Source organism: Dipodomys spectabilis, unplaced genomic scaffold, assembly GCF_019054845.1.
Source record: "Dipodomys spectabilis isolate Male_0828 unplaced genomic scaffold, ASM1905484v1 ptg000506l, whole genome shotgun sequence".
NCBI lineage: Eukaryota > Metazoa > Chordata > Mammalia > Rodentia > Heteromyidae > Dipodomys > Dipodomys spectabilis.
Window position 1 is genome coordinate 1,885,755 of NW_024871183.1, and position 72,089 is coordinate 1,957,843.

At 45.2% G+C, this 72,089-nt stretch overlaps 1 long non-coding RNA gene and 1 pseudogene across 1 annotated transcript; both read right to left on the minus strand.

Moving 5' to 3' along the window:
* Positions 1-26,092: 26,092 nt before the first annotated feature.
* On the minus strand, positions 26,093-35,301 carry LOC122099242. Its single transcript, XR_006145882.1, has 3 exons — positions 35,218-35,301; positions 34,552-34,561; positions 26,093-26,102 (listed from the first exon to the last, which is right to left on the minus strand). It is a non-coding gene; the product is annotated as an uncharacterized LOC122099242 (long non-coding RNA).
* A 6-nt stretch (positions 35,302-35,307) lies between these two features.
* LOC122099247 lies at positions 35,308-36,583 on the minus strand (annotated as a pseudogene).
* Positions 36,584-72,089: the final 35,506 nt, after the last annotated feature.

Here is a 72,089-nt window from a genome sequence, read left to right on the forward strand (position 1 = left end):
ACTACCTGGACCGGCATTGGAACTGTCTTTCGAGCCATGTCCAAGCCAGCGCCACCTGGACCGATCGGGACCAGCCTTAAAGAGCCCAGTCCAAGCCAGCTCCTCCTAGACTGGGCCGGGACAGCCTCACATAGTCTTGTACAAGCCAGCTGCTCCTCGACCTGACCAGGCCAGATGCACAGAGCCCTGTCCAAGAGAGCTCCTCTTGGACCAGCCTGGGGCCAGCTGCACAAGCCCTGTGTGAGACAGGGCCACCTGGACCGGCCCGGGCCAGCATCACAGAACCCTGTCTATTCCAGCTCCTCCTGGACTAGCCCGGGTCAACCTTACAGAGTCTTGTCCAAGCCAGCTGCTCCTTGACCGGCCTGGCCAGGCTCACAGAGCCCTATCCAAGCCAGTGTCAACTGGACCAGACTACACCAGCCTCACAGTGCCCTGACCAAACCAGGGCTGCCTGGACCCGGGCCGGCCAGTCTCACAGAACCCTAAGTCTAGTCCTCCTGGACTGGCACGGGCCAAGCTCACAGAGTCCTGTCCAAGGCAGGGCCCCCTGGACAAGCCTGGGGACAGCATTTCGAGCCTGTTCAAGCCAGCACGTCCTGGACCAATGGGGGCCAGCCTCAAAGAGCCCTGTCCAAGACAGCTCCTCTAGACGAGACTGGGCCAGCCTCAGAGTCTTGTCCAAGCCAGCTGCACCTTGACCGGTCTGGGGCAGGTTCACAGACCCCTGTCCAAGCCAGCGTCAACTGAGCCATACTGAACCAGACTCACAGAGGCCTGTCTAAGCCAGCACTACTTGGACCAGCATGGGGAGAGTCTTTTGAGCCATGTCTAAGCCAGCGCCGCCTGGACCGATAGGGGCCAGCCTCAAAGAGCCCAGTCCAAGCCAGCTCCTCCTAGACTGGGCCGGGCCAGCCTCATAGAGACTTGTCCAAGCCAGCTGCTCCTCGACTTGTCCAGGCCAGCCTCACAGAGCCCTGTCCAGGCCAGCTCCTTCTAGACTGGCCCGGGCCAACCTCACAGAGACTTCTCCAAGCCAGCTACTCCTTGACTGGCCCTAGTCAGCCGTACAAAGCCCGGTCTATGCCACCTTCCACTGGACCAGACTGCACCAAACTCACAGAGCCCTGTGCAAGCCAGCACTGTCTGGACAGGTGCAGGCCGGCTCACAGAGCTATGTCCCAATCAGCGCTGCCTAGACCAGCCAGGGAACAGCCTTTTGAGTCCTGTGCAAGCCAGCGCTGCCTGGACCGATGGGAGCTAGCCTCAAAGAGCCCTGTCCAAACCAGCTCCTCCTAGACTGGGCCGGGCCAGCCTCACAGAGTCTTGTCCAATCCAGCTGCACTGCGACCTGACAGGGCCAGCCTCATGGAGCCTTGTCCAAGCCAGCACCACCTGGACTGTACCAGCCTGTACCAGACTCAAAGGCCCTGTCCAATCCAGCGCCACTTGGATCGGCACCGGCCAGGTTTACAGAACCCTGTCCAACACAGAACCGCCGGGACCGGTGCAGGCCCTGCTCACAGAGCCCTGTTCATGCCAGTACTGCCTGGACCAGAGCGGGACAGGCTCTCAAAGTCCTGTCCAAGCCAGCCACACCTGCACCGGCCTGGGCCAGCCTCACAGAGCCCTGTCCAAGCCAGCTCCTCCTAGACTGGCCCGGGCCAATCTCACAGAGACTTCTTTAAGCCAGCTGCTCCTTGACCGGCCCTGGCCACCCTCACATAGCACTGTCCATGCGACCTTCAACTGGACCAGACTACACCAGACTCACATAGCCCTTTTCAAGCCAGCACTGCCTGGACCGGTGCAGGCCAGGCTCACAGAGCCCTGTGCAAGTCAGGATCGCCTAGACCAGCCAGGGGACAGGCTTTTGAGCCCTGTCCAAGCCAGTGCTGCCTGGACCTATGGGGGCCAGCCTCAACGAGCCCTGTCCAAGACAACTCCTCCTAGACTGGGCCGGGACAGCCTCACATAGTCTTGTCCAAGCAAACTGCTCGTTGACCGGCCCGGGCCAGGCTCATAGAGCCCTGTCCAAGCCAGTGTCAACTGGACCAGACTGCACCAGCCTCACAGTGCCCTGACCAAGCCAGGGCTGCCTGGACCCGCGCCGGCCAGTCTCACAGAAACCTGTCTAAGTCTGGTACTCCTGGACTGGCGCAGGCCAAGCTCACAGAGTCCTGTCCAAGGCAGGGCCCCCTAGACAACACTGGGGGCCGCCTTTCAAGCCTGTTCAAGCCAGCACGTCCTGGACCAATCGGGGCCAGCCTCAAAGAGCCCTGTCCAAGCCAGCTCCTCTAGACAGGACCGGGCCAGCCTCAGAGTCTTTTCCAAGCCAGCTGCACCTTGACCGGTCCGGGGCAGGTTGACAGAGCCCTGTCCAAACCTGCATCAACTGAACCAGACTGAAACAGACTCACAGAGGCCTGTCTAAACCAGCACTACCTGGACCGGCGTGGGGACAGACTTTTGAGCCATGTCTAATCCAGCGCCGCCTGGACCGATGGGGGCCAGCCTCAAAGAGCCCAGTCCAAGCCAGCTCCTCCTAGATTGGGCCGGGCCAGCCTCACAGAGTCTTGTCCAAGCCAACTGCTACTTGACTTGACCAGGCCATCCTCACAGAACCCTGTCGAATCCAGCTCCTTCTGGACCATCCTGGGGCCAGCTGCACAAGCCCTGTGCTGGACAGGGCCACCTGGACTGGCCTGCGACAGCCTCACACTGCCCTGTCCAAGCCAGCACAATCTGGACCAACATGGGCCAGGCTCACAGAGCACTGTCCATGCCAGTACTGCCTGGGCCTCCGTGGGACAGGCTCTCAAAGTCCTGTCCAAGCCACCCATGCCTGCACTGGACTGGGCCAGCCTCACAGAGCCCTGTCCAAGCCAGCTAGCTTCTACCAGACTGGCCCGGGCCAACCTCACAGAGCCTTGTCCAAGACAGCTCTTCCTGGACTGGACCAGGGCAGGCTCACAGAACATTGTCCAAGCCAGCTTCTCCTAGACTGGCCTGGGCCGTCGTCAGAGAGTCTTGTCCAATACAGCTGTTCCGTTCCTTGACCGGGCTGGGCCAGGCTCACACAGCCCTGTCCAAGCCAGCGCCACCTGGACCACCCTGGGGACAGCTTTTCCAGCCCTGGCCAAGCTAGCAGTGCCTAGACTGATAAGGGCCAGCCTGAAAAGACCCTGTTCAAGCCAGCGTTAACTGAACCAGACTGCACCAGACTCAGAGCCCTGTCTAAGCCAGCACTACCTGGACTGGCATGGGCCAGGCTCACAGAGGCCTGTCTTAACCAGCACTACCTGGACCAGCATTGGGACAGTCTTTCGAGCCATGTCCAGGCCAGCGCCACCTGGACCAATGGGGGCCAGCCTCAAAGAGCCCAGTCCAAGCGAGCTCCTACTAGACTGGGCCGGGGGACAGCCTCACATAGTCTTGTCCAAGCCAGGTGCTCCTCGACCTGACCAGGCCAGCCTCACAGATCCGTGTCCAAGCCAGCTCCTCTTGGACCAGCCTGGGGCCAGCTGCACAAGCCCTGTGCAAGACAGGGCCACCTGGACCGGCCTGGGCCAGCATCACACAACCCTGTATAATCCAGCTCCTCCAGGATTAGCCCGGGTCAACCTCACAGATCCTTGTCCAAGCCAGCTGCTCCTTGACCGGCCTGGGCCAGGCTCACAGAGCCCTGTCCAAGCCAGTGTCAACTGGAACAGACTGCACCAGCCTCACAGTGCCCTGACCAAGCCAAGGCTGCCTGGACCCGCGCCTGCCAGTCTCACAGAACTCTGTCCAAGCCAGCATCAACTGAACCAGACTGAACCAGACTCACAGAGGCCTGTCTAAGCCAGCACCTCCTGGACCGGCGTGGGGACAGTCTTTTGAGCCATGTCGAGGACAGCGCCGCCTGGACCGATGGGGCCCATACTCAAAGAGCCTAGTCCAAGCCAGCTCTTTCTAGACTGGGCCGGGACAGCCTCACAGAGTCTTGTCCAAGCCAGATGCTCCTCGACATGGCCAGGCCATCCTCACAGAAACCTGTCGAATCCAGCTCCTCCTGGACTAGCCCGGGTCAACCTCACAGAGCCTTTTCCAAGCCAGCTCTTCCCTGACTGGACCAGGCAAGGCTCACAGAACCCTGTCCAAGTCAACTTTTCCTAGTCTGGCCTGGGCCAACCTCACAGAGGCTTGTCCAAGCCAACTGTTCCTTGACTGGCCTGGGCCAGGCTCACAGAGCCCTATCCAAGCCCGTGGCGCCTGGACCACCCTGGGGACAGCTTTTCAAGCGCCGTCCAAGCCAGCAGTGCCTGGACTGAGGACGGCAAGCCTCAAAGAGCCCTGTCCAAGCCATTTCCTCCAAGACTGTGTGGGCCAGCCTCACAGAGTCTTGTCCAAGCCAGCTGTTCCTCGACCTGACCAGGCCATCCTCAGAAGCCCTGTCTAAGCCAGCGCCAACTTTACTGGACCGGGCCAGGCTCACAGAGCCTTATCCAAGCCTGTGGCACCTGGACCACCCTGGGAACAGCTTTTCAAGCGCCATCGAAGCCAGCGCTGCCTGGACCGATGGCAGCTAGCCTCAAAGAGCCCTGCCCAAGCCAGCTCCTCCTAGAATGGGCCAGGCCAGCCTCACAGCTTCTTGTCCAATCCAGCTGCACTGTGACCTGACTGGGCCAGCCTCATGGAGCCTTGTCCAAGCCAGCACCACCTGGACTGGACCAGCCTGCACCAGACTCACAGGGGCCTGTCCAATCCAGCGCCACTTGGATGGGCACCGGCCAGGGTTACAGAACCCTGTCCAAGACAGAACCGCCGGGACCGGTGCAGGCCAGGCACACAGAGCTCTGTCCAAGCCAGGGTCGCCTGGACCAGCCCAGGGACAGCCTCTTGTGCCCTGTCCAAGCCAGCTCCTCCTAGACTGGGCCTGGCCTGCCTCACAGAGACTAGTCCAAGCCTGCTGCCCTGGACCCGAATGGACCAGCCTCTCAGAATCCCTGTACAAGCCAGCTCCGCCTGAAGTGACCAAGGCCAGGCTCAGAGGGTCCTGTCCAAGCCAGCGCAGCCTGGATAGGCCTGGGCAAGTCTTACAGAGCCCTGTCCAAACCAGCGAAGCCTGAACCGTCATGGGCCAGTCTCACAGAGCTGTATCCATGGCAGTACTACCTGGACCAGCAATGGACAGGATCTCAAAGTCCTATCCAAGGCAGCCACGCCTGCATTGGCCTGGGTCAGCTTCACAGAGCCCTGTCCAAGCCAGCTAGCTTCTACCAGACTGGCCCAGGCCAACCTCACAGAGCCTTGTTCAAGCCAGTTCTTCCTGGACTGGACCAGGCCAGGCTCAAAGAACCCTGTCCAAATCAACTTCTCCTAGACTGACCTGGCCAATCTCAAAGAGTCTTGTCCAAGCCAGCTGTTCCTTGACTGGCCTGCGCCAGGCTCACAGAGCCCTATCCAAGCCAGTGCCACTTGGACCACCCTGGGGACAGCTTTTTGAGCCCTGTCCACGCCAGCAGTGCCTGGACTGAGGAGGGCAAGCCTCAAAGAGCCCTGTCCAAGCCATTTGCTCCAAGACTGTGTGGGCCAGCATCATAGAGACTTCTTCAAGCCAGCTGCTCCTTGACCAACCCTGGCCACCCTCACATAGCACTGTCCATGCGACCTTCAACTGGACCAGACTACACCAGCCTCACTGAGCGCTTTGCAATCCAGCACTGCCTGGACCGGTGCGGGCCAGGCTCACAGAGCCCTGTGCAAGTCAGGATCGCCTAGACCAGTCGGGTGACAGCCTTTTGAGACCTGTCTAAGCCAGTGCTGCCTGGACCGATGGGGGCCAGCCTCAAAGAGCCCTGTCCAAGACAGCTCCTCCTAGACTGGGCCAGGCCAGCCTCACAGAGTCTTGTCCAATCTAGCTTCACCGCGACCTGACTGGGCCAGCCTCACGGAGCCTTGTCCAGTCCAGAGCCACCTGGACTGGACCAGCCTGCACCAGACTCACAGGGCCCTGTCCAATCCAACACTGTTGGACTGTCGCTGGCCAGGTTTACAGAACACTGTCCAAGACAGCACCAGCGGAACCGGTGCGGGCCAGGCACACAGAGGTCTGTCCAAGCCAGGGTCACCTGGACCAGCCAGGGGACTGCCTCTTGAGCCCTGTCCAAGCCAGCTCCTCCAAGACTGGGGCGGGCCAGCCTCACAGAGTCTTGTCCAAGCCAGCTGCCCCGGACCCGACTGGACCAGGCTCACAGAATCCCTATCCAAGCCAGCTCCGCTTGAAGTGGCCAAGACCAGGCTCATAGAGTCCTGTCCAAGCCAGCGCCCCCTGGATAGGCCCGGGCCAGGCTCACAGAGCCCTGTCCATTGCACTACTGCATGGACCAGCGCGGGACAGGCTCCCACAGCCCTATCCAAGCAAGCCATGCCTGCATCGGCCTGGGCCAGCCTCACAGAGCCCTGTCCAAGCCAGCTAGTTTCTACCAGACTGGCCTGGGCCAACCTCACAGAGCCTTGTCCAAGCCAGCTCTTCCTGGACTAGACCAGGCCAGACTCACAGAACCCTGTCCAAGCCAACTTCTCCTAGACTGGCCTGGGCCAGCCTCATGGAGCCTTGTCCAAGCCAGCACCACCTGGACTGGAACAGCCTGCACCAGACACACAGGGCCCTGTCCAATTCAGCGCCACTTGGATGGGCAACAGCCAGGGTTAGAGATCCCTGTCCAAGACAGAACTGCCAGGACCGGTGCAGGCCAGGCACACAGAGCTCTGTCCAAGCCAGGGTCGCCTGGACAAGCCCATGGACAGTGTATTGAGCCCTGCCCAAGCCAGCTCCTCCTAGACTGGGCCAGCCTCACAGAGTCTAGTCCAAGCCAGCTACCCTGGAACCGACTGGACCAGCCTCTCAGAATCCCTGTCCAAGCCAACTCCGCCTGAAGTGAACAAGGCCAGGCTCAGAGGGTCCTGTCCAAGCCAGCGCCGCCTGGATAGGCCTGGGCCAGTCTCACAGAGCCCTGTCTAAACCAGCGAAGCCTGAACCGTCGCGGGCCAGGCTCGCAAAGCCGTATCCATGGCAGTACTACCTGGACCAGCGGTGGACAGGCACTCAAAATCCTATCCAAGCCAGGAACGCCTGCATCGGCCTGGGCCAGCCTCACAGAGCCCTGTCCAAGGAAGCTAGCTTCTACCAGACTGGCCCGGGCAAACCTCACAGAGCCTTGTCCAAGCCAGCTCTTCCTGGACTGGACCAGGCCAGGCTCACAGAACCCTGTCCAAGCCAGCTTCTCCTAGACTGGCCTGGGCCAACCTCACAGAGTCTTGTCCAAGCCAGCTGTTCCTTGACCAGCCGGGGCCAGGCTTACAGAGCCCTGTCCAAGCGAGCGCCACCTGGCCCACCCTGGGGACAGCTTTTCCAGCCCTGTCCAAGCTATCAGTGCCTGGACTGAGGAGGGCCAGCCTAAAAGAACCCTGTTCAAGCCAGCATTAACTGAACCAGACTGCACCAGACTCAAAGCCCTGTCTAAACCAGCACTACCTGGACCGGCATGGGCCAGGCTCACAGAGTCTTGTCCAAGCCAGCTGTTCCTTGACTGGCCTGGGCCAGGCTCACAGAGCCCTATCCATGCCAGTGCCGCCTGGACCACCCTGGGGACAGCTTTTCGAGCCCTGTCCAAGCCAGCAGTGCCTGGACTTAGGAGGGCAAGCTTCAAAGAGCCTTGTCCAAGCCATTTCCTCCAAGAATGTGCGGGCCAGCCTCACAGAGTCTTGTCCAAGCCAGCTGTTCCTCGACCTGACCAGGCCATCCTCAGAAGCCCTGTCTAAGCCAGCGCCAACTGGACTGGACCCGGGCAGCGTCACAGAGCCCTGTCCAAGATATCTCTGCCTGAAGCGGCCCAGGCCAGGCTCAGAGAGTCCTGTCCAAGCCAGGGCCAATTGGACAGGCCTGGGCCAGCCACACAGAGCCCTGTCCATGCCAGCTCCTGCTTGACTGGCCCTGGCCAACCTGACAGATTCTTGTCTAAGCCAGCTGCTCCTTGACCGACCCGGGCCAGGTTCACAGAGCCCTGACCAAGCCAGCGTCTACTGAACCGGACTGCACCCGACTCACAGAGCCCTGTCTATGCCAGCACTACCTGGACCTGCATGGGCCAGGCTCAAAGAGGCCTGTCTAAGACAGCACTACCTGGACCGGCGTGGGGCAGTCTTTCGAGCCATGTCAAAGCCAGCGCCGCCTGGATCAATGGGGGCCAGCCTCAAGGAGCCCAGTCCAAGCCAGCTCCTCCTAGACTGGACCGGGCCAGCCTCACAGAGTCTTGTCCAAACCAGTTGCTCGTCGCCCTCTCTGGGCCAGCCTCAGTGAGCCTTGTCCAATGCAGCACCAACTGGACCAGCCTGCACCAGACTCACATGGCCCTTTCCAATCCAGCGCCACTTGGACCAGCGCGGGCCAGGTTTACAGAACCCTGTCAAAGCCAGCACCACCGGGACCTGTGCGGGCCAGGCACACAGAACTCTGTCCAAGCCAGGGTCGCCTGGACCAGCCCGGGGACAGCCTCTTGAGCCCTCTGCAAGCCAGCTGCTCCTAGAGTGGGCCGGGCCCGCCACACAGAGTCTTGTCCGAGCCAGCTGCTCCTCGACCTGACCAGTCCAGCCTCACAGAGTCCTGTAGAAGCCAGCTCCTCCTGGACCAGCCTGGGGCAGCTGCACAAGCCCTGTGTAAGACAGGACCACCCGGACCGGTCCGGGCCAACCTCACAGAGCCCTGTCCAAGCCAGATCCTCCTAGACTGGCCCGGGTCAACCTCACAGAGTCTTATGCAAGCCAGGTGCTCCTCGACCTGACCAGGCCAGCCTCACAGAGCCCTGTCAAAGCCAGCTCCTCTTGGACCAGCCTGGTGCCAGCTGCACAAGCCCTGTGCGAGACAGGGCCACCTGGTGCGGCCTGGGCCAGCATCACAGAACCCTGTATAATCGAGCTCCTCCAGGATTAGCCCGGGTCAACCTCACAGATCCTTGTCCAAGCCAGCTGCTCCTTGACCGGCCTGGGCCATGCTCACAGAGCCCTGTCCAAGCCAGTGTCAACTGGAACAGACTTCACCAGCCTCACAGTGCCCTGACCAAGCCAAGGCTGCCTGGACCCACGCCTGCCAGTCTCACAGAGCACTGTCCAAGCCAGCATCAACTGAACCAGACTGAACCAGACTCACACAGGCCTGTCTAAGCCAGCACTACCTTGACCGGCGTGGGGACAGTCTTTTGAGCCATGTCTAATCCAGCGCCGCCTGGACCAATGGGGGCCAGCCTCAAAGAGCTCAGTCCAATCCAGCTCCTCCTAGACTGGGCTGGGCCAGCCTCACAGAGTAATGTCCAAGCCAGCTGCTCCTTGACCTCTCTGGTCCAGCCTCACAGAGCCTTGTCCAAGGCAGCGCCACTTGGACCAACCTGCACCAGACTCACAGGGCCCTGTCCAATCCAACGCCACTTGGACTGGAACGGGGCAGGTTTACAGAACCCTGTCCATGCCAGCACCACCGGGACCGGTGCCGGCCAGGCACACAGAGCTCTGTCCAAGCCAGGGTCGCCTGGAGCAGCACGGAGACAGCGTCTGGAGCCCTGTCCAAGCCAGCTGCTCCTAGATTGGGCCGGGCCAGCCTCACAGAGTCTTGTCCAAGCCAGCTGCTCCTCGACCTGACCAGGCCAGCCTCACAGAGCCCTGTCCAAGCCAGCTCCTCTTGGACCAGCCTGGGGCAGCTGCACAAGCCCTGTGCGAGACAGGGCCACCTGGACCGGCCTGGGCCAGCATCACACAACCCTGTATAATCCAGCTCCTCCTGGACTAGCCTGGGTCAACCTCACAGATTCTTGTCCAAGCCAGCTGCTGCTTGCCCGGCCTGGGCCAGGATCACAGAGCCCTGTCCATGCCAGCGCTACCTGTACCACCCTGGGGACAGCTTTTCCAGCCCTGGCCAAGCCAGCAGTGCCTGGACTGAGGAGGGCCAGCCTCAAAGAAACCTGTTCAAGCCAGCATTAACTGAACCAGACTGCACCAGACTCAGTGCCCTGGCTAAGGCAGCACTACCTGGACCGGCATGGGCCAGGCTCACAGAAGCCTGTCTAAACCAGCACTACCTGGACCGGGATTGGGACAGTCTTTTGAGCCATGTCCAAGCCAGCGCCACCTGGACGGATGGGGGCCATCCTCAAAGAGCCCAGTCCAAGCAAGCTCCTCCTAGACTGGGCCGGGACAGCCTCACATAGTCTTGTACAAGCCAGCTGCTCTTCGACCTGACCAGGCCAGCCTCACAGAGCCCTGTGGAAGCCAGCTCCACTTGGACCAGCCTGGGGCAGCTGCACAAGCCCTGTGCTAGACAGGGCCACCTGGACCGGCCTGGGCCATCATCACACAACCCTGTACAATCCAGCTCCTCCTGGACTAGCTTGGGTCAACCTCACAGATTCTTGTCCAAGCCAGCTGCTCCTTGGCCGGCCTGGGCCAGGCTCACAGAGCCCTGTCCAAGCTAGTGTCAACTGGACCAGACTGCACCAGCCTCACAGTGCCCTGACCATGCCAGGGCTGCCTGGACCCGCGCCGGCCAGTCTCACAGAACCCTGTCCAAGCCAGCGACAACTGAACCAGACTGAACCAGACTCACAGACGCCTGTCTATGACAGCAGTACCTGGACCGGCATGCGGACAGTCTTTTTAGCCATGTCTAAGCCAGCGCCACCTGGACCGATGGGGACCAGCCTCAAAGAGCCCAGTCCAAGCCAGCCCCACCTAGACTGCGCTGGGCCAGCCTCACAGAGTCTAGTCCAAGCCAGCTGCACCTTGACCTCTCTGGGCCAGCCTCACAGAGCCTTGTCCAAGGCAGCGCCACCTGGACCAGCCTGCACCAGACTCACAGGGCTGTGTACAGTCCAGCGCCACTTGGAACGGCGCGGGCCAGGTTTACAGAACCCTGTTCATGCCAGTGCTGCCTGCACCAGAGTGGGACAGGCTCTCAAAGCCCTGTCCAAGCCAGCCACGCCTGCACCGGCCTGGGCCAGCCTCACAGAGTCTTGTCCAAGCCAGCTGCTCTCGACCCGACTGGACCAGCCTCACAGAATCCCTGTCCAAGCCAGCTCCGCCTGAATTGGCCGAGGCCAGGCTCAGAGAGTCCTGTCCAAGCCAGCGCCCCCTGGATAGGCTCGGGGCAGTCTCACAGAGCCCTGTCCAAACCAGCGCCGCCTGATCCGTCGCGGGCCAGGCTCACGGAGCCCTGTCCATTGCAGTACTGCATGGACCAGCGCGGGACAGGCTCTCAAAGTCCTATCCAAGCCAGCCACACCTGCATCGGCCTGGGCTGGCTCACAGAGCCCTGTCCAAGCCAGCTAGCTTCTACCAGTCTGGCCTGGGCCAACCTCACAGAGGCTTGTCCAAGCCAGCTCTTCCTGGACTGGGCCAGGCCAGGCTCACAGAAACCTGTCTAAGCCAGCTTCTCCTAGAGCCCTGTCCAAGCCAGCACCACCTGGACCACCCTGGGGACAGCTTTTCCAGCCCTGGCCAAGCTAGCAGTGCCTAGACTGATAAGGGCCAGCCTGAAAAGACCCTGTTCAAGCCAGCGTTAACTGAACCAGACTGCACCAGACTCAGAGCCCTGTCTAAGCCAGTACTACCTGGACCGGCATTGGGATAGTCTTTTGAGCCATGTCCAAGCCAGCACCACCTCGACCGATGGGGGCCAGCCTCAAAGTGCCCAGTCCAAGCCAGCTCCCCCTAGACTGTCCTGGGACAGTCTCACATAGTCTTGAACAAGCCAGCTGCTCTTCGATCTGACCAGGCCAGCCTGAAAAAGCCCTATTGAAGCCAGCTCCTTTTGGACCAGCCTGGGGCCAGCTCCACAAACCCTGTGTGAGACAGGGCAACCTGGACTGGTCCGGGCCAGCATCACAGAACCCTGTCTAATCCAGCTCCTCCTGGACTAGCCTGGGTCAACCTCACAGAGTCTTGTCCAAGCCAGCTGCTCCTTGACCGGCCTGGGCCAGGCTCACAGAGCCCTATCCAAGCCAGTGTCAACTGGACCAGACTGCACCAACCTCACAGTGCCCTGACCAAGCCAGGGCTGCCTGGACCCGCGCCGGCCAGTCTCACAGAACCCTGTCTAAGCCTGGTCCTCCGGGATTGGAGCGGCCAAGCTCACAGATTCCTGTCCAAGGCAGGGACCCCTGGACAAGCCTGGGGACAGCCTTTCGAGCCTGTTCAAGCCAGCACATCCTGGACCAATTGGGGCCAGCCTCAAAGAGCCCTGTCCAAGCCAGCTCCCCTAGACAGGACTGGGCCAGCCTCAGAGTCTTGTCCAAGCCAGCTGCACCTTGACTGGACCGTGGCAGGTTCATAGAGCCCTGTTCAAGCCAGCGTCAACTGAACCAGACTGAACCAGACTCACAGAGGCCTGTCTAAGCCAGCACTACCTGGACCGGCATTGGGACCGTCTTTTGAGCCAAGTCCAAGTCAGTGCTGCCTGGACAGTTGGGGGCCAGCCTCAAAGAGCCCAGTCCAAGCCAGCTCCTCCTAGACTGGGCTGGGACAGCCTCACATAGTCTTGTGCAAGCCAGCTGCTCCCCGACCTGACCAGGCCAGCCACACAGAGCCCTGTACAAGAGAGCTCCTCTTGGACCTGCCTGGGGCCAGCTGCACAAGCCCTGTGCGAGACAGGGCCACCTGGACTGGTCTGGGCCAGCATCACAGAACCCTGTCTAATCTAGATCCTCCTGGACTAGCCCGGGTCAACCTCACAGAATCTTGTCCGAGCCAGCTGCCCTTGACCGGCCTGGGCCAGGCTCACAGTGCCCTATCCAAGCCATTGTCAACTGGACCAGACTGCACCAGCCTTACAGTGCCCTGACCAAGGCAGGGCTGCCTAGACCCGGGCCGGCCAGTCTCACAGAACCCTAAGTCTAGTCCTCCTGGACTGGCGCGGGCCAAGCTCACAGAGCCCTGTCCAAGGCAGGGCCCCCTGGGCAAGCCTGGGGACAGCCTTTTGAGCCCTGTGCAAGCCAGCGCAGCCTGGACCAATGGGGGCTAGACTCAAAGAGCCATGTCTAAGCCAGCTCCTACTAGACTGGGCCGGTCCAGCTTCACACAGTCTTGTCCAATCCAGCTGCACCACGACCTGACTGGGACAGGCTAACGGAACCTTGTCCAAGCCAGCACCACCTGGACTGGACCAGCCTGCACCAGACTCACAGTGCCCTGTCCAATCTAGCGCCACTTGTATCAGCACTGGACAGGTTTACAGAACCCTGTCCAAGACAATACTGCCGGGACCGGTGCAGGCCAGGCTCACAAAGCTCCGTCCAAGCCAGGGTCACCTGGACCATCCCGGGGACAGCCTCTTGAGCCCTGTCCAAGCCAGCTCCTCCTAGACTGGGCCTGGCCAGCCTCACAGAGTCTTGTCCAAGCCAGCTGCCCTGGACCCGACTGGACCAGCCTCTCAGAATCCCTGTCCAAGCCAACTCCGCCTGAAGTGACCAAGGCCAGGCTCAGAGGGTCCTGTCCAAGCCAGCGCCGCCTGGATAGGCCTGGGCCAGTCTCACAGAGCCCTGTCCAAACCAGCGAAGCCTGAACCATCACGGGCCAGGCTCACAGAGCCGTATCCATGGCAGTACTACCTGGACCAGCGGGGAACAGGATCTCAAAGCCCTATCCAAGCCAGCCACGCCTGCATTGGCCTGGGCCAGCTTCACAGAGCCCTGTCCAAGCCAGCTAGCTTCTACCAGACTGGCCCAGGCCAACCTCACAGACCCTTGTCCAAGCCAGCTCTTCCTGGACTGGACCAGGCCAGGCTCACAGAACCCTGTCCAAGTCAACTTCTCCTAGACTGGCCTGGGCCAACCTCACAGAGTCTTGTCCAAGCCAGCTGTTCCTTGACTGGCCTGGGCCAGGCTCACAGAGCCCTATCCAAGCCAGTGCCGCTTGGACCACACTGCGGACAGCTTTTCGAGCCCTGTCCAAGCCAGCAGTGCCTGGACTGAGGAGGGCAAGCCTCAAAGAGCCCTGGACATGCCATTTCCTCCAAGACCGTGCGGGCCATCCTCACAGAGTCTTGTCCAAGCCAGCTGTTCCTCGACCTGACCAGGCCATCCTCACAGAAGCCCTGTCTAAGCCAGCGCGAAATGGACTGGACTGGGCCAGCGTCACAGAGCCCTGTCCAAGATATCTCTGCCTGAAGCGGCCCAGGCCAGGCTCAGAGAGTCCTGTCCAAGCCAGGGCCACTTGGACAGGCCTGGGCCAGCCTCACAGAGCCCTGTCCATGCCAGCTCCTGCTTGACTGGCCCGGGCCAACCTCACAGAGTCTTGTCTAAGCCAGCTGCTCCTTGACTGGCCCGAGCCTGGTTCACAGAGCCCTGACCAAGCCAGCGTCTACTGAACCGGACTGCACCAGACTGACAGAGCCCTGTCTATGCCAGCACTACCTGGACCTACATGGGCCAGGCTTAAAGAGGCCTGTCTAAGCCAGCACTACCTGGACCGGTGTGGGGCAGTCTTTGGAGCCATGTCCAAGCCAGCGCCGCCTGGACCAATGGGGGCCAGCCTCAAGGAGCCCAGTCCAAGCCACCTCCTCCTAGACTGGGCCGGGCCAGCCTCACAGAGTCTTGTCCAAGCCAGCTGGACTGGCCCGGGCCAACGTCACAGAGCCCTGTCCAAGATATCTCTGCCTGAAGTGTCCCAGGCCAGGCTCAGAGAGTCCTGTCCAAGCCAGGGCCACTTGGACAGGCTTGGGCCAGCCTCACAGAGCCCTGTCCATGCCAGCTCCTGCTTGACTGGCCCGGGCCAACCTCACAGAGTCTTGTCTAAGCCAGCTGATCCTTGACCGGCCCAGGCCAGGTTCACAGAGTCCTGACCAAGCCAGCGTCTACTGAACCAGACCTCACCCCACTCACAGAGCGCTGTCTATGCCAGCACTACCTGGACCGGCATGGGCCAGGCTCAAAGAGGCCTGTCTAATTCAGCACTACCTGGGTAGGCGTGGGGCAGTCTTTCGAGCCATGTCCAAGCCAGTGAAGCCTGAACCATCACGGACCAGGCTCACAGAGCCGTATCCATTGCAGTACTACCTGGACCAGCATGGGACAGGATCTCAAAGTCCTATCGAAGACAGCCATGCCTGCATTGGCCTGGGCCAGCTTCACAGAGCTCTCTCCAAGCCAGCTAGCTTCTACCAGACTGGCCCAGGACAACCTCACAGAGACTTGTCCAAGCCAGCTCTTCCTGGACTGGACCAGGCCAGGCTCACAGAACCCTGTCCAAGTCAACTTCTCCTAGACTGTCTTAGGCCAAACTCACAGAGTCTTGTCCAAGCCAGCTGTTCCTTGAGTGGCCTGGCTAGGCTCACAGAGCCCTATCCAAGCCAGTGCCGCCTGGACCCCCCTGGGGACAGCTTTTCGATCCCTGTCCAAGCCAGCAGTGCCTGGACTGAGGAGGGCAAGCCTCAAAGAGCCCTGTCCAAGCCATTTCCTCCAAGACTGTGTGGGCCACTTTCACACAGTCTTGTCCAAGCCAGCTGTTCCTCGACCTGACCAGGCCATCCTCAGAAGCCCTGTCTAAGCCAGCGCCAACTGGACTGGACCGGGCCAGCGTCACAGAGCCCTGTCCAAGATATCTCTGCCTGAAGCAGCCCAGGCCAGGCTCAGAGAGTCCTGTCCAAGCCAGGGCCACTTGGACAGGCCTGGGCCAGACTCACAGAGCCCTGTCCATGCCAGCTCCTGCTTGACTGGCCCGGGCCAACTTCACAGAGTCTTGTCTTATCCAGCTGCTCCTTGACCGGCCCGGGCCAGGTTCACAGAGCCCTGACCAAGCCAGCGTCTACTGAACCGGACTGCACCCGACTCACAGAGCCCTGTCTATGCCAGCACTACCTGGACCTGCATGGGCCAGGCTCAAAGAGGCCTGTCTAAGTCATCACTACCTGGATAGGTGTGGAGCAGTCTTTCGAGGCATGTCCAAGCCAGCGAAGCCTATACCGTCACGGACCAGGGTCACAGAGCCGTATCCATGGCAGTACTACCTGGACCAGTAAGGGACAGGATCTCAAAGTCCTATCCAAGCCAGCCACGCCTGCATTGGCCTGGGCCAGCTTCACAGAGCCCTGTCCAAACCAGCGAAGCCTGAACCGTCATGGGCCTGTCTCACAGAGCCGTATCCATGGCAGTACTACCTGGACCAGTGGGGGACAGGATCTCAAAGTCCTATCCAAGCCACCCACGCCTGCATTGGCCATCCTCACAGAGTCTTGTCTAAGCCAGCTGCTCCTTGATCGGCCCGGGCAAGGTTAACACAGCCCTGACCAAGCCAGCATCTACTGAACCGGACTGCACCAGAAACACAGAGCCCTGTCTATGCCAGCACTACCTGGACCTGCATGGGCCAGGCTCAAAGAGGCCTGTCTAAGCCAGCACTACCGGGACCGTCATGGGGCAGTCTTTCGAGCCATGTCCAAGCGAGCGCCGCCTGGACCAATGGGGGCCAGCCTCAAGGAGCCCAGTCCAAGCCAGCTCCTCCTAGACTGGGCTGGGCCAGCCTTACAGAGTCTTGTCCAAGCCAGCTGCTCCTCCACCTGAGCCAGGACAGCCTCTCAGAGCCCTGTCGAAGCCAGCTCCTCCTGGACCAGCCTGGGCCAGCTGCACAAGCCCTGTGTGAGACAGGGCCACCGGGACCGGCCCGGGCCAACCTCACAGAGCCCTGTCCAAGCCAGATCCTCCTAGAATGGCCCGGGTTAACCTCACAGAGTCTTGTCCAAGACAGCTGCTCCTTGACCGGCCCAAGCCAGGCTCACAGAGCTTTGTCCAAGCCAAGGTCAACTGAACCAGACTGCACCAGCCTCACAGGGACCTGTCCAAGCCAGCACTGCCTGGACTGACGCCGGCCAAGCCTCACAGAACCCTGTCCAAGCCGGCTCCTCCTGGACTGGAGCGTGCCATGCTCACAGAGTCTTGTCCAAGGCAGGGCCACCTGGATAAGCCTGGGGACAGCCTGTCGAGCCTTTTCCAATCCAACATTGACTGGACCGATGTGGGCCAGCCTCAAAGAGCCCTGTCCAAGACAGCTCCTCCTAGACTGGGCCGGGCCAGCTTCACAGACTCTTGTCCAAGGCAGCTGCACCTTGACCTCTCTGGGCCAGCCTCACAGAGCCTTGTCCAAGGCAGCGCCACCTGGACCAGCCTGACCAGACTCACAGGGCCCTGTCTAATCCAGCGTTTCTTGGACCCGTGCGGGCCATGCACACAGAGCTCTGTCGAAGCCAGGGTCGCCTGGACCAGCCCTGGGACAGCCTCTTGAGACCTGTGTAAGCCAGCTCCTCCTAGACTGGGCCTGGCCAGCCTCACAGAGTCTTGTCCAAGCCAGCTGCCCTGGAACCGACTAGACCATCCTCACAGAATCCTTGTCCAAACCAGCTCCACCTGAAGTGGCCAAGGCCAGGCTCAGAGAGTCCTGTCCAAGCCAGCACCGCCTGGATAGGCCCGGGCCAGTCTCACAGAGCCCTGTCCAAAACAGTGCCGCCTGAATTGTCGCGGGCCAGGCTCACAGAACATGCCAGTACTGCCTGGACCAGAGCGATACAGGCTCTCAAAGTCCTGTCCAAGCCAGCCACGCCTGCACCGGCCTGGGCAAGCCTCACAGAGCCCTGTCCAAGCCAGCTCCTCCTAGACTGGCCCGGGCCAATCTCACAGAGACTTCTTTAAGCCAGCTGCTCCTTGACCGGCCCTGGCCACCCTCACATAGCACTGTCCATGCGACCTTCAAGTGGACCAGACCACCCCAGCCTCTCAGAGCCCGTTGCAAGCCAGCACTGCCTGGACCGGTGCAGTCCAGGCTCACAGAGCCCTGTGCAAGTCAGGATCTCCTAGACTAGCTGGGGGACAGCCTTTTGAGCCCTGTCCAAGCCAGTGCTGCCAGAGCCTTGTCTAAGCCATTGTCAACGGAACCAGACTGCACCAGCCTCACAGGGTCCTGTCCAAGCCAGCATTGTCTGGACCGGCGCCGGCCAGTCTCACAGAACCCTGTCCAAGCCGGCTCCTCCTGGACTGGAGTGGGCCATGCTCACAGAGTCTTCTCTATGGCATGTCCCCCTGGACAAGCCTGGCGACAGCCTTTCGAGCCTGTTCAAGCCAGCACATCCTGGACCAATGGGGGCCAGCCTCAAAAAGCCCTGTCCAAGCCAGCTCCTCTAGACAGGCCCGGGCCAGCCTCAGAGTCTTGTCCAAGCCAGCTGCACCTTGACCGGTCCGGGGCAGGTTCACAGAGCACTGTCCAAGCCAGCGTCAACTGAACCAGACTCACAGAGGCCTGTCTAAGCGAGCACTACCTGGACCGGTGTGGGGACAGTCTTTTGAGCAATGTCCAAGCCAGCTACTCCTAGACTGGGCCGGGCCAGCCTCACAGAGTCTTGTCCAAGCCAGCTGCCCTGGACCCGACTGGACCAGCCTCACAGAATCCTTGTCCAAGCCAGCTCTGACTGAAGTGACCAAGTCCAGGCTCAGAGAGTCCTGTCCAAGCCAGCGCCCCCTGGATAGGCCCGGGCCAGTCTCACAGGGCCCTGTCCAAACCAGTGTCGCCTGATCCGTCGTGGGCCAGGCTCACAGAGCCCTGTCCATTGCAGTACTGCATGGACCATCGCGGGACAGGCTCTCAAAGTCCTATCCAAGCCATCCACTCCTGCATCGGCCTGGGCCAGCTTCACAGAGCCCTGTCCAACCCAGCTAGCGTCTACCAGACTGGCCCGGGCCAACCTCACAGAGCATTGTCCAAGAGAGCTCTTCCTGGACTGGGCCAGGCCAGGCTCACAGAGCCCTGTCCAAGCCAGCTTCTCCTAGACTGGCCTAGGCCAACCTCACAGAGTCTTGTCCAAGCCAGCTGTTCCTTGACTGGCCTGGGCCAGGCTCACAGAGCCCTGTCCAAGCCAGCACCACTGGACCACGCTGGGGACCGCTTTTCCAGCCCTGTCCAACTTGCAGTGCCTGGACTGAGGAGGGCCAGCCTCAAAGAACCCTGTTCAAGCCAGTGTTAACTGAGCCAGACTGCACCAGACTCAGAGCCCTGTCTAAGCCAGCACTACCTGGACCGGCATGGGCCAGGCTCACAGAGGCCTGTCTAAACCAGCACTACCTGGACCAGCATTGGGACAGTCTTTCCAGCCATGTCCAAGCCAGCGCCACCTGGACCGATAGGGGCCAGCCTCAAAGAGCCCAGTCCAAGCCAGCTCCTCCTAGACTGGGCCGGGACAGCCTCACATAGTCTTGTACAAGCCAGCTGCTCCTCGACCTGACCAGGCCAGACGCACAGAGCCCTGTCCAAGAGAGCTCCTCTTGGACTAGCCTGGGGCCAGCTGCACAAGCCCTGTGTGAGACAGGGCCACCTGGACCGGCCCGGTCCAGCATCACAGAACCTTGTCTATTCCAGCTCCTCCTGGACTAGCCCGGGTCAACCTTACAGAGTCTTGTCCAAGCCAGCTGCTCCTTGACCGGCCTGGCCAGGCTCACAGAGCCCTATCCAAGCCAGTGTCAACTGGACCAGACTGCACCAGCCTCTCAGTGCCCTGACCAAGCCAGGGCTACCTGGACCCGCGCCAGCCAGTCTCACAGAACCCTGTCTAAGTCTAGTCCTCCTGGACTGGCACGGGCCAAGCTCACAGAGTCCTGTCCAAGGCGGGGCCCCCTGGACAAGCCTGGGGACAGCCTTTCGAGCCTGTTCAAGCCAGCACGTCCTGGACCAGTGGGGGCCAGCCTCAAAGAGCCCTGTCCAAGATAGCTCCTCTAGACGGGACTGGGCCAGCCTCAGAGTCTTGTCCAAGCCAGCTGCACCTTGACCGGTCCGGGGCAGGTTCACAGACCCCTGTCTAAGCCAGCGTCAACTGAGCCATACTGAACCAGACTCACAGAGGCCTGTCTAAGCCAGCGTCAACTGAGCCATACTGAACCAGACTCACAGAGGCCTGTCTAAGCCAGCACTACTTGGACCAGCGTGGGGAGAGTCTTTTGAGCCATGTCTAAGCCAGCGCCGCCTGGACCGATGGGGGCCAGCCTCAAAGAGCCCAGTCCAAGCCACCTCCTCCTAGACTGGGCCGGGCCAGCCTCAAAGAGTCTTGTCCAAGCCAGCTGCTCTTCGACTTGTCCAGGCCAGCCTCACAGAGCCCTGTCCAAGCCAGCTCCTTCTAGACTGGCCCGGGCCAAACTCACAGAGACTTCTCCAAGCCAGCTGCTCCTTCACTGGTCCTAGTCAGCCGTACAAAGCCCGGTCTATGCCACCTTCCACTGGACCAGACTGCACCAAACTCACAGAGCCCTGTGCAAGCCAGCACTGTCTGGACAGGTGCAGGCCGGCTCACAGAGCCGTGTCCCAATCAGGGCTGCCTAGACCAGCCAGGGAACAGCCTTTTGAGCCCTGTGCAAGCCAGCGCTGCCTGGACGGATGGGAGCTAGCCTCAAAGAGTCCTGTCCAAGCCAGCTCCTCCAAGACTGGGCCGTGCCAGCCTCACAGAGTCTTGTCCAATCCAGCTGCACCACGACCTGACTGGGCCAGCCTCATGGAGCCTTGTCCAAGCCAGCACCACCTGGACTGTACCAGCCTGCACCAGACTCAAAGGCCCTGTCCAATCCAGCGCCACTTGGATCGGCACCGGCCAGGTTTACAGAACTCTGTCCAAGACAGAACCGCCAGGACCGGTGCAGGCCAGGCTCATAGAGCCCTGTTCATGCCAGTACTGCCTGGACCAGAGTGGGACAGGCTCTCAAAGTCCTGTCCAAGCCAGTCACGCCTGCACCGGCCTGGGCCAGCCTCACAGAGCCCTGTCCAAGCCAGCTCCTCCTAGACTGGCCCGGGCCAATCTCACAGAGACTTCTTTAAGCCAGCTGCTCCTTGACCGGCCCTGGCCACCCTCACATAGCACTGTCCATGCGACCTTCAACTGGACCAGACTACACCAGACTCACATAGCCCTTTTCAAGCCAGCACTGCCTGGACCGGTGCAGGCCAGGCTCACAGAGCCCTGTGCAAGTCAGGATCGCCTAGACCAGCAAGGGGACAGGCTTTTGAGCCCTGTCCAAGCCAGTGCTGCCTGGACCTATGGGGCCCAGCCTCAACGAGCCCTGTCCAAGACAACTCCTCCTAGACTGGGCCGGGGCCAGCCTCACAGAGTCTTGTCCAAGCCAGCTGCACCTCGACATGACTGGGCTTGCCTCACGGAGCCTTGTCCAATCCAGAGCCACCTGGACTGGACCAGCCTGCACCAGACTCACAGGGCCCTGTCCAATCCAACACCACTTGGATCGGCGCTGGTCAGGTTTACAGAACCCTGTCCAAGACAGCACCACTGGGACCGGTGCGGGCCAGGCACACAGAGCTCTGTCAAAGCCAGGGTCGCCTGGACCAGCCCGGGGACAGCCTAATGAGCCACTTCCAAGCCAGCTCCTCCTAGACTGGGCCAGGCCAGCGTCACAGAGTCTTGTCCAAGTCAGCTGCCCTGGACACAACTGGACCAGCCTCACAGAATCATTGTCCAAGCAAGCTCCGTCTGAAGTGGCCAAGGCTAGGCTCAGAGAGTCCTGTCCAAGCCAGCGCCGCCTGGATAGGCCCAGGCCAGTCTCACAGAGCCCTGCCCAAACCAGCGAAGCCTGAACCGTCACGGGCCAGGCTCACAGAGCCGTATCTATGGCAGTACTACCTGGACCAGCGGGGGACAGGATCTCAAAGTCCTTTCCAAGCCAGCTACACCTGCATCGGCCTGGGCCAGCCTCACAGAGCCCTGTTCAAGCCAGCTAGCTTCTACCAGACTGGCCCGGGCCAACCTCACAGAGCCTTGTGCAACACAGCTCTTCCTGGACTGGGCCAGGCCAGGCTCACAGAACCCTGTGTAATCCAGCTTCTCCTAGACTGGGCTAGGCCAACCTCACAGAGTCTTGTCCAAGCCAGCTGTTCCTTGACTCTCCTGGGCCAGGCTCACAGGGCACTGTCAAAGCCAGCGCCACCTGGACTACCATGGGGACAGCTTTTCCAGCCCTGTCCAAATAGCAGTGCCTGGACTGAGGAGGGCCAGCCTCAAAGAACCCTGTTCAAGCCAGTGTTAACTGAGCCAGACTGCACCAGACTCAGAGCCCTGTCTAAGCCAGCACTACCTGGACCAGCATTGGGACAGTCTTTCCAGCCATGTCCAAGCCAATGCCACCTGGACCGATGGGGGCCAGCCTCAAAGAGCCCAGTCCAAGCCAGCTCCTCCTAGACTGGGCCGGGACAGCCTCACATAGTCTTGTACAAGCCAGCTGCTCCTCGACCTGACCAGGCCAGACGCACAGAGAGCTCCTCTTGGACCAGCTTCGGTCCAGCTGCACAAGCCCTGTGAGAGACAGGGCCACCTGGACCGGCCCGGTCCAGCATCACAGAACCCTGTCTATTCCAGCTCCTCCTGGACTAGCCCGGGTCAACCTTACAGAGTCTTGTCCAAGCCAGCTGCTCCTTGACCGGCCTGGCCAGGCTCACAGAGCCCTATCCAAGCCAGTGTCAACTGGACCAGACTGCACCAGCCTCACAGTGCCCTGACCAAGCCAGGGCTGCCTGGACCCGTGCCAGCCAGTCTCACAGAACCCTGTCTAAGTCTAGTCCTCCTGGACTGGCACGGGCCAAGCTCACAGAGTCCTGTCCAAGGCAGGGCCCCCTGGACAAGCCTGGGGACTGCCTTTCGAGCCTGTTCAAGCCAGCACGTCCTGGACCAATGGGGGCCAGCCTCAAAGAGCCCTGTCCAAGATAGCTCCTCTAGACGGGACTGGGCCAGCCTCAGAGTCTTGTCCAAGCCAGCTGCACCTTGACCGGTCCGGGGCAGGTTCACAGACCCCTGTCTAAGCCAGCGTCAACTGAGCCATACTGAACCAGACTCACAGAGGCCTGTCTAAGCCAGCACTACTTGGACCAGCATGGGGAGAATCTTTTGAGCCATGTCTAAGCCAGCGCCGACTGGACCGATGGGGGCCAGCCTCAAAGAGCCCAGTCCAAGCCAGCTCCTCCTAGACTGGGCCGGGCCAGCCTCATAGAGTCTTGTCCAAGCCAGCTGCTCCTCGACTTGTCCAGGCCAGCCTCACAGAGCCCTGTCGAATCCAGCTACTCCTGGACCAGCTTGGGGTGAGCTGCACTAGCCCTGTACTTGACTGGGCCACCTGGACTGGCCTGGGACAGCCTCACACTGCCCTGTCCAAGTCAGCACCATCTGGACCAACCTGGGCCAGGCTCACAGAGCACTGTTCATGACAGTACTGCCTGGGCCTCTGTGGGACAGGCTCTCAAATTCCTGTCGAATCCAGCCACGCCTACACTGGCCTGGGCCAGCCTCACAGAGCCCTTTCCAAGCCAGCTCCTTCTAGACTGGCCTGGGCCAACCTCACAGAGACTTCCCCAAGCCAGCTGTTCCTTGACTGGCCCTGGTCAGCCTTACAAAGCCCGGTCTGTGACACCTTAAACTGGACCAGACTGCACCAACCTCACAGAGCCCTGTGCAAGCCAGCACTACCTTTACCAGCGCAGGCCGGCTCACAGAGCCGTGTCCAAATCAGGGCTGCCTAGACCAGCTGGGGGACAGCCTTTCGAGCCTTGTGCAAGCCAGTGCTGCCTGGACCGATGGGGGCTAGCCTCAAAGAGCCCTCTCCAAGGCAGGGCTGCCTGGAACCGCCAGCTGACTGGGTATATCTGCTTCCCGTTCTTCTTACCAGAGTGCTACTGATTCCAGCTTTCACAGCTACACTCTACTCAAGCTGAGGACTAAGTTGGACCTCTACTTATGGCACTCTGTGAAAGTTTGGAGAACCAGAACTCAGTTGTTTGATACGCGACCACTGTCCATCCAGCACTATGGACGGCACTGGATATATCTGGCTCTAATTAGTCCATGGTTGTGTTCAGCCGAATGACCTCTGCTGGGAACACTCAGAATGAGGTTCTGAGTTTTTGCAACATAGGAGCGTTTCACTGCTTTCAAGGCTTCTTAGGAAGAATTCCAGAATATTGCTGCTGGCAGGCCTCTGGGTGTTCTGGGTGAACATCTCCTTGTAAATCCTCCGTGGTTTCTTCTACACCCGTGAAGTTTGGCAAGGGTACACAGTTTTCATTGCTGCACAATTGCGCCTGCAGAGCTCTGCCGCGGTTGCAAACATTCAGACGTGGCAGCCAGATATGCTTGTCCCTGAACAACACTGCCAGCTGCCTGGGTATATCTGCTTCCCGTTCTTCTCATCTCAGTGCTACTGATACCAGCTTTCACGGCTACACTCTACTCAACCTGAGGAGTAAGTTGAACCTCTACTTAAGGCACTCTGGGAAAGTATGGAGAACCAGAACTCAGTTGTTTTGCACGCGACCACTGTCCATCAAGTAGTGTGGATGGCACTGGCTGTATCTGGCTCTAATTAGTCCACGGTTGTGTTTCAGCCGAATGACCTCTGCTGGGAACACTCAGAATGAGGTTCTGAGTTATTGCAACATAGGATCGTTTCACTGCTTTCAAGGCTTCTTAGGAAGAATTCCAGAATCTTGCTGCCGTAAGGCTCTGGGTGTTCCCGGTGAACATCTCATTGTAAATCCTCCGTGGTTTCTTCTACACCCGTGAAAGTTGGCAAGGGTATGAAGTTTGCATTGCTGCACAATTGTGCCTGCAGAGCTGTGCCGCAGTTGCAAACATTCAGACCTCGCAGCCAGATATGCTTGTCCCCGGAGGACACTGCCAGCTGACTGGGTATATCTGCTTCCCGTTCTTCTTACCTGAGTGCTACTGATTCCAGCTTCATGGCTACACTCTACTCAACCTGAGGAGTAAGTTGAACCTATACTGATGGCACTCTGTTAAAGTTTGGATATCCAGACCTCAGTTGTTTCGCATGTGACCACTGTCCATCCAGCACTATGGACGGCACTGGCTATATCTGGCTCTAATTAGTCCACGGTTGTGTTCTGTCGAATGACCTCTGCCGGGAACACTCAGAATGAGGTTCTGAGTTATTGCCACATAGGAGCGTTTCACTGCTTTCAAGGCTCCTTAGGAAGAATTCCAGAATCTTGCTGCCGGGAGGCCTTGAAAGCAATGAAACGCTCCTATGTTGCAATAGCTCAGAACATCATTCTGACTGTTCCCGGCAGAGGTCATTCGGCTGGCCACAACCATGGACTAATTAGAGCCAGATATAGCAAGTACCGTCCATAGTCCTGGATGGATAGTGGTCGCGTGCCAAACAACTGATGTCTGGTTCTCCAAACTTTCACAGAGTGCCATAAGTAGAGGTCCAACTTACTCCTCAGGGTAAGTAGAGTATAGCCGTGAAAGCTGGAATCAGTAGCACTCAGGTAAGAAGAACGGGAAGCAGATATACCCAGTCAGCTGGCACTGTCCTCCGGGGACAAGCATATCTGGCTGCGAGGTCTGAATGTTTGCAACCGTGGCAAAGCTCTGCAGGCACAATTGTGCAGCAATGCAAACTGTGTACCCTTGCCAAATTTCACGGGTGTAGAAGAAACCACGGAGAATTTACAAGGAGATGTTCACCCGGAAAACACGGAGGCCTGCCGGCAGCAAGATTCTGGAATTCTTCCTAAGAAGCCTTGAAAGCAGTGAAACACTCCTCTGTTGCAATAACTCAGAACCTCATGCTGAGTGTTCCCGGCAGAAGTCATTTGGCAGAACACGACCGTGGACTTATTAGAGCCAGATATAGCCAGTGCCGTCCATAGTGCTGGATGGACAGTGGTCGTGTGCCAAACAACTGAGGTCTGGTTCTCCAAACTTTCACAGAGTGCCATAAGTACAGGTTCAACCTACTCCTCAGGTTGAGTATAGTGTAGCCGTGAAAGCTGGAATAGGTAGCACTCAGGTAAGAAGAACGGGAAGCAGGTACACCCAGTCAGCTAGCAGTGTCCTACGGGGACAAGCATATCTGGCTGCCACATCTGAAGGTTTGCAACCAAGCAGAGCTCTGCAGGCGCAGTTGTGCAGCAATGGAAACTGCGTACCCTTGCCAAACTTCATGGGTGTAGAAGAAACCACGGAGGATTTACAAGGAGATGTTCACCCAGAACACCTGGAGGCCTGCTGGCAGCAATATTCTGGAATTCTTCCCAAGAAGCCTTAAAAGCAGTGAAACGCTCCTATGTTGCAATAACTTGTCGTTTACAACCTGAGATCTCAAAAACTTTTCAACCCTCCCAATGGTAAGGAGAAAAATGGAACCTGTGATTGTAGACAGGATGAGACACTTTCTGTCTTGCTAGAATGCAGACCAGAGCTTCTTGGGAAGATTGGTGCTGTCAATTTCTCTATGGAGGCGTGTCCCTGCTTTGGGGAAGGAGTAAACCCTCATTGCTTGGGGGCCTTAAAACGGTTTCAAGGTCCCCATGTTCTGAGTGCTCCATCTTTTCTTGTTTTTAAATTTATTTATTTATTTATTTGTTCATTTATTTTTTTTGCAAACAATGTACAGAGGGGTTACAATTACATGTGCAAGATAATGAGTACATTTTTTATAAAGTATTGTAACGTCCTCTTTGTTTCCCATTCCCATCTTTTCCCAGCCTCCTCCTGCCCTCCCCCACAGTCCTCCCCTCTCCCACACCCCGCACCACTCACAAACCAAAGTTGTAAAGTTCGTTTTGGACATAACGACTTGTACATCGCATTTTTGCTATGGGTCCACCTCTATCCCTATTTAAACGAATTGTTTTTCCCCTTTCCCTCCACAAATTATACCGACATGAAATACAGTGAAAGCAGTTGTTATACAATGAGGGAGGGCCTTACAAAGTAAAAAAGAAATGATCTTATGAATGTGTCATAAACAATCGCTTGAAAGCAAATAAAACACTTTCGAATACATATCTTAGGGTTCATTTCATTAACATCACCATATCTGACTTTCTCTGCTTTACTTAAACTTTCGTTTGCATGCTGAACTCGCTAACACTGGTCAGCTCTCCCAGAATTGGAAGATAAAATTGGACTGATTCCTGTGGATGGACAGTATAAGTGGCTTTCAGCCAAGCTAGGATGCAGACCAGAGAAACCCGGGTTAGAAAGATGTGGTCTACTTGTATTTAGAGGCTTATCTCTCCTTTGGGAAAGATGTAGATCATTGAGAATTTGAGCTCTGAAAAACAATTTTTCTTAAGGCGTCGAATTTCTGTGTTGCTCTATCTTGTCGTTTGCATCCTGTGCTTCCAAACACTTTTCAGCTCTCCCAGAATTGCAAGGAATATAATTGGACCTGTTACTGTTGACAGTATATGGAACAGGATGTAGATTAGGGCTTATTGAGAAAGGTCGGTGCTGTCCATATATCTTTGGAGGCTTGTCTCTCCATTGGGGAAGGAGTAGAGTATCCTCACTTTGGGACCTTAAAACTGTTTTAAGGTCACCAATTTCAGAGTGCTCTATCATGTCGTTTGCTCCTGAGCTGACTAACACAGATCAGCTCTCCCAGAATTGGATGAAACAAATTGGACTGGGCTCTGTGGACTGTGTGAGGGGCATTAAGCCCTGATGGATGCAGACCAGAGTTGACTGGGCGAAAAAAATGCGGTCTATTTCTATTTAGCGGCTTTTCTCTCCTTTGGGGAAGGTGTAGAGCACTCAAAACTTGGGGACCGTAAAACAATTGTTTTACGGTCCCCAAATTTTGAATGCTCTTTCTTGTTATTTGCATCCTGTGCTCCCAAAACCTCCTCAGCTCTCCCAAATATTTCAAAGAAATCTTTTGACCTATGGCTGGTGATACAGAGAGGGCCTGTGAACCAAGCCAGGATGCACATAGGAGCTACTAGAGACCGAAATATGCTGTCTATTTGTCTTTGGTGTCTTGTCCCTTCATTATGGAAGGTGGAGAGTATTCACAACTGAGGAGCCAAAAAACAGTTCTGTTTTAAGGTACCCAAGTTCTCAGGGCTCTATCTTGTCGTTTTCATCCTGAGCTCCCTAACACTGCTCAGCAATCCCAGAATTGCAAGGAAAAAATTGGGACTGGTTAATGGCGACAGTGTCAGGAGGTTTAAGCCCTGCTAGGATGCAGACCGAAGATGCCTGGGATAGACCGATGCTGTCTAACTCTCCTTACTGCCCTGTCTTTCCGTTGGGGAATGTGTAGAGCATTTAGAACCTGGTCACCGTCAAACAATAATGTTTTAAATCGCCGAGGTTCTGAGTGCTCTATATGGTTATTTTTTTTTTTTGTAGGTCGTGGGGCTTGAACTGTGGGCCTGGGCATTGTCCCTCAGCTCTTCAATTCAAGGCGAGCGCTCTACCTCTTTTTTTTTTTAAATTTTATATTATTTTATTTGAGAACATACTGTACAGATGGGTTACAATTACATGGACAGGATAATGCATACATTTCTTACCAAGCATTGCAGCCTCCTCCTTTGTTTACCCTTCACCTCCCTTCCCAGCCTCCCCCCTCCCCCCCACCCAATCCTTCCCCCCCTCCCCCCACACACCGACATTGTAAAGCTCATTTTTGACATGACATTTTGTACTTCTCATTGTTGCAACAGGTCCACCTGAATCCTTAAACGACTTGTTTGTCCCCATCTCCTCCACAAGTTATACTGACATCAAATATAGTGAAAGCGGGGGTTACACTGTGGGGGAGGGACATACAAAGTAGAAAACTAAAGCTAGATCCTTATATATCACCCTGCACCAGAATCAACTCCAAATGGATCAAAGACCTTGAACTCAAAACAGACACTCTGAAAACATTACAGGATGGAATAGGAGAAACCCTAGGTCTCCTTGGCTCAGGACGAAATTTTCTGAATAGAGACCCGGAAACACAACAAATCAAAGAAAGGTTGGACAAATGGGATTGCATAAAGTTGCAGAGCTTCTGCAGGGCAAATGACATAGCTAGCAAGATCAATAGAAAGCCCACGGATTGGGAGAAGATCTTTACTAGCCATACAACGGACAAAGGTCTCATATCTAAAATATACTTGGAACTCAAAAAATTAAACCCCCCAACAACAAATCCTCAAAGAAACAACTGCCCAATAAATAATTGGGCGAAAGACTTAAAGAGAAACTTCTCTGAAGAAGAAAGAAGGATGGCCAATAGACACATGAAAAAATGTTCAACATCCCTAGCCATAAAAGAAATGCAAATCAAAACAACATTGAGATATCACCTCACTCCAGTTAGAATGGCAAAAATCAAGTACTCTAACAACAACAGATGCTGGAGGGGATGTGGACAGAAAGGAACCTTACTTCATTGTTGGTGGGAATGTAAACTTGTTCAACCACTTTGGAAAGCATTATGGAGGTTCCTTAAAAGACTACACATAGAAATTCCCTATGACCCAGCAATCCCACTTTTGCGCATTTACCCAAATGTTTACAAACAAGACCACACTAAAGCTACCAGCACAACTATATTTATTGCAGCATTATTTACCATAGCTAAGATATAAAACCAACCCAGATGCCCCTCAGTAGATGAATGGATCAAGAAAATGTGGTATATATACACAATGGAATTCTATGCCTCCATCAGAAAGAATGACATTTCCCCATTTGGTAGGAAATGGAAAGGCTTGGAAAAAATTATATTAAGTGAAGTAAGCCAGGCCCAAAGAAACATAGGTCCCATGGTTTCCCTTATATGCAATATCTAGTATATGTATGAGTCAAGCGGAAAAGGTCAGATAATGTGATGTTAGGAAAACGCTCTACCTCTTGAGCTACAGCGCCACTTCCGGTTTTCTGGTGGTTTATTAGAGATAGGTGTCTCACCTTCTCTCCTACCCGGGCTGGCTTGCAACCGAGTACCTCAGATCTCAGGCTCCGGAGTAGATAGGATTACAGGCGTGAGCCACCAGTGCCCGGCTCTATCTTATTCTTTGCATCCTGAGTTCCTAAACGCTTTTGACCTCTCTCAGAATTAAAAGGAAAAAAACTTTCACCTGTTATTGTAGACAGAATGAGGCACTTTCAATATTGCTAGGATGCAGAGCAGAGCTTCTTGGGAAAGATGGGTGCTGTGAATTTCTCTTTGGAGGGGTGTCTCTTCCTTGGGGATGGTGTAGAGCCCTCCTTCCCTGGGGGCCTTAAGACTGTTCTAGGGTCCCCATATTCTGAGTACTCTATCTTATCGTTTGTACCTGCGCTCCCTAACGCTGGTCACTTCTCCCAGAATTGGAAGAACAAAGTTTGGACTGTTTACTGTGGATAGTGCAAGGGTCATTAAGCCCTGCTAAGATTCAGAGCACAGTTGACTGGGACAGAACAATGCTTTCTATTTCTCCTAAGTGGCTTGTCTTGCTTTTGGGAAAAGTTGAGAGCACTCAGAACTTGGAGACCTTAAAACAATTTTCTTTATGTTCTCCAAATTCTGAGAACTCTGTCTTGTTGTTTGCATCCTGTGCTCCCAAACCCTCCACAGCTCTCTCAAAATTGCAAGTAAAAAGGATTGTCCAGGGGATGGTGACACCAAGAGGGGCTTTGAACCATGCCAGGATGCACACAGGGGCTGCTAGAAACCGAATGATGTTGTCTATTTCTCTTCGGGGGCTGGTCTTTTCTTTTTCGAAGGTAAAGAGCATTCAGAACCTTGGCAACCATCAAACAATTTTGTTTTAAGTTCCCCACATTCTCAGTGCTCTATCTTGTCGTTTTCATCCTGAGCATCCTAACACTGGTCAGCCCACCCTGAATTGCAAGGAAAAAATTTGGACTTGTTACTATGGACAGTGTAAGGGGCTTCAAGCCCTGCTAGGATGCAGACCGCTGTTGCCTGTGATAGAACCATGCTGTCTATTTCTCTTTAGTGGCTTGTATCTCCTTTGAGGAATTGTAGAACCTTCAGAACTTGGGCAATATTGTTTACCTCACCGAAGGTCTGAGTGCTCTATCTTGTCGTTTACAAACTGAGATCTCAAAAACTTTTCAACCCTCCCAGTGGTAAGGAGAAAAACGGAACCTGTGATTGTAGACAGGATGAGACACTTTCTGTCTTGCTAGAATGCAGACCAGAGCTTCTTGGGAAGATTAGTGCTGTCAATTTCTCTATGGAGGCGTGTCCCTGCTTTGGGGAAGGAGTAAACCCTCATTGCTTGGGGGCCTTAAAACGGTTTCAAGGTCCCCATGTTCTGAGTGCTCCATCTTTTCTTGCTTTTAAATTTATTTATTTATTTATTTGTTCATTTATTTTTTTGCAAACAATGTACAGAGGGGTTACAATTACATGTGCAAGATAATGAGTACATTTTTTATAAAGTATTGTAACGTCCTCTTTGTTTCCCATTCCCATCTTTTCCCAGCCTCCTCCTGCCCTCCCCCACAGTCCTCCCCTCTCCCACACCCCGCACCACTCACAAACCAAAGTTGTAAAGTTCGTTTTGGACGTAACGACTTGTACATCGCATTTTTGCTATGGGTCCACCTCTATCCCTATTTAAACGAATTGTTTTTCCCCTTTCCCTCCACAAATTATACCGACATGAAATACAGTGAAAGCAGTTGTTATACAATGGGGAGGGCCTTACAAAGTAAAAAAGAAATGATCTTATGAATGTGTCATAAACAATCGCTTGAAAGCAAATAAAACACTTTCGAATACATATCTTAGGGTTCATTTCATTAACATCACCTTATCTGACTTTCTCTGCTTTACTCAAACTTTCGTTTGCATGCTGAACTCGCTAACACTGGTCAGCTCTCCCAGAATTGGAAGACAAAATTGGACTGGTTCCTGTGGATGGACAGTATAAGTGGCTTTCAGCCAAGCTAGGATGCAGACCGGAGAAACCTGGGTTAGAAAGATGCGGTCTACTTGTATTTAGAGGCTTATCTCTCCTTTGGGGGAGATGTAGATCATTGAGAATTTGAGCCCTGAAAAACATTTTCTTAAGGCGTCGAATTTCTGTGTTGCTCTATCTTGTCGTTTGCATCCTGTGCTTCCAAACACTTTTCAGCTCTCCCAGAATTGCAAGGAATATAATTGGACCTGTTACTGTTGACAGTATATGGAACAGGATGTAGATTAGGGCTTATTGAGAAAGGTCGGTGCTGTCCATATATCTTTGGAGGCTTGTCTCTCCATTGGGGAAGGAGTAGAGCATGCTCACTTCGGGACCTTAAAACTGTTTTAAGGTCACCAATTTCAGAGTGCTCTATCATGTCGTTTGCATCCTGAGATGACTAACACAGATCAGCTCTCCCAGAATTGGACGAAACAAATTAGACTGGGCTCTTTGGACAGTGTGAGGGGCATTAAGCCCTGATGGATGCAGACTAGAGTTGACTGGGTGAGAAAAATGTAGTCTATTTCTATTTAGCGGCTTTTCTCTCCTTTGGGGAAGGTGTAGGGCACTCAAAACTTGGGGACCTTAAGACAATTGTTTTACGGTCCCCAAGTTTTGAGTGTTCTTTCTTGTTATTTGCATCCTGTGCTCCCAAAACCTCCTCAGCTCTCCCAAATATTTCAAAGAAATCTTTTGACCTATGGCTGGTGATACAGAGAGGGCCTGTGAACCAAGCCAGGATGCACATAGGAGCTACTAGAGACCGAAATATGCTGTCTATTTGTCTTTGGTGTCTTGTCTCTTCATTATGGAAGGTGGAGAGTATTCACAACTGAGGCGCCAAAAAACAGTTCTGTTTTAAGGAGTGAAAATGCTCAAGGACAGTGCCCAGGCCCTGAGATGAAACCCCATGGCTGATCAAGATAAAAACGAGCGAGAGACTTATTACCATATGATGTATGGTACCTTTGTTCCAGTACATAGAGCTGTGTCCTGAAGAGTTCGCTGGTATCCAGATTGATCAAAACCCGGTTAGATAAAAAGCTGGGCACTGGTGGCTCATGCTTGTAATCCTAGCTACTGAAGAGGCTGAGATCTGAAAATCTTGGTTTGAAGCCAACATGGGCAGACAAATCCCAGAGACTCTTATCTCCAATTTATCAGCAGAATGTCAAAAGGGAAGGCATGACTCAAGTGGTACAATGCCAAGTGTGAGTTCAAGCTCATATACTGACAAAGAAGTGTCTGCCTGGAAATGGTAGACACAAAGATGGGATGCTAGCTTGAAAGGGCCAGCCAGGGCTCCTCATAGAGGAGAAGATACACAAGATGGAGAGAGACTTGCCGGAAATTGTTTCAAGGGCAGAACATATCCACCCCAAAACTGGGAAATGGGGTCCTGCCTGGTCAAAGATCCGGCATCATGGCTGATTGAGCTGTAACAGCCGGGAGTGAGACTTGCCAGAATTCATTCTGAGAGCAGAACATATCCACCCCTAAACTGGGAAATGGGGTCCTGCCTGGTCAAATAACCTCCCTAATCCCTGGTTGAGACGGGTTAGCCCCCTTGGCCCAAGGATAGCAGCATGCCCCAAATCTCAGGACGACACATGCCTCATGGAGTAAGGTACCTCACTGTCTGCATGACATGCAGAAATCATTGCTGTGGTACTCGCACTCAGTCTGTAATTGAGCAACAGGCCATATGTATTTACAGGCTGTCACAGATGGTGAAGCCTTGTGATCACACAAATGGACACATAATGTTTATGAAATCAGTGGCAAAGATCTATAGAATTAGAAGAATTTAGAATTAGAAGAAGCTCACAATATTTAGCATAATGATCGTATTCAAATTGGCCTAACAAATGTATAATTCAGAAAATAACCATTTACAGCAGCCAATTAGGTATATTAACACAATATATTAAGGTAGAGAGCGAAATATTAAAACCTACAGTGACACAAATAATCACAGATGTACATTTCATCTAGAACACACAAAGAGGGGAAGATGGCACAAGTAAAATTCCTAAGCTGCCAAGTATTAAAATACAAAGGAAAGAAAGCATAGGGACAAGGAATAAGGCCCATAAGGTAAAATCACACCATAGGAGATTTCAACTATACATAGTGCCTATGAGCACCTGTGGAGGACAGTAAGAATAAGAAGAGTAGCTGGCATAAGATCAGTAGTAAGGATGTGAGGAAGACAAAACCTTACTGATAAAATTGAAATTTAAATAGAATAAAGTCATAAAAAACATAACATAATAAGTGTACACATCTAATTCAATAATAGAATAGTATAATAGATATAAAATATGTATTTCATATATAGAAAACATTGTATAGAATGAAATTTCAAAAGAACTTTACATACAAGTAAGGTACGTTTAATTATTAGGAACATGTATAGAAAGATTTAATATTTTATTTATAAGGGAATTAGAGTAATTATCAGAATTTCCAGCTTTACAAATAAACTTTCTTCAGGCATATTTTAATCTGAATTAGAAATAATCATTAAAGGAAGCCCACACTACTTTTTTTTATTGTTGATCAAGGCAACATCTTATTTGATTAAACCTTTGAGCAGAAATCTAAAACTGAATATTTTGTAGTTATATAAAAATATAACCCCTTTTTTGAGTTTCTGGAAGTAAATTATGAAGAAAAACAGATGGTGCCTACTCCTAATGGTCTCTCAGAAATTGCAACCTTTGCCTGGGAAGATACACTAACAGAAAGCTAACATTCACCTTCAAATACATTTTGTTTTCTCTAAGCCATGACTTATTGAGGCATGAATCAAGCGGTACAATGCCAAGTGTGAGGTTCAAGCCCATGTACTGACAAAGAAGTGTCTGCCTGGAAATGGTAGACACAAAGACGGGATGCTAGCTTGAAAGGGCCAACCAGGGCTCCTCATAGAGAAGATATAGAAGATGGAGAGAGACTTGCTGGAAATTGTTCCAAGGGCAGATCATATCCACCCCCACATAGGGAAATGGGGTCCTGCCTGATCAAAGAACCTCCATCATGACTGGTTGAGCTGAATATGCCCCAAGTGAGACTTGCCAGAATTTGTTAACAATTACTAGGTCATTGGGAACACACCTTTTAGTTTCCCATATAAGAATTTTATGGGCTGAGCTCTGGTGGCTCCCTGTAATCCTAGCTACTTAGCAGCTGAGGATCATGGTTCAAAGCCAGGCCAGGGAAGAAAGTCCACGAGATTCTTATCTCCAATTAACCACTAGAAAACTGGAAGTGGAGCTGTGGCTCAAAGTGGTAGAGCACTAGCCTTGAGCAAAAAGAGCTCAGAGACAGCACCTAGGCCTCATGTTCAAGCCCCACAAGCGACCAAATAAAGCAATTCGTGGACGAAGTTATCTTCCTCAGACTTGTATAAATATAAGAATATGAAAAATCCACTTTTGGGTTTTTTTGTTTTTAACCCAGGGTCTTAGGCATGCTGGGTAAGGGATATATTACTGAGTTTCCCAGCCTCGGTTTTAGTTGTAGCTACAAGTGATTGGTAACTGTCTCCTAATCATTATTGCAGGAGTAGGTCCAACATGAGTCCATATATAGCCCTTTTCTGGTCTGGTGGAGACAGTGGGAAATGGTGGTGACCTTGACTTGAAATACTCAGACGGTGCATGACAAACAAATTCCAAGTATTCCATCTTCCTGGGAAGGTCTTCCTCTGGCCATATGATATAAGACACAGGGTCAAACTGATCTGTGGGGCTAGAGAGAGTGGGAATGAGCTATGTCAGTGCTGCGCTCTTCTCTCAATACTGGTCCTAGATAAAACCCCTGATCTGAGCAGAGTAGAGCTTTCCATGTTGATCATCAATCACAGAAACATCATCACCATTTTGGTAATATACTCCCTTGTAGAACATTGATTCTGCAGTGATGATGGTGGAAACAGACTCAGGAGCTTTGATGGGATTTTTTAATTTAAAAATATGTCTTCACCCTTTTTTCCTTTAGTGGAAACTTTCTTTCTGGCAGCTTTTTAAGTAAATGAATAAATAGAAATAATCAGAAACAAAATAATATAGTACCTTAGATGGTGCTTGTCAATATAAATAGATTAACTCACAGTAAGTCTTGGTGGTCCAAGAGGTGAAAATAGCTATGGAGCAGCATTATCAAAATGAGCATTAAAACAAAAAATAGTCAATGATTTCAGCCCAAATGACTAGATTCACAAGTGAAGTAATCTTTGGCCATACTGAAATCCACTGCCCTCTGGATTACTGTAGCTATAATAGCAAGTAGCAGTGTCACATCCTGAACAGAATTCAGTAAGATTAGCGTCTGCAGTTTTTTGTACAACTCTAGCATTCATGTTTGTCTGAACACTAAGCTGTGATACAATTGTGATGAGCTATCAGCCTTGTGTTGTCATATGCACACAAATTTATTCCAGTATAACTATCACATGTTAATAGTCTTATCATCTAAGGCATCGTTATTGCCCCACTGTTACTATTGAACCTGTACCTAAAATGCAGTCACTAACTCTTCAGTGACTAACAAAATGAAATGTAGCATAGATAGAAAGCACCTTTGCCATATGGTTCCTGCATGGATGGAATCTAGTATATATACCACATAACAGTTGGCAAAAATTTCTGCATAAAAGTTGAGTGTATGACATGTGATTCACACTGTGTTAAAAGTAGAAAAATTACTTGACACCTGAAAACTTGGACAAAATTGGACAAAAGTTCAATTCATATAAATTAGAACCAAAAGAAATTGGCTTCTGTATAAACATACCCATGTTTATACATATACAGTGAGAAATAGAAGTATGGCAACCTCATACCCTAGGTCAGTTATTGCATGTCTGGCATACCAAATTTAATTGGCATATAAAGACATACAATCCCTGGAACCATAGCAGAAAAATGAGTCTGGAGAAATATATACAATTATAAGCAGTTTTGGTATCTTTTAGAGTAAATATGAGCTCATGGTGGAAAAATGTTATTTTTTCCATACTAGTCCGCTTAAGGCACGAATAAAATAATTAAGAAATTTAAGATATTAAAAAATAGCAGCTAATAATGCTTGATATGAAATGTATTCCTTACCATATTCATGTAACTGTAACTCCTCTGTTCTGTATTTTTACAAGCAAAAACAAAAAAAATGAACAAAGAAACACTAAAAGAAATTAGCATGGCATTGAAAATGTTGAATAAACACAGAGGATTTTATCTAAGGGGATTCAGTATCTAGGTACAGATGATAGGTAGCACCTAGGCTACCTATCTCCATCATCATCCAGAAAATGTTGCTGGCTGGAATCTCAAAAATGAACTCTGTGCTCTTTGCAAAGAACAAATTCTCTGCTCACATAATCTTCAGTGAGACTCAGGGAGGGAAGGGAGGATACAATTCTCAATCACTGTGATGATAACGAATTGATACCCTTCCACTCCTCGTTTTTCCAAAGCGCTTGTTATATTTATTCCTGAACTTGAGTCTTGATTTCTGAGTTCTAAACCTAGCTCTAGAAAAATGTGTCCTGCTTTCATGCAGCAGGTATAGAGCAAATGGTAATGGAATAGATTAATTTATACATTCCATTCACAAATGTCTTGCTACCTCTTCACTTGAAGTTTTCTTTTGGTTAAGTCATGTGAGTCCAAGGATGTAATTGTGTTATATCTTTAGTGAGGGTGTTTATGAAGACGATGACCATTTGGATTTTTAGTCACTAGAAGCAGGGAAGGGATTATATTTATAAAGGCAATAGGTGAATTGAAAGTGAATAGATGTACTGTGTGATAGAAGATGAAGTGAAATTTTTGAGTGAGCTGTTGGAGGAGTTTATTTTCCCTCAGTCTCTGGATAAGTTCTTGCTAACCAGCAGATAATATTGGTTATTTAATAATATTAGTTTATTTATCTTATATGTTGAGGTAGGAAGCAAGAACTGAGAATGAGAAATACTGGTGGCAACTTTTGATATCTTATAATAGTACTTTTCAGTTGAGATAAATATTACTTTATCTTACCACGCTGCCTTAATTTTATTGGTTGCTACACTGAGTAAAAAGCCAACTGATTAAAGAACATTTGTGCATTTAGTGCTTTTTATACATATTTTCAATGGGCCTTCTAGAAAATTTGTGACAATTTATATTACTCTCAGTAATACATGAATTTATTTCATTTGATTGCAAATATGTTTTATTTTGTCTTTTGTGCCAGTACTGGGGAGGAATCTCAGGGCCTTATTGGTGCTTTGTAGCTTATTGTCCTCTACAACTTGAGCTATACCTCTACTTGTAGCTTTTTGGTGTATAATTAGAAGGACAGTCTTGCTTGGGCTGTCTTTGAACTAAGATCCTCAGCATTCTGAGATGCTATGATTAAAAGTGTGAGCCACCACTGTAGAATAGAAAGATTTCATTTTAGTGAGTTTTGAAAAACAACTAAAAAAAACTGTAGTATTCATTTTGTTGCCTGCAGACTTGTATCTAAAGGCTTTAAAACCTTTTAAAAAGTTTATGATATTAACTATCAAATGTATTGCAAATTAATTTTTATAAAACATAAACATATCTGTTGGGTCTTCGTCCATCCCATGGAAGACGGACGGGGTCCGAGGAAAGGTAAGTGGGCCACTTGCCCATTCCCCAGCCTCCCTTAGCCTCAGAGACAGTCAGATGTAGCAGGGAGTCAAGTCAAGCAGGAACTTACTATCACACAGCAAGCATTTTTAAAGCAAAAAACTGCACGGCATAAATGGGGAGGAAAAGGAACTAACCAATCACTGTAGAGGTCACCCTATCATGCGCCTAAGCTTTCTATACTTTCCCTGCTGTCCACAAGCTGTTCACACACTGAGGTCACTAATCCTGATGGTGATATCCAATCAGATTTTAACGTAAACAACGTTGCTGCCCATGTGCCCCACACATATAAAAATGATTTTTTCAAATATTTTATTGGTGTTTTCTTACTTTTTAATTTTGTGCTTTGCTTTTAGATTTCTCCCTGACACCAGAGTTAGAAAACTTTGATGTCTGTTTTCTTCAACTACTTTCATGACTTCATTTAAACTATATATGAATTTATTTATATTTTAGCTATGAAATACAGATTTAAATGTAGCACCTTTCCTATTATTGCCAGCAACATGCTAGTTATTTGCTGGTGTGTGCTTTATGTTAGAACTGGAGCTCAATTCAGGATCTCATTTCCTCAGTTAACTTCTTTGTTCAAATCTGGAGTTCTACCACTTGCATCACAACATCAGTTTTTTGCTGTTCAATTGGAGTAAAGGGATCTGTTTGACCTTCTGGCTGTCTTTGAACTGCAGTCCTCATATCTCTGTCTCCTGAGTTATTAGGATTGCATGTGTGAACCTCCAGTAGCTGGCTAGCAGTTAGGTATTGTTGTTACCATTATTTTCTCTCTAGTTGAAACCACATATTTTAAAAACATGAGATTTGATTGAGGGCTTTGCCTCATTTCACTTATTTTCTCTTTATTTTGGTTTATTTTTCCTACCACTGAATTTAGGGATCCCTAGGTGGGATAAATTGATAAAAATTGATAAAAATCAAAAGACTTGCTGACTTCTTATTCCCTCTCCTGGTCCAGAGAACTGTTAGCATTCTTCCTCCTCTATGCACTTTTCCACCTTGACTTTCTTCTGTGTGATTTCTTGGTTATATGCCAAGTTTAATATTCCCTTATTCCCCTTAAGAATCTGTTTGCTATGTTATGTGTCCCTGAGTTGTTATTTTAATTGTTATTTTATTTTTTCTTTAAGTTGGTAACATACAAACTTTTTTACTCTTATGTTTGTTTGGTTTTGTTTTCCCACAGAATTTTATTATTTTAGCACAGGCTGTCCATAAACACTCAATTGTTCTGCCTTAGCCCCCAGCATGTTGAAAATAAGAAGCATTTGTCACCATGCATAGTGGTTTCTTATTTTTATTTTTTATTTTCAGGCTTGTTGTGTACTTATTTACCAATTTTTGTACATATCATACTATTGTGTTGGAATCAAGGACTTTTTAAAATACAAGATATGACTTTTTTACAACTTCAGTGTTGTTTGAATTCATTTTCTGTGTGCGTGTCATAGATCGTCTCTTAAATATATGCACAACTCTTCTTACTTTTATTCTCATTACATCACTCAATATTCAATTTACTTTAACTCAAGTACATGAAATTTGTTCATGACTTCTCCTGTACCCTGTAACACTAACAGAATCTATCCTGTACCCTTGACTTTTGAAAAAAAATAAGTAATTAGTATAAATATATGAATTTTCCTGAGAGACTTTCTGTTCTAGAAGGTTATAATTCACCAGAGTAAGAGTAGTTCAGAGATGAAGGGGAAGTTCTGTTGGAATAATTGTAAGTATTTTACGATATATGTTGGGAAGTATTGAGAGTTGGTATTTACAGGACAGGTTAGTGGGGAGATGAAATGAGTTATTCAGGGGAGGGGAAAGGTATCTAATGTTGTATTGACCCCGTATTGTGAAAGTGTGGAGAAAAGAATAAGTGCATACACAGATGTTTAGGTGCAAACTTCAGTAATAGGGAGTCTGAGAGAATGACAAGGAAAAAAGAGAAAGGATAATAGAAGAAGAGAAAGAAGTACATTAGCCAATAGGACATTCAGAAGCAGAAAACAGAAGACTGAAATAAAAAACACAGCAAAGGAAATAGAACAGAAAAACAAATGATCATTATTTGAGCAGATTATTAGGAGGTAGTTTGTTATTGATAAAAATTAGGGAATGGAGTTGGGAGATACATGAGTAATATATATTACTGTATACAGGAACTGAAACTCAGATATGTGATAGCAATAATTGTTGGGAATTATGGTTCTGATAAGATGGTTTCCATTAAAGAAGTGTGAGAAAGAAAAAAAAGGGGGGAAAGTGTAGTGATATGAAGCTCAAGAATTAAATGGAGAAGGTTGATTGGTAAGATTCTTATCTCTAAAACCACCAGAAAACCAGAAGTGGAGCTGTGGCTCGAAGTAGTAGAGCATCATCCATGAAAAAATGAGGTCAGAGACAGTGCCTAGGCCCAGAGTTCAAACCCTGTGACTGCAAAAAAAAAAAAAAAAAAAAAAAAAAAAAAAAAAAAAAGAAAAAGAAAAAGAAAGGAAGAAAGGAACAATTGGTGGTAATTATAGTTGAGATACAATCATTTCCCTTCAGAAGAGCAAGGAAGAAAAAATGGGGAAAAATGTGGTAAGATTGAAAGGTGAATCACCTCCTTCTGATTTACAACTTGGAGAAACCAGAGTTAATCTTATACAGATTAATAGCTAATAGGCTTACAAAGAGTAATTTTAAGAATCTTTAGCTGTAGCTTTCCTTGTTAAACCAGACTCTGGGAGATGTTGTACTGTCATTCTCCAAAATACTTTTGCGTATAGTAGTCTCTGTCAATGGTCTTTTCAGGCTGTTGTAAGATGGCTGCCCATTCTCCTCTCTAGGTTTCTGGGATCCCTTAACATTTTACACAGTTGGAATCTACAGCCCAATTTGAAAGAGGATTAATTTGTAGAAACTGTGGTTCAGATGTGATGGTTTCCATTTTAAAAAGAAAAAGAGAAAGAAAACAAACAGAAAGGGGGGGTGCAATATGGAAGTCAAGAAATACATAGATGGTTGATTGGTATGATTGATAAGTCTGTTAGCTGCCATGAACAAATAGACCACCCAATACGTTTGAACCAATAAAGTGTCAATGACTGATTGTCTTTCATACAGCAATTGTGAAGTCTTAGTTGATTTTATAATGTCTTCTGTGTACATTGCAACATGTTTAGTTTTGCTACCCTAAGAAGTCCTCTTAAGTGGACCTCTTAAAAATATTTGCTTTCTCAGAATCAATTGCCATGTTTTGAGACAAGCAGCTGTTTGTCATAGAACTTAAGGTTTTATTCTGGTTGGTAATGAGGCCTCAACTGACACAGGAGCACAGGTGTGTGTATGAATACAGTTACCCAGTGTTAACTAATGAATGAATAAATAGCACTCTGAGTGGTAGCCATTGTGTTATATTTATTTTGATGGCAGAAGATGATAATCCTATACTCATACTTAGTGGAATAATTGAAGAACCTTTCAAGAAGAGAGTAGCAAGTTTCCAGGTTTAGTAATTCTCAATGTAGCCTATGGTTAGAGGTGATCACACGAAGTTGAGAGACATGTCCATAGTTGATTCAGGAAAACTAGATAAGGGAAAGCAAGAGAACAATTTTATTCTTTGACTTTCTTATTAATCAGTTATTAAAGAATTTAAAAGGAGCAATAATTTCTGCTATACATTTGATTTAAAAGTGTTGTACGTATGTGTGTATATATATATATATATACATATATATATATATATATATATGTATATATATATATATATTACACACAACATTTTCATTATCCGCTCATAGAGCATTGGGCTGTTTGATTTCCTTGGTTATAGTAAACTGTGAAGCAACAAACATAGATGTTCAAGAGTCTTTACTGCAAACTGACTTGTAATATTCAGGATAGATGACCAAAAATGGTATTGCTTGATCACAAGCTAGTTGTATGTTGAGTTTTTAGGAATATTCAATCTGTCTTCCTGAATATTACACTACATTCATTCCCACTAACAGTATAATAAAGCTCCTTTTTCCTCAACTCACAACCAGCATTTATTGTTTGTATACTTGATATAGGATGATTTCGCAGGGGTAAGATGAAATCTCAATATTACTTTCATTCATATTAAAATGAGAATTTTGAGCATTTCCTCATGTCTTTATTGGTAATTCTTTCTTCTTTTTGTGAGAAATTCTGTGGTTTCTTTGTCCACTCATTGGTTTACTGAATTTAGGACAGCTTAGTTTCAGAGGGTCTTGTCTATTGTGGATATTATGCCCTTGTCAGATGTATAGCTGATACATTTCATTTTGAGATCTTCTGCCCAGATAAGGATCCCCAAATACCACCAAGGAACTGATTCTGATGCAAGCACATGAGAGTCATTTATTGCAAGCTCCAGCCTGGACTCACAACCGTCACCTGTGGAGCGGGTCAGAGTTGAGAGCCCTGACTTCCAGTTTAGCAGGGATTTTACTGTGGTTACAGCAAGGGTAGGGGGTTTCCAACTTAAGGGTTACATGATTGGTTAACATTTAGTGAGTGAACCTTGTAACAATCTTATTGGCTAGCGTGAATGAGCTAAGTGGTTAAGCAACAAACTATGTTAACTATGTTATCTTAAGAAACATCTGGAGATTTAGGTACCTTCCTGTCATCCACTGATGGCTATTGCTAGGCTATAGCTAGGGCAGAATGTTATTAGAACATTTTGCAGTTTTTCCAGGAACCTGAGTTCATAATTTCAGTAAAAGTCCTTACAATGGATACTTTCAGTAAAAGCCTTCACAATGGATACTTTCAGTAATGGCCTTCAAAATGGAGTTTAAGTCCAGAATGGCTGTACTTTGGCTAAGGCCAAAGTACATCAGTACATTGATTATTTTTTCTTGATTAAATACAAACTTTGCTGTACAGACACTTTTTGCCTTGTTACAAAATGATTTCTCAATTATCAATAAGCTGAACCCCTGGTCTGTATTCAGAAAGTTCCTTCCTAATATGCCAGTAGTTTTAGTATTCCTCCTAGACAGTCTTGCATTTGTTTCAAAATTTTAGGTCTTAAATTGAAGTGTTTGTTCCATTTTGAGTAGACAGTGTGACAGTCAAGAGATCCAGTTTTGTTTTTTTTACATATGGATGTGTTATAAGGTGAATCATCCCAGAAGCCACATTTTTGAATATAAAATATTGGAGTCTTTATTATACAATTAGGAGGCTACAGGCAGACTGTTGTTACAAAGGCCTTCAGCACTCAACTACACAAAAGAGAATTAGTAAAAACGCAAGAGAGGAAGGAAAGAACAAAAACAATACCAGCAAGCTAATTCAGCTCTGATGGAGAACGAAATTTGGGATGCCATGATGACCAGAGACAAGCCAGAAGACAGGACACAGGACAGGATCATGGAGACATGGTGGTAGAGGCAGCTAGGCTGGTCTGGGCCTAAATAGGGCCTAAGCCCAGGTCAGGGCCACAGGAAATTCCCAGTCTCAGGCAATGGACTGACAGATTCAGTAACCTCTCAGCCAAGTGCTGGCTACAACCTCCATAGTTCCAGGCATGCCCATCACCTGCGAGGCAGGTGGTGGGTGGGGACATTTCCTTCCCCCAGCAAGAAGACAAGATGCTAGACCCTGCCATCCAACCTTGTGGCCAATATGGTGCCAGCCATATTACTTCAGATATCTAATTTTCCTAACACCATTGGTTAAAGATTGCCATTTTTTCCAACATGTACTTTTTACTACTTTATCAAACACCATATGCATGCAGGTATATGGGTTTATTAATGGGACTTCTAGTTTATACTACTGGTCTTCAAACCTATTTTTGTGCCAGTACCAATCTTACTTGCTACTGTAGTTCGTAGTAAAGTTAAAGTTTTGGAATGTCATACCTTCGTTCATTATTGCTAATTTACTCAAAATTGCTTCTGTTGTTCTAGGACTTCCATTAGAATTTTTATATTGTCTTTATCTCAGTCAATAATGACATTGGAATTTTTATGTATGTTGTACTGAATTTGTAGATTTCCTTTGGCAGTATGTCCATTTTCACAATATTAATTTTGCAAGTCTGAGAACTTGGAGGTATTTTCACTCCTAATCTTTTCTTCAGTTTATTTCTTCAATATTTTTATAGTTTTAGTTGTAGTGGTCCTTCAGCTGTTAATATATATATTGATTACTTGGTATTTTAATTTACTTTTTTCAGACTATTACAAACAGCATTTCTTTCCCAATGTATTCCTCAACTTCATTTTTTTCATATATGGGAAAGGATGGATTTTTATTTTCTCTTTCCTTCCTTTATTTTTCCTTTCTTTTCCTGCTCATTTGCTGTAAGTATTCATTAGCTTCAGCACCTGGGAATGAGGGGGTTTATCTAGGTACTTCAGAAGTAAGTTTTCATTTGTTTATGAGGATAGTTTCCTTACTTCTTTCCCTCTTTGGGTTCCTTTTGTATCATTTCTTTTTATTGCTGTGGTTAGGAATTTCAGCACTTTATTGGAAATTAGTAGAGAAAATGAATATCCTGTCTTGTTCCTGATTTTAGAGGAAATATATATATATACATACAGATATATAAGTATATATACATATAGATATGTAGGTATCTCTATATGTATATATATTTGTAAAATGTGTTTGTTAATGTCTTGTTGTAAGGTACTCTCAATTATCGGGATTCAGAGGTGCCACAATTTAAAAGGTCGAATTTGCAGTATTTATTAAAAAGCCAACGACTGCATGGTGGACACCTTTCTGAAAGACCAGCAGCCCAGAACAGAGCTAGCACATAGTTTCTAAAGACAAGGACGCGTACTTGAGGTGAAGACCAAATCTTAACAATCTAACAAAAGTGTCATACATAAAACAAAACAAGCTAAATGAGGATATTATTCCTAATAATAGTGGTTATACAAAGGCAAAGTGAATATACTTATTCTTAATAAAATGGTTATACATAGGTAAAATAGGTGGGGATACTTAACTCTAACAAAGTGATAATATATAGGTTAAATGATTAGGTGGGGATACTTAACTCTAATAAAGTGATGATTCATAGGGACAATAAAGGACAATCAAGACCCCAATTACCTAGATGAAGTGGTAGTTTCCTGGAGCCCATGACAATCTTTACAGTCCAAAGAGTGTCCTCTATAACCTCTAGAGTTTGTGAAGTCCCCATCTATAATTAATAGCAAGATGCCAAGATGGCTTCCAAGTTACTTAGATTCATATCTATATTTCACTCTCACCAAGAAAAAAGTTAACTAGAGATTCACCTTAGATGTGAATGATAATACAACAAAATGGGTTTTATTATTTAATTTTTATTTATTTTGCGTTTTGTCAGTACTGTTAAGTCCAGGATTGTTTGTTGAATTGGTGTTCCTCTATTAAGTGCATATATGTTGACCCCCATAATTTCTTCTTCATGGAACATTCATTCCCTTTTTTATATGAGGTGATAATTTTTTAGTCTCTTCTTACTGATTTTGACCTGCAATTGATTTTGTTATAAGTATAGCTACTCCTTAATTCCTGATGAGTTTGTTTGTAAGGTCTTTTTTCATCCATCCTCTCTGAATTTGTTTATATCTTGGATGATGAGGTATGGGTAGTATAGATGAGGAGAAGTGGCAATGAAGGGATGGAAATATATTTCAAAGAAAGGATTGTTAGGATGTGATTCAGATATGATAGTTTCAGTTTAAAAATAAACAAAATAGAGACTAAAGAAGAGAGAAATCAAATATTAAATGGATTAAATGATTGGTGAAGTTAAATGGCCTTATTATAAATTACAATTTGGAAAAACCAGGGTTGAACAAATGAGTCAATACATAAAACACAGAAATTTTGATGTTTTGGTTCTGGCAATATTGCCCTCTGTGTGTATTCTAACCTTTAAGTGAAACTTTAAGTGGAGGAAAGGACCTCTGAGATTTTGCTGCTGGCTGGTGCTATGTATGTGTCTATTCTTTGATTCAGCATGGAGTCCCAAGCTTGTTTGGATAGCAGAAACCAGCTTCATCCTCATTCAAATGATTCCATTTCTTGTATTTACTTGAGCTGTTTTTCTCATAGGCACAGATTTCCTAGATTGCCCTAGTAATAAAGATTCACAGCCCTCTGATCTTTCCTCTCAGGCAGGTTTTCCCAAGCCTGCAGACCTTGGATAGTGTTTTCTCAATCTGCAACTGTAGCTTTTTTTTTTTGTTAAGTAATATGTGATGTAGTGAATCTCTTTTCAACAAGATGTGCCTTTTTCTTATCTTTTGGTGTGCTCTGTCTTCTTCGGGCTTCTGTAGGTTGGCTAAATTCAAGTCGTTATGTCGAAAACGAACTTTACAACTTTGGTGTGAGGGGGAGGAGTGGGGAGGATTAGAGGGGGTGGGGGAGGATGGGAAGGGGAAACAAAGGAGGAGGCTATAATGCTTGATAAGAAATGTACTCATTATCTTGCCCAGGTAATTGTAACCCCTCTGTACAGTATTTTCACAAAATATATATTACATACAAAAAAAAGAAAGGCAAGGGTACAAATTCCCATATTGTTGGGGAATAGACAGGCATAAGCATCAGGTACCATGCTTATAAATATTTTTCTCGACCTTTAGTTAATTTTGAAATTGCAAGCACAAGTGACTTCACTTGGAGTATCACTTCTTACCTGAGCAGTTATTTCTCTCAAGTGGCTCTGTGTGGTCCTTTGATAAACTTCGTTCCCTTGGTAAACTTTGTCCCATGATAAACTTAGATCTTTCTTGTTGCTGAGAAAGTATCCAGAAAGTGATTTTGTTCAGTGCTGTGATGAGATATCTCAGTTCATGTAATATTCTACATTTCAGTCAGAATACTAACAGGCCAGGTAGGAGGGAGTCTGTCAATAAAACTGGCCAAATTGCAGCAACAGTAAGATAAATAGAAATGACTCCCAAGCAGGGATTACCTTGAACCCATTAAGTCTGAAAAGCTGTCACTACAATAGGGACTCATGGACAAAAGCTTGATTGGTGTGGTATAATTAATTTAAGGGTACTTGCTTGGTATCCTATCTTTGTCAGCTTGGTATCCTACAATGGGTTCGTATAGAGGAACTAAAATATAAAGACAGCAACAATTAACAACAATTTTTACATACTTAGTTGTATGATGGTCATGAAAAGATCCTGAGATAGATGTCACTTGATTGAATTTTGACTTCGGATACAGTTTTTCAAGTTGTCAAAAGATTGATATCACTCAATAGTACACAAGAAATTACTTTGATAATTAATATTTTCTAAGTCACTTTGGAATATTTGTAAGAACTCATTTGCTTCATAATAATATGACCTAAGTAAGACCCGTGAACAATTATTTGAATTATAGCCAATCTAATCACATGTAATTATTTTGTAAGTTCTATCTATCTATTTGCTTATATTTGAAAACATACTCTCCTACCCTTTATTATCTCCTTGAACTTTCTGAGGTTTGTCTTAATTCTTTTAGTAACCTTACTCTTTCAGGATTTTTTTCTTTTTTCTTTTTGTCAGTCATGGGGCCTGAACTCTGGGCCTGGGCACTGTCCCTCAGCTCTTCAGCTCCAGGGGCGCACTCTACCACTTGAGCCACAGTGCCACTTCCAAGGATTTTTTTCTTATACAAAATCATGAAACCTTTTCCAAAAATGTTCATCGTATGTCTTCATCTTCATCTTCATCTTCACGATCTTTTTCTTTCTTTAGTTTGTATTCTTAATACTTTATACTTTGTAAAGCTTATATTTTAAAAACTTTCGAACTCAGATGACAGTTTTTTGTTTTTGTTTTGTTTTACTTTTTGTTGGTCGTGGGGCTTGAACTCTGGGCCTGAGCGCTGTCCCTCAGCTCTTCAGCTCAAAGCAAGCACTCTACCACTTGAGCTACAGCGACACTTCCGGTTTTCTGGTGGTTTATTGGAGATAAGAGTTTCAGAGACTTTTGTATTCAGGATGGATTTGAACTGCGATCCTCAGATCTCAGCCTCCTGAGTAGCTAGGATTACAGGCGTGAGCCACTAGTGCCTGGCTCAGATGACAGTTTTAGAGAAAATAAAATAACCCTATATCTAGAACGAAAAGCAATATTACTGGTATGTTTATTGTAAAAGGTAGTAAACATATTTGTCAAAATCCACAAACTATCACTAACCAAATCTCAAAACTTTGTTTGACACTTGAACTTAAAATTGTCCCTTATTTTCCCCTTGGTTTGGGCCAGAGTTTTTTTGTTTATGTTTTTTCTTATTTTTTTTTTTTTTTTGAGTTGTTTGGCTTGAATACAGGGGCAGGGCGCTGTCTCTGAGCTCTTTTGCTCAAGGCTAGCACTCTACCACTTTGAGCCACAGCACCACTTCTGGTTTTCTGGTGGTTAATTGGAAATAAGAGTTATGGGGACTTTCTAGCCCAGGCTGGCTTCGAACTGTGATGTGATCTTCAGATCTCAGCCTCCTGAATAATTAGGATTATAGGCATGAGCAACCAGTGCCCAGAGTTAGTTTTAAAAGGTCAGTATTTTGATTAGACCTGATTGAGATATGGTGTCCAACCTTTAAATTGATAATGTCCTTTATGATAAGACCATTTCATATTAAAATATAAGTGTGCACATTAAGTGTGGGTTTAACTGCATTAAGCATGCATAAATGTTGAGCTCCAAATTGGAAACTGTCCATAACAACTAGTCAATTGCTTTCTACAATTCTGGGGGCAAAGAAAGCCTTTTTCACAGTTACTGCTTGATTGACCAGTGTACAAGAATAATACATGTAAATATTAATTGAGGGTATTATTAGATAGACCTTTTGGTCATCAAAAGATGATTACTATTTTTTAAAAATTTAGGCCTGAGCATGGAAGATAAAGGACTATTCTTTTTTTTTTTTAAATTTAATTTAATTTTATTTGTGAACATATTGTACAGAGGAGTTACAATTACATGGGCAGGATAATGCGTACATTTCTTACCAAGCATTGCAGCCTCCTCCTTTGTTTACCCTTCACATCCCTTCCCAGCCTCCCCCCTCCCCCCCTAATCCCAATCCTTCTCCCTTCCCCCACCCCCACCCCCCTGCACCAACGTTGTAAAGCTCATTTTTAGATAAAGGGTTCTTTGGAATTAGGGAGAATTAGCTTGTTGAATACCCATGATATGACTGATTTGCCTGTGCTTTAACCTTTGTTAATCCATGGAACCACAAAGTCTGTCCAGAGTTAGAGCAATAGAACATGATTAATTTCTCAGAAAGATGGATCCATGGCCTCTGTGGGCACTTAACCATGAAGAAAATACCTCTAGGGAAAGATTATGATCATTTTCTGATTTTTTAATGACAGAGAGTATTGGTACACTGAAATAGGATTCTTTTCTTCATTCAGGCATTGTTTCCTCGGGAAGGAAGGGAAGTATACTCTGGCTTAGGCCTTGGTCTTTCAGAAGAGAATGAAGGAGGGGGTAACACTATTCAAAAGGAAATGTGCACATTACCTGAGTAACTGTAACTCCTCTGTACATCATCTTTACAAAAACATTTACTTATTTATTTACTTATTTATTAGTCAGTTATGGGGCTTGAACTCTGGTTGGTTGCTGTCCCTGTACTCTTCAGCTCAAGGCAGGTGTGCTACCGCTTGAGTCACAGCACCATTTCCGGTTTTCTAGTGGTTTATTGGATATAAGAGTCTCACGAACTTTTCTGCCCAGGCTGGCTTTGAACCTCGAGCCTCAGATCTCAGCCTCCCGCGTAGCTAGGATTACAGGAGTAAGCTACAGGCGCCCAGCTAACAACATTTTAAAAAAGGAGTTTTTGAAGGAGATGGGGATGTTGGTTCCTTATGTGTTCATTAAACCACTGCATTCAAGGTGTCTGAGCTTTTGCCCCAACAATGAAATTAACATTGTTCTGCTTCAGAAGAAGGAGGAGGAAGGAAGAGGAGGGGGAGGAGGAGGAGGGGGAAGAGGAGTGGGAAGAGGAGGGTGAGGAGGACGACAACCACAATATTATTTTCAGGCAAGAAAGTCCCACTAGTGGTTTTTTTTTTCCTCCAGGGGATATGTGGCCAACCTTAAGTACAAAAGATTTTTATTTATGCTCTGGAAATCTTTGTTTCAAGGGCCCTGCCATAGGTAGCCATCAGGAAACATGGGAGAGCAACACATGTTATCTGCTACCATGTTAATTCACAACTTTTAAAACAACTTTTACCTAACAGGTTTTTTTCTCTCTCAAAATTGTTGCTTGTGGGTCATAGCTAGAAATAATTCACCAAGAAATATCTTCTTAAGGTGTACTATGCCTAACCCATTTTTGTATTCCCTTTTCTTTGATTCCTGGCCACTGTGGTATGAATTGCTTTACTTTACCATTCCTTTCCATAGATGCTAAACTAAAATTGGAAGCCAATATAATTTGTTTCTTAAGTGGTTTTATGATGCATTTGTCACAGTGAATAGAGAAGTAGTTAATGAAGGAAGTTGGTGTCCAAAATATGGTTGTTGTTGTAGTGATTCTTGATGATGTAGTTGAGAAGTCTTTGGAATTGTTTTACAGAAAGTATTTTGAATAGTTTTGAGATGTTGGCTAGAGATGCACTAAAATAATGTCAGCAGAGATTAATGGGAAAATCTGTTGGGATTGAAGGAAATCGGCCTACAGACAGAAATATGGACATGTTTCAGATGGAAGAAGGATTGTATTGGAAATTGCTCTAGAAGACTATCTTCAGCCATATTTTTCTGGTTGTACCTGCCCAAACACTTAGAGGCCACTGTATTCATAGTCCAGGGAGATTTGGATACTACAAAAGTCTGTTAAAGGCTTTGGTGTTAATTTTAACAATGATAAAACGAATGAAATTTTGGTAAATTTGGAAGTGTGTATGAAATATAGTTTGTGATATGAAATGGCCAAGAGATATTGGGAACCAAGGTTAGCACATTGCAGTTAATATAGTTAACTCACAGGCTTATAAGTTTCAAACTTTGAAACCCAGAAATTTATTCCCCTGAGCTCAATGCGTCTGTTAATAATGGAAACAAATTGGTAATTTTTAAATGTTTTCACAAAAAATTAAAATTTAACATACCATTTATGTGTTAATCATCTTGCTCTGAGTTACTCTTATTTTGTAATGTGCAAGCCAGGCAGGCATTATTATCTACAATTTAATTCCTTGTTGTACCATATGTTCTTTTACTGCAAAGATCAGTAAAATAAGGATTTTTTTCTGGGAGTTTTAAAGACAATCCTGAAATTGTTCACATGGAGCATTGTGTGGGGGGTGAGGTGAAGGCTGGATTAGAGTAGGGGAAGAGGAGGTATGAGAAAGGAGAGAGAAGAGAGGAGAGGAAAAAAGGAAAATTATCTTCTTAAAACTTAAAGAATTGAACCCTAAGATATGTATTCAAATGTTTCTTTTTCTTTCATGTGATCATTTCTAACACATTTATAAGATTATTTCTTTGTTGCTTTGTATGTTCATCCCCCACAGTATAACCCCTGCTTTCACTGTATTTGATGTCGGTATAATTTGTGGAGGGGAAGGGGAAAACAAATCATTTAAATAGGGATACAGGTGGACCCATTGCAATAATGAGATGTACAAGTCGTTATGTCGAAAAATGAGCTTTACAACTTTGGTGCAGGGCGGGGGGAGCGGGGAGGATTGGGGGTGTGGGGGGATGATGGGAAGGGGATGGGAAGGGGAAACAAAGGAGGAGGCTACAATGCTTGATAAGAAATGTACTCATCTTGCCCATGTAATTGTAACCCCTCTGTACAGTATTTTTACAATAAAAAAGTACAATAAAAAAACTTACAGAATTAAAGCATAATAGATTGCTATTGAGATAAAATTACAGTGTGAACATATTCAGGTATCTGTTTCTGTTATATTATCCTTCCCTGGATTCTTCTCGTTTCCACTTGAAAAGGATGGGACTTCTCTTAGTTATTCTAGTATTTGTAAGTAGCTTTAAACCTGTGCCTAGTCTTGACTCACTGTTGTCTCTATGAGCTTTTTTGCTCAAGTCAAGTGCCCTACCACTTCTACTACTTGAAACCACATTGCACTTCCAGGTTTTTGATGGTTACAGTCTTTTTCCTCTGGGCTGACTGTGAACTATAATCTTCAGATCTAAGATTCTTGAATGCCAGCTAGGTTTACAGACATGAGCCATCGTCACCTATTCTTCTTATGGAGAAAGCTAAACTTTTTCAGAAGGTCAAGAATTTTCTTTTATGCCAACATAAGGTTTTGAGTTCTTAAAAATTTTCTCAAGATAGTCTTAACTTTCTTCTTTCTATTTTTAGTAAGCACAGTAAAGTATACCCTACTGGAAACTTCTGTCATTCATACTTCCTAGAATCTCATTGTAAGGAAAACTTAAGAACAGATAAAATCAGAAGGGTTATAAGTGAAGGTGAAAATGAGAGAAGTCAGAGAATGTAGAAATTGTTCAGGGCAACATTTGTGAATTCAAAAATGGCCAAAAGACCATTCCAGAGAGAACCTCACAAAATCCACTAGATTTTGGAATGAAGCATTTATGAAAGAATAATAAAATAATAAGAGAGGAAGAAAATGACCTTCACACAGAACATAAAAATGCAACAATAATTATTATTGGGAAAATAAATTGGGGGTGATATATGTATTACTTTTTTATTTTAATTTAATATGACATTTTTAGTGGAGGAATGGAATGAATGAAAAATAGGAAAAGGTTGATACAGGCTAATTACTGTAGGCATAAAATGAAACATGGTTGCAAAAAGAGAAAAAGTGGTGAATGATGAAACAGAAGGTGTTCATCAGTGTGCTTTTTCAGGAAGAGTATAAGGAAGTTGAAGTGATTTCTTGATTGTTTCAAGTGAAAATACAGAAGAAAATTTGTGTGATGAAAGAATTGGACTTGTAGGAATCTGTTATGGAAACTTAGTTTATGAGCAGAGATTCAGTTAAACAGCAAACTCTGTGGTCCAGACTGATAGCAGTTTAATTTTAGGGTTCCTATGCTCATTGATAAAGCTTCTTAGTCAGAGAAAAGGTACAGATATGGCTGCAGGAGGCTTCCATGAGTTGAGACCAACAACAAAGATCAGGAGTGAGGGTCTACTGAAGAAGGGTCCAGGAGAGTGGGGATTGGGTGAAGTGAGGTGGAAGTGGCAGGGGCCTTGGGCTATAAGATTATACCCTGTGCTGAAAAACATGTGCAACACTCATCTCTGATTAACAAGCAAAACCTAAAAAGCTGAAATTGGAGGTATTTGCATAGTTCATGAACCACAAGGATCATAACAATAAGTATGTTACCAGAAATGGAGGCCTGTATTTATTACATTCCAATTTTAATTTAATATAGATGTTGGAGGAGGAAAACATGATTTAAGAACTTAATAAAGACCAGGATCGACCAAAAAAAGAAAAAGAAAAGGAAAAGAGAAGAGAAGAAAAGAAAAGAAAAGAGGTCCAGCCAGGTACTGGTGGTTCATGACTGTAGTCCTAGCTACTCAGGAGGCTGAGATCTGAGGATTGCTGTTCAAAGCCAGCCTGGGCAAGGAAAGTGTGTCAGGCTCAAGTGGTAGAGTGCTTGGCTTGAGCTGACAAGCTGAAGGACAACTCCCAGGCCCAAAGTTCAAGCCCCGCAAGTGACAAAAAAGGAGGACTTCAGGAGAGCAGAGCTGAACTATGAAGTCCAGGCTGGTAATGAGCTAAATAATAATACTGGCCAAAGACAAGGAATGGATAGCTAGGTACAGGTAGATATCGTAAGGTATATCTACTGCATCTTTATTGAGTTCACATACTATAATTTGCATGAAGTTTGAGAGACAAGCTTCTTGAATGAAGCAGGGAATTTTTTAAAAGTAAAGTTGTCAAACTTTCAGTAGAAAAAGAAGTAAACTTTGTCTTTTCACTTCTGCTAAAAAGTGGAGTGTATCAGAGGTCAATCCATTTTCTGAGCCAAATGCCTTTCAAAGAAGTCAGGAAATTAGCTATTTTTAAATGTGTCTAATCTTATAGAACCATACGTAACTAAAGCTGCACATATGGAAAACTAGGTACACAAAACAATGGTTCTTTTCCAATGAGAAATATTTTTGTAATTATTTCTTATACATGATTATGTGGATAAGAATGTTAGTTCCTGTTGCTTCTGTGACAGATGACCAGAAAGTTACTGGTTCAAAACCACAAAAAAGGCAGCAAGGCATCTTCACATAAAATTATGAGTATAATGCATATCGATCAATGCCACCCCTTCCATTGTTCTCCCTTATGTTTCCCTACCCATCCATACTCTCAGGTGACATAGTTCATCGAATATAAGACTCTACTTTTTTACACTTCTGCTCTGTTCCTCCACAGCCAAATCATTTGTCAGCTTCATGATAAAAGGTTTCTGATAACTTACACTCCTGTATCAGTGCTGAATTCCACATTAGGATTCTGCTTTTTCTTTGGCTCAAATTGTAGCTATGGAAGTGTTTCTGAGACTGGTGTGAATTTAAAATGAAGATATAGTTGTCTTACGATTTTATCATGTGTTTAATGAATAATTTTATGATTGGTTTTGAATGTCAAAAATGTGTTTCAAGCTGAGTGCTAATGAGTTATGCCTGTAATCCTAGCCTGGGCAATAAAGTCTATGAGACTTTATCTCGTTAACTACCATATAACCTGAAGTACAATTGAAAGTGGTTCAAAGTGGTAAAGCACTAGCCTTAATCAAAAGACCTTAGGGACAGCAGCCAAGCCCTGAGTTCAAGCTCCAAGAAGGACAAAAAGAAAAGAGAGAGATGTGAAATGTGTTTCAAGTTGGGTGCTGGGGGCTCATGACTGTAATCCTAGCTACATAAAATACTCAGAATGCTGAGATCTTAGGATTGCAGTTAGCAGCCAGCCTAGCCTTAAGCAAAAGAAACTCGGGAAGAGGTATTAGCTGCTAAGTTCAAAGACACACACAAATGTGCGTGCGTGTACACACACACACACACACACACACCACAAATTTCAACAAATGAAATTATATGACCTGACCTATACTTAGTTGAAAAAATGTAGTGTAGCTGGAGAGCTAAAAGTAACAACATTTTTAGATAAATTTTAATTTAGTGGGGGAGGTATGGTATTACATTTAGTATTTATTTATTTATTTATTGAGGCAGAGTTTCTCTACATAGCCCAGGCTGGCCTTTTACTCATCTCCCTCCTTTATCAGCCCCCAATTGATGAGATTACCATACCTGGCTAACACTTAAGTTTTAGATTTGTAGATCTGGTGTTGTAAGGGATATATTAGTTTTATTTTATAAACAAAATATATTTAGGTACCAGTCAAATTTAATTGATAGGTGTTATGCTTGCAAGGAATTATTTTTTGGTTACTGTTAACCAAACTATTGATGTAGATAGGTGGTCAGCAGAAGATTTAAACTACTCTCTGTCATTCTCTCTCTGTCTCTCTTCTCTTTGTCTCTCTCTCTCATCTCACTCATATTTCAGGATAGTTGTTTACTTTACAAAATCTAGACAAAATTTTTGTTCTCCTATCCATGATGGAAAAATTTTAAGAAATACTAAAAATTATTTTTCATTTTTAAAACTTTTTTTTTCCATCATGAGACATTAAGCCCCAGTGTTGGGCTTAAACTCAAGGCTTGGGCACTGCCCTTGGCCTTCTTTAGCTCAAGGCTAGTGCTCTACCACATAAGCCACAGCTCCATTTCCAGCTCTTGAGGGGTTAGTTTATTGGAAATAAAAGTCTCATGAACTTTCCTGCCCGGGCTTGCTTGGAACTGAAATCCTAAGATCTTAGCCTCCTGAGTAGGTAGGGTCATAAGCATAAGCCACAAGTGCATGGAAACATTTTTAAATCATCTTTAAGTAGTGTACAAAGGAGTTGCTATTCAACAAAGATGTTGAATACAATGCATCTTGATCAGTATTACCCCTTCATCATTCTCCCCATCCTTCCCAATTCCATCCCTTCTCTGTTTTCTTAATTTTGTATATGCTTTGGATTTTATGACTGAATTCTCCCCCTTGATGGAATTTTTACAGTAGAATTGCATTTGGAATATTAAGAATTGAGAAATTTCAATCAAGTATATATGATGAAAAAGTCACTATATTTTATTTCTTAGAAACATGATGGTACCAAAAATGTAAAAAGTTAGAACTTTCTAAATCTTCAGTTTTGTTAGTAGACTTTGCTCTTTTCCCAGCCTTTAAACAGTTGAAGGAAAGAAACTTCTATTTAGTATTTAAAACTGCATGACTCTTATATCCCAGCTGTAGAAAGGTGGCTCCTTAACATTTCTTGAATATTTTTTAACATGGTCAAAGAAGACACATCGATTACACTTTCTCTCCAATTCTCTGGAATGTGACTAATATTTCTTCTCTTAGCCTTACTTACAAAATCTGTAAGATTGAGTTATTTTTACTTTCATGATGGACAGGAAATTTTGAGAAAATACCTGTTGGGGTTTTCTTAGACATGCTTCACCCACTAGTCATGTGTGAAGCAGAGTGACAAGCCTTCAGCCTACAAATTAAAGATGTAGGGAGAGGAGTTAGCAGTGGGAGCAGGATCTGGTTGAAGAACCTTACTGACAGCCTCTTTCTTTCTTGGGATAGTGAGAAGTGAGCTATTGGCTGCTCAGGACCCTTTCAAAGGTGGAGTTTGCTCTTCATTTTATTCTTTTGTAAAAAAAAAAAGGTAGTATCTCATCTGGAAGAACGAAGAGACAAACGGTACATGGTCTCCCTGATAAGTGGACGCTAAATCCAAAATGTTAGGTGATACGACAAAACTAACAGGACTTAAGAAACAAAGAACTCCCACTCATCTGGTTGAACCACTACTAAATATCCCCACGCTGCTGCTCACATATATGGTGTATAACATGTGAACACCGTTATATGTTACAGACTGTGATAGACAATTTGCTCCAGGAAAGTTAGAATGAACTTGTGACTTTAAATGAGCATCATTATTCCACAATACTGTGAAATTCCGGAAATTATGTAATCACTTAATCACAATAAAAAAAGAAGAACCTCGGGGAAGGGAGGGAGGGAGGGGATGGTAGGGGGAAAACAATGGAGGGGGTAACAATGTTCAAGAGGAAGTGTACTCATTACCTCACTCATGTAACTGTAACCCTCTATATAGTATCTTTACAATAAAAAAAGGTAGTATCTCATCTGGAAGAGGTTAGAAGTTTAATGAAAGCCAAATATTTACTGTGTGCCAAAAAATATTGTGCCATTATGCCAGCTAGCATACTGGATGGAGATGTCAAAACTATAAGTACAGAGCTGCAATCCCAGGTGCCTATGAGTTGGAAATAGATGAATTGTGATTTGGGGCTATTCTGGCCATAAAAAGTTAGTGAGATTCTTTCTCATTAACAAGCCAAATATGGTACACAATATAGTACACCAAGAACAAGCCAAATATGGTACACCTCTTAACCCATCGATTCAGGATTGCAATTTCAGGTCACGTGGGTCAACGCATGAGACCTTATCTGAAAGCTTAAAGAAAAAAGCACTGAGTTTTGGCTCAAGTGTTAGACTGCCTGCTTGGCAGGCACAAGTATTTGAATCAAACATAACCAATACAAGAGAGTGAGCCATACAAAAAAAAACAAACCAAGTTTGGGTTAAAATAATAAGATGGCATAGTAAGTCTCCAAAGCATTTTAGCAAAGCCTGTATGATCATTGAGTAATTACAATTACTCTAAAACCTCCCCATTACACAGTCTCTCTTAATCTACAATATCCAAGAGCCAAACAAGTAAAATTGCTCATATGAAACATTCTTGGTCCCAAAAGCAGACAAAACATTTTCTAGCATTTTGAAGAATGACTATATAATCACATATTAAGTATATACAATAGGCCAGACTTCATGTTTTGTGTTAGAAAATAAAACATATCTATGCCCAAAGACTGTAGAGATAAACAATGCATACCTTGGGTTAATGTGAATACTTGTATACATTACATTTATAATATTCTTTAATTATGGGCAGTGTAATTGGGAAAGTAAATTGGGACATAGTTTTCATGTTTTTACCACTTTAAAAATGGTAAATAGTCTCAAATTTAATTCAGATTTCTTTAGTTTGAATTGGTGTCTGCTTAATTTGTTTTTTTTTATGTTTTTTTAAATTTTTATTTTTTATTGTGAACATACTGTACAGAGGGGTTACAATTACATGGGCAAGATAATGAGTACATTTCTTATCAAGCATTGCAGCCTCCTCCTTTGTTTACCCTTCACATCCCTTCCCAGCCTCCTCCTGCCCCCCCAATCCTCCCCCACCCCCCACCAAAGTTGTAAAGTTCATTTTCGACATGACAACTTGTACTTCTCATTGTTGTAACGGGTCCACAGTTATCCTTAAACGACTTGTTACATTTGATGTCTGCTTAATTTCTGTAAGCAAGGTCTTAAACAAGTGATTGTGGAAAGGAAAGCAATTTATAATCTATATAAACATTTCTCTCAGTATTGTGATGAAGTTCTTTTAAGGAAGAGTTTGCTGTCTCTATATTTGTTTACATATGTGCTATTTCTGTCGGAAAAGAAGTTTAAAGGACTGGGAGGGGGGTAATCCACTAACAAGATAGAAATTGTATAGATCTCTTGGTATTAGTCAATACCTAGATTAATCTAAACCTTGCATTTGTTTGGTAACACTTGAAAATCTTTTTGTTTTTTGAAAGATGGCTTTAGTATTTAGCTTGAGTTGGTATTGAATTCACAATCCTCCTGACAAGATGTGGTTTCATTAAAATTTTGATCAAGAGAGTAAAAATGTAATTCAAAGGTATATATATTTATATAATCATATATGAAAGCATATATGTATGCCATACATAAGCAACTGGTTTCATTATAGATGTATGCAAGTGCTGAAGATTCAGAGCAGTAAGAACTCACAGGGCTGGTGGGAAAGTAAATGGTATAGGCACTTGGAAAAACATTTGGAATTATCCCTTAAAGATTAATATGGGCATATCCTATGATTCAGATAATTCATTTTCAGGTTTATACCTGACAAATGTGTATAGTTATGTACCAAGAGAAATACACAAGAATATCTCTCCAAAATAAAGATAATGCACAAATGCTTGTCAATAATAGGCCCATATAATAGAATATGGTACAGTAATGTGCACAAGTGAACTACAACCAAATGGATGAAGTCTGATAAACATGTTGCATGGAATAAGCCAGATAAGCAAAAACATCCTATGTGTTTCCATTTATGTAATTTTTAATGAGACAAAACTAAAGAGGTTGGGTGCTGGTGGCTTGAGACTATAATTCTAGCTACTCAGGAAGCTGAGATTTTAGGATTGATGTTCAAAGCTAGCCTGTCTAAGAAAGTCAATGAGACTCTTACCTCAATTAACAACCAAAATTTCAGAAGTAATCTGTGGCTCAAGTGATAGAACACCAGCCTTGTATGAAAAAAGTAAGGAATAGTGCTTAGGGCCTGTGTTAAAGTCCCAGTATTGGCAAAAAATGCAAATATGTATGTATAAGTGACAAAAGTAGAAAAGAGAATGAAAATGTTGTCATAATAGGTGAATAATCATCTTTGGCAAGGGGCATAGCCTACATTTTTAAAAAGTGGGCATGATATGTCTTTTACTTATAAGAAATGTTTTACTTTGTAGTGACTACATGGGAAATTTTCTTTATAATAAATGCTTGAGCTAAACTTTTTCATTGTGTGTATGTCCCTATATGTATGCTATAGGTTATATTTACAGAGAAGATAGTGGGACAAAACCATATGGTGACCTAGGACAAGACACTTGTCCTAAACATTTAACTTGGTATATACCTTAAATAAGTAAACTGTTAAGTGTTAATAGCTAACAACAGTTAATAAATAACTGTTAAACTGTTAAGTTAAATAAACTGCTCATAGCTTAAATAATACATTCACAGGGCTGTAGTGATCAAATATTTTGAAGGCCTACTCAACTGTAGCAACTTTTCAGTTCCTTGGATAGTTCATATTTGCATAAGACATTCATCGTTATCAGAAAGCTTTGACTTAAAACTCTGCCTTGAGGGAAGAGATTTTGAAAAGCAAACACCTTGTAAAGGAGCCATGGTTTATAAGTATGCATCACAGAAGTAGGACAGTTGTTTATGCCTAGTAAAAATAAAAGAAATTTGGAACAAAATGTTTTCAAATACCACTTCCTAAAATATTCATTAACGTGAATCTTCAGAGATATTTCTGATAAGTCTTTCAAGTTGTTGCAATGAATGTGAAAGATGGGTTTTGTTCCTGATGTCTTCTCACACTCTATATTCTAGTACAGTGCTAAGCTACCATATTTTCCTTCAGTAAGTTACATCTTTTAAGTGCTGGCAATTGTAATGAAAGGTTTGTTTGTTGCCAGTGCCAGAGTGGCAACTTGAACCGAGGGCCTGGGCATTGTCCCTGAGCTTCTTTTTGCTCATGGCCTAGTGCTCTACACTTGATCTACAGCATCACTTCTTTTTCAGTAGTTTTAAGAATCTCTTGGACTTTCCTGCCCTGGCTTGCTTCAAACTGTAATCCTCAGATGTCAGCCTTATGAAAAGCTATGATTACAGATTGAGCCACCACTGATTTTTAATACTAAGGGTTATAAAGATTATTTCCTAGGGATAACAGATTGGTATCACATTGCCTTGATCTTACACAGTATTATGGATATATAAATTGCTACTATAAATCCATAGCTCAATATACTTAAACTTGATTAACTTAATTGATAAATGAAACACTACTGATTATCCTAAATCTTATACATTTTGTAATTATTGTTCATTTAAAACTTAATAGAACCTTTCAAATTTATAAATGGTAAGTCTGGTAAATTTTAGTTATAGTGTTAGCACAGTATATATGAGTTTACCTCAACCGTGATGACAAATATATCAGTGCTGGGAAAGTCAGCATTTATGAATGTAGTATACATTAAGAAACACACACACATACACACACACACAAACATACACACACTGTGGCCATAGGTTGTGGTTCCCTTCTGTGCCAAGTACTACATACTCTTCTCTAATTCTTATTAATGACCTGCAAAGAGGCACTTGTTTTTATCTTTTTGTAGAGAGGTTAAGATACATGCCCAAAGTTTAAGAACTAACTGTAAATAGTAAAATAGAAATTTATTCTAAGCTTTGTTGAAATATCAGGTGTGGCCATGTACATCCATCTTTAAGTTCAGGTGTTTCTTTGAAGAATCAATCTATTTGTGTATAAATAAGTAAATGTTATCTTCACAAATGGAAGTTAGAACCAAATCTACTCTTCCACAAATACTGGAATGATTTACAGCTTTTACAGGAAATAAAAATTTCCTAAAAGCAATGAACAAGTTTTATGACTAGAACAGGCTGAATCTGCTTCCTGGTGCTGACAAAAAGAACTTGGTGGGGTAGTGGAAGGGAGAGAGGAGTTGGCATAGAGCTTTATAGGGATGACTAGAATGCACTCCCACCTTCTGATTCATTTTCATTGTCTCTTCAGTGTGGTCGAGGAGGAGTTTTTCCCAAAGGAAGTCAGGTTCACATATACTTGGAGGCAAGGGTACTGAGACAGTTTCCAACAGTGTGGATCACAGTTGAAGGAGCAATTAAAGGTTTCTGTAATGGACATATTTAGCAAGGTGCATTGACACTCTTCAGTTCACACACTGTAGAGAAAAGAGAATAAGCACAAATCTGAGGGATACATACAAGGAAGGGAGTAGTCATGGGGGTGAGAATCATTGTTCATTTGCAGGACCAGAGAAATCCTTTCCAATTTTGTATAACGTTTAGATCCTAGAGAAGAGCAGCTTTAGGCAAACTCAACATACCATAGACAAACTTGGGCTTCTGAGAATTTTCTCAATGACATCATTAGATTATATTTACTTGTGCTTAATTAATTTTTTTACTTATAAAATCCACCGAAAAGCACAAAGCGTGTTTTAAAATAACTTGTCCTTAAACTGTATTTCTACACTATTCAATACCTCCAAAGTTTGTAGTAATAGCAATAATTATGTCTATTTTAACTCTAATTGGTGTTTTACCAAACATATCTTCTGTAGTCTTCTTAGCAAGCTGGATATTCATTCTTTACAAAGGTGAGTGGATTCAGAATGAGAGATTTGGAGTAACATATACAAAAATGTATTTCTGGTCACTGAAGGATACTGTAATTTTTTCCAATACAGTATTTCTGTAAGGCCTTGGATCATTCTACTATTGAGTGCTGACTCCTCAGGAATGCAATGGGAAATAAAGCCTTGTATTAGACTAATAAACTACTATTCCCCTAGGGCCTCGCAACTGGAGGATTCCTGCTGTTCACTGGTAAAGGTACATTGTAAAATACTTTTAATTTTTTGATGAGGGTGAAAAGTTCTAATTAAGAAGTATCACAGGTAAGCAATGTTTTGCTTCTGGATATAAACTAATTACCATAGAGACTGGAAACCAAGAAGATTTTGTGCAGATTAATACCCTCTCTTTTTGATGAAATTGTATTGATGGCTATTGTATTTGTGAGGCTTTATGCCACAAGTAGGCTATCCTGTACCCAACTCACTTTGTTGTGGCAAATTGGATTTTTCTTGGTCATCTCATCCGATTTTACTAATATAAAAATGAGAATGTGTTATTTGTAAGCAGATGTTGGACTCTGAACTAGGTTTTGGAATGAGCTAGAGGCATCAGTGCTCTCATGGAGAAAATGTATAGCTGAAGGCTGGTGGAAAATTAGCAGAGCAGTCAGGAATGTGAAAAGATGAGGTCTTAATTTTAGCAAATTACTGTATTTCAGCTAGATTTTGCTTCTCAAATCAAAGTATTAATTTGATAGTGAAATGAATGACATGGAAAACTGGTTTTCTTTTTGATGACAGCTTCAATTTTTTATGTGAAAGGATCTTGTTTCCTTAAGATGAACAACTGTCAAACTTAACGTAATAAATGCCAGGTACATCTGTGCTCTAAGGGTTTAAATTTATGACCATTAGAGAGCCAGAGATGCTGCTGGCACTTACACATTTCATTCAGAAGGAAATTGTTTACATCCCTAATTGTTTATATCCCTATATATTCAGCAAATGTAGAGAAAATACTCAAAAAGGTTCCAAAATCTGGTATTTTAAAAGTCTGTTGCCTAACAGTGCTTTTCAACCTTGAGAGTATATTAGAATCATTTGGAAAACTTTGAAAGCTATGTCTGACTAGATTGCTATTTTAATCAACTTCATGTGACCATTTTGAGTAATGGAGGACTTAGGTGTTAGTATTTTCAAAGTTTCCGAGGAAGTTAGAATGAAAAATTGAGAACTTCTGACCTGAAGGGTGAAGGAGAGAGCTGGGGTGGGGTGGAAAAAGAATGAGGGTAGAATGCAGACAAAGGCATGATGTGCCATGAGTAGTGACTCTGGAACTTGTAGAATATGGGTTTGAATCTTAGGTAGGTCTACCACATCTAGAGCTGTGTTACATCAAGTAACATCTCTTTTGAACCTTGGTTTTGCCATTTTTATGAGTATATTAATACTTAAATATTTTATGGAGTGCCTATGCGAATAAAACAAATCATAGATGAAAAGTCTCTGGCACATTGTAGGCAATTTAAACATAAATCATCCTTACTTTTATTATTAGGCAACATCAAGTACACATACACCAGAAACTTTTTGGAAAAAGGAAAGAAGGTGAGAAAAATGACCTTAGGTTTGATAGAAGAACGGAAGAGGGGAGAGAGGATAAGGACACCTCCTGTTCCAGCCACCAACCTTACCTCTGCGTGTATGAGCATATGAGTGTGATTCCCAATAGAAAGTACATCATGATGGAGCAAACCATCATGGCTAGTTCCAAGGGAAAGGCCCGGTCTTCTCCAGCTGTAAGTGCTGTGACTGTTTTCCTTTTGTCCAGGAGGTCATGATCCCTGATTTTTTTGTTAGACATTTCTGAAGTTGAAAACAACAGACTCTTACAGCATGCTCTTCCCTTACAGGAAAGTTTCTGCCATTGCATTTCTAGGGCTGATAGATGTAGAGGCACTCTCTAAAAACAGTCTAAGTATAATCCCAATGGATGGCAACTGCTTCCCAAAGCATATGAACACATGAATTCTTATATACCCACATACATATATGTATACACTCACATGTAAGCACACACACATAATCACACATAAACACACCAACTGAATGGGAGCTTACCATTTTGTCTTTACCTTGGGGCTCATATCTTAACAGTCCATTAATTTTACTTCTTTCCAATTCTAGAGAAAGCAATCCCTTTTACTCTGAAAATAATACCTTGGATTTATTGGTTTTACCATCTATCAAGGTGATTATGATGGATAGATTTTAGAATTTTATCTACTTAAGCATGAATTCAAATAAATGGCAACATATATTATGAATCTATTAACTTAATCTCTATGTTTCCTCAGTAGAGATAGAAGTTATTATGGTTAATACTTGTCTCAAGCTTATGATAGCTTTGGGCTCTATTGACTTGAGATTTATAACCATACTTTTGTTTTTGTTTGTTTGTTTTGGAGCAGCAGTATAAGATGAATAAATGAGGTTGGAGTCCTAATTTTACCATCTACTGCCTGTGTATCAGTAACAAGTTCCTTAATATTTCTGATCCCCAGTTTTCTACATAGTTGAATTAATGTTTCAATGAGCTATTGCTGCATAAGACAAGAGGTCAATTATCCAAGAATAACTGACATGTAAGTACTTAATAAGTCTTTTCATTAGAAAATGGAATGGAGAGCAATGGATAGTCATGCATGTTATAACATCTTAAAACTACTATCATTTTCCAAAGGATTTCTAAAAGACAAAATGGCAAGAAAATGAATATCACTTAATTCTTAGTAATGAGGGATTGGATTGGAAAAGATAGTATAAAAACATGAGAAATTCTGGGGTATTGTGTTGGTTGTTCAGAGTGTTGTATACAAGTGTGGATTTGGAAGCCAATGCTCAAGAATTCCAGAAAGACTCGTCATCAAGTTAAAAGTCTAATCTCTCTTTTTTGTGTGCGTCAACTCAGGGCCTGTGCTGTCCCCTTAGCTTTATTGCTCAAAGGTGACATTCGACCCTTGAGCCAAAAGCTTCCAGCTTTTTGGTGGTTAATTGGAGATAAGAGTCTCATGAACTCTTCCAAGGCTGACTTCTAACCTTGATCCGCATATCTCAATCTCCTGAGTAGAGGAACCACCAGTGCCTGGTAAGTCCACTCTCTTGATTTCTACTTAGATAAGGATGTTTTTGGACATCAGGACATTGGTAGAGGAAATGTTTCTGGCCTTGTGTGTAGGAAACAGGAGAAAAAAAAGAATGCCCCAAAAATGGAGAGAAAAAGCCCTTTGTCATTTTTTTTCAGCTTTAAACAAAAAGCAATATGACTTCAGTTTTCTTTGAGATTTTTATTCCTAATTGCTCATATTTTTTGGAGGAAGAAATGAGTAGAATCTAGCATTCAACTTTGTAGGCGATGAACAAGATGTTCATTGTTTGCACACCTGTATATAAGTAGCTTTGTGCTCCAGTGCACTTTCTGGTGCTTATGGCACCTTAAACTCTGTTCTAATTGGCTGGTAGAATATGGAATGATTGTTAAATTAATATATGAGATTGGATCTATATTTAGTTACAGAAGTTTCTGGGGAAAACTGTTGATTAATTTGGTTACCAGTGTACAAACTTAGGTAATTAGCTTATTGTTACTGTTTAGAGTTTATTTGTGAGGTAGCTTATGTACATCTTACTCTTTCTTCACTGAGTGGTAAGAGCCCCATTGCAGGTGGAGAATCACAGCTAAATTATCTTTTTTTTCTATTTTATTTTTTGGTGCCAATAATGAGGTTGAACTCAATGTTGTAAGCTTTCACTTGTGTTGTTTTACTCAAATTTGGCACTTGAGCCACATCTTCATTTATTGTTATTTATTGGTTAATTGGAGGTAAGGGTCTCACAGACCTTTCTACCCAAGATAGTCTCCTGACTGGCTAGCATTACAGATGTTAATCTCAGTGCATATCTAAATTAGTTACATTTTTATGGCCCAAGAACTGCCAGGTTTTCTCCCTTCCCCCCTCATTCACAACTGGATACTCATTGCCAATGATCAGAGGCCTAAAATCATATTTTAAATTTTTTTCCAGCTCCCAAGAAAAGTGTTCTTGGATTACCTATCCTTTCTTGCTTTTAATTTCCACAGACTGACAATCACTCACCCTCTAAGTTTCTGCAATACATTTTGAGATTTTATTTGGATATAGGATTTATATAAAAGCTCTTTAAACTTGATCCTTTAAAAACTTGAAAATAAATTGGTGCCATTAGAAGATAAGAACAGTAGGCAGGAAATCTTCTGAAATAGGAAGACAAGGCTGAGGCCAAGTAGCTTCAAATACCTGCTGTGAAATGAAATAATTACATGTTATTGTTTTGCTAATATTATCTACCAACATGTATTTAGTTATGATGACTGTCATTAAGATTTGCATTTCTTGCAGTTGGACAGCAGGAAAGAATGAGCAATAGCCTCACAGTTCTGGAGTATTAGGCTGTCCCACAAGTCATTTATATTACTCCATAGCTACAGAAGAGATGAAGCATAATCAGCCAGATACATCACAAGAATAAAAAATATAAAATGATTCAAATGGGTGATTTAAAAACAAATCACAACTGGCACTGGTGGCTCACACCTATAATCCTACTCAAGAGGCTGAAATCTTAGGGTGGTGGTTTGAAGTCAGTCTGGGCAGGAAAGTCTGTGGGACATTAAAAATATATTTAGGTAGTTGTACAAAGGAGTAGACATTTACTAAAACATTTAATAAAGTAAACATTTAAAAAGCCAGAAGTGGAATTGTAGCTCAGGTGGTAGAGCTCTAGCCTTGAGCATAAAATCTCAAAGACAGTGCTCAGGCCATGGCCATCAGTTCAAGCGTGTGTGTGTGCACAAATGCACACACTCGCGCACACACACACACACACACACACACACACACACACACACACACACTTGCAACTGAGAATAGTTAACAACTAGTCTTCATATTCTCCAATGCTAAAAAAAGGAGCAAAAAATGATTGATTTCTATATAGCCAATGGACCTTTGGTAAATCAAGGTATTACTTAGCAAAATGTAAGTGGTGAGCAGGTGAGTTATACCTATGGAGTTCACTTAGTGATTACTGAATTGATGGAGTTAATAAAGGGACTAATAATCTGGGAGAAGAAGAGTTCTGATAAATTCTTATGGTTGGGGTTATGGTCCCTGCCCAATTAAAAAAAGGTAGAAAGTAGATATCAGTGTGCTGGTGGCTTAAATTTATAATCCTAGCTACTCAGGATGTTGAGTAGGATGTCATCCTAAGTAGGAATATCTGTGAAACTATCTCCAGTTAACAAGAAAAAAAGCCAGAAGTGAAAAGAAAACCAAAGAAACCCAGGGACAGCACCCAGGCCTAGAGTTCAAGCTCCAGTACCTGCACCAAAACAATAGAAGAAAAAATATCCACAAAAAGTGGGAAATTAAATTAAAGAGTCCTGAGATTACAGGAGGCAAGTAGCATCCCCAGCTTGAGTTGACTGGACAGAGAGGAAGAATTGATGTTAGACAAAGCTTCCTTGATGAATATTGTCTTAAATGGAAATCTTCAAGGTTGATTCAGAGTTAACAAAATGAGATGAAGAATTGAAAATAGTTTGATAGGAAGAGTCACATGAATGGAGATTTGAAAATTTATGGTATCAGACATTATAAAAATGCTTAAATAATACAGGTTGATTCATTGTAACAATGAGTTGTACAAGACACTATGTTGAAAACAGACTTTACAACTTTGGGTGTGGGGAGGAAAGGGATGGTAGAGGAAAAACAAAGGAGGAGGTAACAATGCTCAATAGGAAATGTACTCATGACCTTACTCATGTAACTGTAACTCTTTTGTACAGTATTTTTACAGTAAAAATATGTTAATGATAATGGGTAGAGTGTGTGGTGGAGGAAGAGGTAGGTTTGGAAAAGTTTGAAGTATTTCATAAATCATTCTATATAATGTGGCCTTTATTCTGTAGTTAATGAGAACTAGGGAGTGACAGGATCACAAATGTAGTTGCTGTGTGGCTAGTACATTAAAAATGGGAGAAAACTTACATCAGAGAGAGGAATAGGAAGACATGTTGATTTAGGAGAGGATAATACTGGCTAGATCTGAGCTCAAGGTAGAATAGATATAAAAAAGGATATATAGAGAGAAAACCTTAGGAGATAAATTTTAGATTGTAGTTTAGATTTATGTCTTGGTGCTTAGCTTGGATGTTTAAAGAAATGCTTGAGAAAGAAAAAGTCCCCTTTTTTCTCTCACTTTCACGTTTGAAAGATAGGACTTTTGGTGAGCTTTGTAGGTAAGGAGAAGAGTTGGTTATATATTCATGACTTGCTTCCTACAAACTTAGTATATTGAGTTCACGTGGAAGAGCAGCTAATTTGATGATAAGATAAAACAAAGCCAGGAAATCAGTAGGTGATGAACACCTTTTGGGTGAATTTTTAAGTTACTGCCTTTATGTGACACACTTAAAAATTTTTTAATTTTTATATAATTTTTTATAATTGCCTTTGAACTTCCTATGGCCTGCTAAAAAGCTGTGGAAAAGTGTGTTTACAGTCTGAATGAGTTACAATCTGTAAATGGGTTAATCAAGTGGTATCTTCCCTTCTACCCTCAGTTACCTTCAATAGTAGGTGGAAAAAGCAAGATGCCATTATTTTGTGCTCGGTTTTAAGTATAATCATTTGTAATAGAAATATTTGTACCTTGGGGTTTACTTAGCTTGTATTTCGGTTTTTAGTTGGTTCCTCATTTATGTATTTTAATAAAGCTACCTGAAAAGGGTGAGGGGTAGGGTATGTGGTGGGAGAAATAAGAGAACAAAAGTCAGTACAAATAATTCCTATTTACAAATATATATGAATATATAATATATGCATACATACATACATACAATTAATGCATATTTACAAATTTATGACTATATGTATATATGAATATATTATATATCCATATGTACACATATATACATACATATATACATACACATATACATATATATTTGCTACAGACACAGGGAACATTTTCTTCAAAACCTTTTGTAGAAACCTCAAAATCCTTTTGGTGTTATACTAAGTTTACAAGATAAAGTCAAGAATAACTAAAGTCTTTGTAATAATTATAAACAAAAATATTTTTATTTTTCAACCAAGTTTCATTTTTACTCCAAGCAAGTCAACAGAGTACAATTTTATTTTGCCCAACATTGGAAAATTTCCTTTAAATCTGATATTAGGACTCAGCTAAATTATTTATGAGAATGTGTATGTAAAAATGTACAAGTGCAAGGAAGATTTTCTCTCTGGCCCTCAGTGACTTAAATTTAGATTCCCTTGGTATATATCCAACAGGGAGAAAATACTTCAGGTTAAGATAGGTAACTAACTATCACTTATGAGTTCATTTGTAAATTTACTTGGCAACATATTTAAGGTTTTTCTTTTTTCTGAGAGGGTCTTAGAATGTAGCCTAGGTTGGCCTTGAACTCATAATACTCACACCTCAGCCTTCTTAGTCCTAGGATAAAAAGCATATACCTCAACTAGATGTAATAATTTAGTCTTCTTAATAAGAACATAATGTTCTTGACACAGAGTCAAGCAAACATGATGTCTTGCTAAGTGAGCGAATATCCTTTTCTTTATGCATAGCATTGAGGTCATGTCCACAGCCTTGGTTTAATTCTTTTTAAAGCTAAGTTTCATAGTGAGACTCAGTCATATGCTTATAGGTACATCTTTCTTGAGTTTGTATGTAAATACATTCTTCTAATATATACTAGCACCATTTCTTATAGGAGTCTTTCAGTGTATACTTTTTCAAATCATCTTTAGAGTCATTTGCTGTTTTGCTAATATTTTGACATCATTGAAATTCATTTTTGAATTTCACATTATAACCAATTTGACATATTTGTCAATTTTTTTAATTAACTAAGACTTGTTTGTTTTGTATATCCACAGTAATAGTAATTGATTTTGAATGAAAATTGGTAACAGCATTTTGAAAAATCAGTGGTTTTTACTTGACCAGTTTTTATTTTGTTATGTAACATGGTTTTACTAAAAGCTTAATTTGTGTCTTCTCTGGTGCTGTTATTGAAATAGAAGGGCTCTGGATAGGGATGGTGAAACATCTAGCTAGAGAATATTGAAGAGAAAATGCAAACAGCAAGAGAGCACTTAGGTAACAGAGCAGCAGACTAAGCAGGTAGAGAAAGAGGACATTGTCAAGGAAGGGACTAAGAGAGGAGCAGGGAACCAAGAGAAGAGGATGTAGGATATATAGAATGTCTTGGACACAGAGAGGAAAAAGTAGGGAAATAGGTAGAGACAATGCTTGGATGACTGAGAACAAGAGGGAGGAGTTGAGAGTCTCCAATTTTGAGCCTTCCTAGTTATACAATCCAACTAAATATGTATTATGGTAGGTTTGTAATAATCATACTACAATTTTGTACGTAGACAAGTTTAAGAAGGTCACCAACATGACTGGCAAAGAAAGGCCTTCAGGAAAATTGGACATAACAATACTGTATGTCATGGCAGATATATTTTTAATTAAGTTTTTTATTGTGAAAATAATGTACAAAGGGGTTACAGTTACTTGACCAAGGTAATGAGTACATTTCTTATCAAGCATTGTTGCCGCCTCCTTTGTTTTGTTCCCTACCATTCCTTCCCTCCCATCTCCAAACCTACACTCTCCTCCACCCTCCTGCCTAAATTGTAAAGTTCATTTTTCAACATAGCATCATGTACATTTCATTGTTGCAATTGTTTCCCTATTTAAACAAATTGTTTTTTTTTCCCTGCTGCTCCCCAAATTATGCCAACGTCAAATACAGTGAAAATAGGTGGTCATACCATGAGGGAGGGACATACAAAGCAACAAAGAAAACATGTGGTACCTTATAAATACATTAGGAGCAATAGCAAGAAAGAAAAAACCACTTGTGTCCTTATCTTGGAGTTCATTTCACTTAACATTATCTTATCTGACTTTTTCTGCTTGTCTCAGATATATACTAGTTATTGCAAATAAGAGAAACCATGGGACCTTATGTTTCTTTGGATCTGGCTTACTTCACTTAGTATAATTTTTTCCAAGTCTTTCCATTTCCTAACAAATGGGGCAATGTCATTCTTTCTGATGGAGGCATAGAATTCCATTGTGTATATATACCATTTTCTTAATCCATTCATCTACTGAGGGGCATCTGGGTTGGTTCCATATCTTTCTTAGCTATGGTAAATAATGCTGCAATAAACATAGTCATGCTGGTAGCTTTATTATGGTCTTGTTTGTGATCATTTGGGTAAATGCCCAAAAGTGGGATTGCTGGATCATAGGGGAGCTCTGTGGGGAGTCTTTTGAGGAACACCCGTTCTGCTCTCC